This window comes from Chanos chanos, chromosome 3 (assembly GCF_902362185.1).
Source record: "Chanos chanos chromosome 3, fChaCha1.1, whole genome shotgun sequence".
Lineage (NCBI taxonomy): Eukaryota > Metazoa > Chordata > Actinopteri > Gonorynchiformes > Chanidae > Chanos > Chanos chanos.
In genome coordinates, this window is record NC_044497.1 from 51,241,410 (window position 1) to 51,310,426 (window position 69,017).

Consider the following 69,017-nt stretch of genomic DNA (forward strand, 5'->3'; position numbering starts at 1 on the left):
ATTTCAAATGACAACATAATACACTGAAATAGCATTTTAAAACATATCCTGCTTTTTTTAATTCTATCAGTAGGTTTTTGTGTAGCTGACTTACTGCCATTTTGAGGGTTCTAGTTCATTCTTTATTAATGAATACTCCAGAATATTTTATCGATACCAGTCCTTTAATGGGTTGAATATCGGCAAGCAGGGTCAATATCTTGAGTTATGAAACACATTCCTTATTAACTGTAGCTAATACACGGGCAAAAAATTAAGCGTGAATATTTCTTATGTTTACTCACCACAGAAGGCATACGATATGTAGACATTAAGCAAACAATAGAAAGCACAACGTGGAATGTTCCCGGCCTCACATCCCATCATTTTGTCATCAGCGTTTACCGTCATCCACAGAACTGACATCAATCATTCTGGGGTCGTGGAAAGAGTGTCTTCAGCAGTCTGAAATGACAGATTGCCTCTCTCGCTGATTGCAGCCACTACCATCGACAGCTGTATAAGAGCTTGATGTCTGATTCTCTCCTTATCCTTTGATAAGACATCTTGAAATAAAACAAGGTGTTCTTTCAATGCAGTTTGAATTCAGAAACCAAATCTGATACCCACTCTCTGTCATCTCTGATTGTTCAAAGCTCGTGTCGTGCAGAACCACTTATGAATGAAGATGGATGACGCTGTTGATACTCTAGACTCTGCCATCTCCTTTATGTAAGTGAAGGGTAAAACATAACAGAAAATAAGTGCAGTAAAATTGCTTTTTCTTTATGGTGCGACACATTAGACTCTTTGCAACGTTCACATAATTTAAGTATCGTCCTTGAGTTAACATGGCAACCAGAGAGAAGAGGTTATAGATGTTGCTAGGCAGGTTTGGGAGTTCATACCCTTTTCGGTGATGTTACTGGACACAGAGAGTATCCCAGTGTTGTGGGTAAGATTAGGAACCTCTTGGTGCTCATCTCGTCCACTGGAGGAATGATCACTGAGCACGTCACTCACGGACGGCAGTAAACGGTTATGACGGACACCAGGGGCGAGGAACAGACACTGGCTAAATCGATCCTCACTCATGTGAGAGCAGATGCGACTCTGCCTCCCAGATCCAGGCTTAGGGAACTAAACGAGGGCACGTTCTTGATCCAGCCCAACACAAACACATCTCACTCAATTTATCACCTAACCATAAACCGATCAAATCAAACTAATCAAGCCACCTGACCTGTTTGTGACTGGCCAAGAGACAGAGGAGACGTAGATTAGATGGCGAGAGTAAAACCAAGAGTATGTGAAATCCCTGAAATGCTGTGCCAAAACATTTAATATCTCAGAGAGAGAGAGGGAGAGAGAGAGAGAGAGAGAGAGAGAGAGAGAGAGAGAGAGAGAGTACGTTTTAAAAAGGGGGGTGGCCCTAACTTTTGCTGCCGACATAATATTCTTGATGGGAACATATTGTTCTCTCCTACTTATGACGAACGCACTTCTTGTAAGTTGCTGTAGATAAGTGTATCAGCTGAACATATCAACATCTTTTATGTTCTTCTGTTTGTTTTGTTTTGTTCCTCTCTTTCCTTTTCTCTCTCTCTCTCTCTCTCTCTCTCATGGGTATTGGTTGGGAGGGCATTTTGTAATAATATCTTATTGTTAGATTTTCTGTGTTATGAGAATACACCTTCCTATGCATATTTCACACCTTGCAATATTGTATGATACTTATCAGAACACCCACCCGCTCAAAAAAAAAGGTAAATGATGAGTTGTGTCCAGTCTAAGATGTCCTGTTTCCAAGTTTTAATTAAAATCTGTCATTAATGAGGTGGAATTCATTGTCATATTGGATTTGAGCTGTAACGTGCCCTTATTGAGATGCAGCTACAACTATCAATCCTCTGAAATCCATTTGGAAAGTTATAGCCGCTGCCATAAACTTTCCCTGGCAGTTTTTGGCAGGCCTTCAAACTAATAATAAGGCTCAGAGATGCCTCAGGACATTTCACTGCCCAAGGGAAAAGCTTCTATGAGTCGTCATGTTCTCCTTCCTTGTTCTCCACTCTAAAATGAAATTTCATTTGCCTAAGTAATTCATAGATTTACGCTGAATATGAACTATCTGGAATTTTGATATATTTCCTTTGAGGTGAGGTACAAATGACCATAAGAAATCAACTCCAAAACACCATTAGGAACTAACTGTAAAAGCATCTTTTCCTCAGCTGTTCAACTGTCCTATCGTGAAGTTATTCCTCCATCATCTTTTAAAAACCTTTTCACTATATCATTATGCAGATTATAATTTAGATATAACCTATCCATGTGTTTGATAAAGGGTATTAATTTGCATGTGACAGCATTGCAGGCATTTGTTGGACAGCACAGCATCAGTGATGACAGCTGAAAAAATCACCATATTCAAATGGTGATGGTCTGGTGTGGTCTGAAAGTCCAGTTTGGCCACATCTGGTTTGGATGCAAATGGAGATGTTTGAGTAAGTCACTGTTAGTCCAGAATAGGTCGAAGAGTTTCCAACACCCAGTGTTAGTGTCTGTGAAAGATCTGCATTTTGGGGAACAGTATCACCATTTTACAGGTGATAGGTCTTAAATATATCTGCTTCTTTCAATGCAGATTGACTTTACACAAGTACACAATGTGTCATCCCAATAGTGCATTCTTCCACTATGCCAGGGTCCCCTTGACGTGCGAGCATGAGAGCCACCATCTTGTTGAATATGTCTTGAGTTAATCACTCTTTCCCATTTACACACACACACACACACACACACACACACACACACACACACACACACAGAGAGAGAGAACAATCAGCAAGATAAAATTGCATGCAGCCAGGAGTTACCTTCCCCTTGCTTGTGTTCAGGATTTAAGGTAAGGTATTTTGCTTTGAGTATTTTGAGTACTTTGAGTATTCATTCAAGTGAATCCCAAAAAACCCCCCAAAAAACATGCGCAAACCATGTCTTTTACATTTTAAGATGTGCAACACATATTTTCGAGGTTTGGTTACCACTTTACATATGATTTTACACTCTCAAACCTGTAGTAAATTGATCCTTGAAAGCCCGTTGTATTTGAAAAAGCTTTCTGTCCATAGAATCCTTGCTGTAGGCCTATATGTCTTCTGTGTAGTGTTAAAAAGTGCAATATAAATTCCCATCTCAGTCAAAGCCTGCAATCATGCTTGGCTGAGCAGCATACCCTGTCTTCTTGAGTCTGCAACACTAAATCAATACGGAGAAAGACTGATTCCAGTCTGTCACCTCTGGACAGGAGGGAAAAGCAAGCTGCATCCAAAGAAACTTCCATTCTCAGAGCTCAAGGGACGTCCGCTGTTTGCACATTTGGATTAGGAACTCAATGATATTTGGCTCCTCTTAGTCCCACATGAAAAGGGATCCAGCCATTCAAACTCAGTTACGGAGCCCTGAACATTGTTAAGCTTGAAGGGACCGTAAGCTGTAATATCATTAAAAATGTTTGGCCTCATGAGAAAAAAGACCCATTTCATGGTTGGTGAGGACGGCTCTGTCTGTCGCAAGGACCATTTTCCAGTGTTCTCTAGAACCGGCAAAGTGAAATAACAAATTATTTGAAATTCCTAATGAATTTATGGAATTGGTTTTTTTGAGACATGCTATGTATTGTGAACCATCGCTGAAATTCCTTTAACTCAGTGCAAGCACTTGACTATTAATATTTTTTTCTGCTGACATGACCTTCAGTCGGGTTAAAGATATAAAACTGAATGCTCCACATGATATAAACTCAGGTTTTCTGTGTTTGACAGATCTGTTCGGCTGGACCACATTCTGATATGCTGGTCTCCTCTGAGCCTGTGTGGATACAGCTTGGCGCGAAGACTGCTACGTCACAGTTGTTTGGATCCTGTCAACTTAGCCTTATCACTGTGGAACTAAGAACAGGGTTTTATGGGAAACTACACAAGACTACAAACAAGGGATATTTCCCAAGAATGTGAATGTTTAATGTTTAATCTACTTTTGTGAATATTTGAGTCACCATCAAGCATTATTTTAACTGTGTTGGGCCTGGTCTTGTTTTTGAAAATCATAGTGTCCTTGGGTTAATACTTATAAAATCAATAAATTATCAAACAGGCTCATCTATCTGGGAAAACACAAAGTTCAACAAGGGCTGACCTCTAAGCTTAGGTGGGTTGGCTCTTCATCTGGACAAACTAATCTTTTTTTATTTCTCCATTCACTGTTTCTCAACCAGCGGTCGGTGTGGTGTTGTGGACAAATAGTGGCTTAGTCTGGCACGTATCTGAAACGCTCTCATTGCTCAATCAATGCCGCTAATTGCCGAGCCCTGGCCAAACACCTAGGATTGTTTGCTTGACATGTGATCTTCCATGTAAATTGTAGATTAAAGTCTGTTTAACCAGGTGAGGGGTCAGGCTTTTTATATCTGTAATAAATATCTGATTCTTTTGTGCCGGTGCATCAACTGACTCCCGACTTTCGTTGTCGTAAGAGGATGACGCTAGTGTAATTTTAGGTTTTGGATTTACATGCTTATATGACACCAGTTGAAGTTTTGTTCAACTCTGTTTAGACAGAAGATTACAGTGTCAGTTTAATCATTTTCTCCCTAACTATTGTGTTTCGTTTAATCATCATCAGTTACAAGCTGAACACCAAGCATCTGTTTATGTCTGTGAATGAGAACAATATGCATGATCTTAAATGCACTAAAAGTCTTTGTAAACCCAGTAAACACAGAGAAGGATGGCTGAAGATTACTCCCTGTAACAATACAGGTGTTATACCATCAGCATCTCCTCCTGCATGTTCCGTCTCTCAGTGCTCAGCTTCACAACTTTCTAATTACTAAATCATTAAGACAATCAGTCAGTCATTACGCTCACCTGTTTCTGGGTCGTCAGCTCATGACTTTTCTGTGCATAAATATTCCTGGTTGTGTCAGTGTCATTTGCAAAGTCTCTGTCATCTCTAAAGTTACTGAGCCTGTCTATGCTTATCGTGTCCAGTTATCTCTTTTGAATGATCTTTAGTTCAGTCCTGGTATATCCTGGCTCCCGCTGTTTGTGTTTCCTCTCTAGTGAAACGTGGAATCGTTTGTGTTCCCCCGACTCTTGCCTTTGCTCTTGATACTCCTGTATTCTGTGTACCGATGTCTGTCGCTGTTCTGGCCTGTTTTTGTAATTTAGTGACTTGTTTAAACCTGTTACTCTCTGCATGCATCTATTCTGCCCTTTATGAAAGTACACGTGACAAAGGATGTTTGGCCCTTCTTTTTTTTAAATGGAAAGAGAATGCGCTTCTATCATAAACAACGCTCTCTCAAATAAAAGAAATACTAAATTCAACTTTAAACTTTCCATGTGGAAACTCTCTGCAGGCTTGCCCATAAAGGTTTACCAGTGAGGGCCTATTTAAGAGCGTTGATTGACCCTACCTGTGCATCTCATCGCTGTTACACTACATAAAGATAACACGCGTGTGTGTGTGGTTTAGTATCATACATTCTCCTCAATTTGCATACTTCTGCAGAATGACATATTCCCTTCTCAAACAGTTCCTTATAGCTCTTAGACTGGAGTTGGCTCCTGTTACCAGAAGTTTCCCCCCTTTTTTTTCTGAGGCAAACAATGAACTCAAAGAATTGCAATGCAGATCCGAGGCAATTTTTTTTTTTCTTCTGTGTCTTGTTTCCTCTTTTACCACACATTCCCTATCCACATAAACATGACATTTGCACGGTATCAGATGTCTACTATGCAAATATAAATGTATACCAAATGAGTGCATATCAATGTAAACAAACAAATAAAAAAACTTTTATTGTCACACAGTGAATCTCACGCTGCAATAAGTCATTCACTGGAAAAATGGAAGCCGCCTCCCCTTTCTGGGGTGTTAAACAATATCAGCGACGCTGAAATTCCCTGTGTCTGTAAAAACACATCCCAACAGTTTAGAGGGCATAGAGGACAGTTGTAGAAGGACATCTCCAGAGGGGTTTCTCTGCTGACCTTGGGGCACGAGCTCTGAATATGGAAATCGGCTTCTTTTTAAAGAGCCAACGAAATGGCCCTGCTCACAGTATTCATTGCATATTAGGCATTTAATGTTTGACTAATGAGTGACTCTTATTAAATGTCTCAGCTTACCTCTGATGAGTGCTCCAGCACATAATGAATTTGATACGCCTGTCGTGAGCTCTGGCCTAAATTAGCTTTTGCCAGTAATATGGTAGCAGCTGTCGTTAGCGGTTATCATTGACAGTGTGTGTAAAGAGCTTCAGGTTATTTATTGAATGACTGCCATAAATGAGAATAGTGCACGTGTAGGTAGTTGACACAAGGTCCGGATAACACACATTATCTTTAGGTAAAAAAATAACAATATTAACCCAAGTGATATCTATTTAGTTGTTCGGAAGATATCAGAAACAAGTGACGCCTACCTACGCTGTAGAATGCAATTAGTAAGCGTAATTAGTGAGCACATTGTTGTTCATTAAATGGAAAATTGAACTTCTCTCTGATCTGGAATAACAAGAAAAACATGTTGAATGGTAGATGTGTTGAATTGTAGAATGTGTGTGGGCGTGGGTGGTATGTGCAGGGAGAGAGGTCATGGGTAATAGCTATATATGTCTCCACGTCTTTCATTATAACGTTGATTTAAATGTAGCTCAGATTTGTCTCACATTCTTGGTTGAGAAAAGAATTTAGATTAAACACACTACTGAAATGACATGTCTCTGAATACCATTATCCTCTTCTCTCTCTCTCTCTCTCTCTCTCTTTCTCTCTTTCACACACACACGTGCACACATGCGCACGCACACACACATGCACACACTCACACACGGATGATCAGAAAAGATGTAAACTTTGATTAAGGGGGGTTTGATAGGATCAGCTCAATAAACTAATGAAATATATGTTCGATGCCAAAGATCATATATCAGCAGAATTAGCCCATGCCCAGAAGTCATTTTTTAATGGTGCTGCATATAAAGTCTCTCGGGAAAGGCTCTCACATGATCAACAAGCATATTAAAGTGACAGAATTCTCTTAGTAATCATAAGATTTCCCGCTTTGCCAAATCGCAAACATACGCAGGCACACCACTTACTCAAAGACAACAACACATTCAGTGCACTTTTTGACTTACAAAGAGCATAACTATGGCGAGCACACCTTTTGTGGCTAATGACATAAATATTTATGAGCAACTGAGACTGAGGTGATTGAAATCTCTCTCTCTCTCTCTCTCTCTCTCTCTCTCTCTCTCTTTCTCTCTTTCTGTATGTGCGTGTGTTTTGTGTGTGCTTGGGCTTCATTAAACCCCTGGACAAATCACAGAGGTCAAGCGGCAAGATGTGTAGCCCACCGTGTGGGTTTCACTCAAGTGCTCATTACCAGTGTACCGGTGAAAAATGTAAAAAACATTCTTCACCTCAGTCCGTCTGGATGCGAAAGACAGTTGATTGCCAGCAAATAGCCCGTCTCAGATTACATGCTTCTCTGTTCCTCTTCACTATCAAGAGACTATTCACTCTCGTCTCTGCTTCTCCTCACACAAGCTCTGATCAGAGCTGATTACTGTACGTTGGCTACTGGGTCTAACGCAGGCAAATGTCATACACAAATGCAAGAGGCCACTCAAAACTGTTCAGTGATACTCAGCATCCTTAGCCTCTGGGAGTAGTCTTCCTACCTGTGTACCTTACCCCTCTTATTATTTTGTTTCCCAACTTTTGATTGTTATGTACTGCTGGGTTAGGAAGGGGAGGCAAGGAGTTAATGCCTTTCTGGTTCAGGTTTGTCTGCTTGTTTTGCAGTTGGATGGTTGATTGACAGAATCGTTAATCTAGAGGCTGACTGACCGCCTTCCTCTTGTTTGGTTGGGAGTGGGCAGTGTTTTTAGGGTGAATCCTCTCTCCATGCAGCAGGTGATGGCTGTGGAAGGATTTTTCCAGACAGCTCTGGCCCCAGGTCAGCCCTGTTCAGAGGTGATAGTCTGATAACCTTGTGCCATCTGATCGTTTGCGAAAAGACCATCTGACAGCTGATTCCTTAAGGATATCTGACAGATATCTGACATGTGTTGATTCAGAGCATTTGCTGAAAAAACCCCCCAAAAAAACACGCTGTACCGAATAGACCCACCAAGTCTCAAAGCTTTATGGCAAAGAATAAATTTGAAATGCATCGACAGACAGAGAGAGAGAGAGAGATTGTGAAAACACACAGGAATCACACAGGAATGTGTGAAGACACTAAGTTATCTCATTTACAGGGTATAAGAAATGATCTGTAGTGCCTCAATAACTTTTTTATAGTGTTTTTCAGTGTTGTAATGCGATAATATAGATAATGCTGTACACATAACATTTAGACTGAATGACTATTTTAAGCAATATCTGTGTGATACTGCAGTTATCTTCCTGCTGTGAAGTAGTTACTAGGAGCTTAGTTTAGCTCGCAGCATAGCCTAATGAGTTAGTCGCGTCGGGAAAAAAGTCTCTGCTGAGTGAATAAACATAAATTTAAATGAAAATGTCAATAACGTTGTTGGATTTGCCACACTCACCTGTTTCTCTCCTGGTGTTATTTAGAATATAGACAGTTCTATGAATCAGCAGGGTGCATCATATCTGCTTAGAGAGGAACTCGTTGAAATCACTCTAATCACTCATTCTAATTGATCCATGTGCTAATTAGCAGAACTTTTATGGCAGACGATAGGTTAATCAAATTTGTGAGGTAGTGTCATTCATGAAAAAATCAAGCACACGGTTATATTTCACTACTGGCATAGCCAAAAAATCGTAAAATACTTAAAGAAAAAAAAATCATCCACACCAATAATCAGTGAGTGCACTGCTTTCAGTATCACTCTGGAAAACACGCCCTCCCACCTACACACACACACACACACACACATATCAGTTTGTCCTATTTTCAGCTCACATAACACATAGCTTCAAAAGGAAACCTTGTGACTAGTGTTGAAAAGAAAGGTAGGTGGTAATTCTTGATCTGCTGCTTTCATGATTGGGAACAACCAGCTCAGAATTTTGATGAGTACATGGCCGAGCAATTTTACCTTTAAATACCACATCACACCTATTTCTACATTCTTTGTTATCTAACCCTCCCAAGGTCAACTGCAAATGTTAAGTAAAAACAAAAACAAACAAACAATAAAAGCAAAAAAAAACAAAAAACAAAAAAACAACTTCAAAGCTCTGTCATGTTGGTTCTTTTCTTGCTGTACCTTACAGAACACAGTGATTGTCATTCGTGGCTTGTCACAAATTGTTAACTGTAATTGATATTCTCTATTCACAGCGATGGAGGCTCACTCGTCCCATGAATGCTAAAAAGGCCACATTTTGAATTATCTTCCATAATCCTCGGTCTTCATTTGGGATATTTTAAATCCCAAGGAACAAAAAGGCTTGAGACACATCAGTTATCAGTCAGACAAAATGAAAAGAAGTAAAAAAAAAAAAAAAAAAAGAAATCACCCAAAAGAAATGTCTGTCTTTAATATCCTTGTGATGTCTTAAGGAGTTCATGATTACACTCAACTTCTTACCATTCAGCCTGATTGTCATATTAATGCTTGCTGCAGCCGTAGAGCAGCTGTGAACCCTCATGCACACACACATACATACACACACACACACACATGCATGCGCACACACACACACACACACACACACACACACACACACACACACACATACATACACACACACACACACATGCATGCGCACACACACACACATGCATGCGCACACACACACACACACACACATACACACACACACACACACATACATACACACACACACATACATACACACACACACACATACACACACACACACGCATGCACGCACACCCACACACACACATGCATATGTACACACACACACACACACACACACACACACAAACACATGTGAACATCTGTGGTGATGACAGGCCTCAGCTGGTGTGAAGGGGAGCTGAAGAGTATCTCTGTGGGGATCAGTTTGTGATGAGTGAGGTGATGACCATTAATCAGAGACTGGAAATCAGAAACGGCTCAAGCTCCAATCAGGCTTTTGACATTCACCACACTGCACTGCCACAAGTCCTGTCTGAGTAATTCTGAATGAGAAAGACTATGAATTTCAGTTATTCCACTATCATAAAACAGAGCAACAATAAGTCAAAATCTATTTACTGTCAGCCATCAATGCATAAAACTACATTTTCTCCTGTCGTACTCAGTAAATGGAATGAAAATGTCTATGAAAAAATTATGAAATCCAACTGTTGTGGCAGCACAAAGCACTGGATCAATGAACGCTAAAACCTTGTATTGAAAAAAGAAAACGAATTTATTAGATTACTTTGTGAACACAAAATAATCTTTTTTTTTACTAATCCATGCAAAGCCGTTTAGTGTCGGATGGTTCAGTGCTTATGTTCTTCAATTGCAGACAAGTACAAATGTGCCTTTAGCTAGGAAATGAAATACAGTTCATCAGCTGCAAACTTCAGTGGTTTGTCTGTTGTTTTACGCGCATCTATCAAGTTAGGTCCACAAAGACTCTTATTGTTGCGTCTTCGACTCAGCTCTGTGGCAGTCATCCACGGGTCCATGCTCGGGATAATGTTTGTGTGCACTTCAGGGTGTTCAGTCCATTGTGATTATGTATAAGGGAAAGTTGGCCACATTTAATCAATCTCTCAGTGTTTGTTGTCCTCAGGGGGGATACAGGTGGCTCTTGCCACAATGGAGTTATAGCCTGTGGCATTGGACAGCCTGTCCATCTCATACGCAGGGCTTTTGTTTCTCACTGCCTCAGTGTGTGATAAGCTACCAGCGCTAACACAAGCAGGACTTTCTGAAGCTGTCCGAAAAATTCTGAGGACCAAAACATGTGCATATCCCTTGGCGATTTAACATATACTCTCCCTTTGATACAAAAAACCAATTTTGTATGACCAACCAACAGAGCTATTAAAATGGTTTAAACAGGAATTTCAGAATTGCATTCCATTAGCAGCGCATAATCTTGAATAGATAATGTTATACCAAAATTTAGAAGTAACAAAACACTAAAAACTGCAGAGAAAAATTCCTATTCACTTCCTATTCTCTTGCACAACTGTCAAAGTATTTTTTTCTTTCAAAAAACATCACCCTAAGATATTGGTATTATTAATGTTGGCCAGTACTGGAAATCCATATCAGATGATGTTTCAAGTGATAGTATTGGTCAGACGTGTCTAAATTTGCATGCCTTTAATATGAAGCGTCATCATGCATATTTAGGTATGATGTGTTACAGTATTCAAGAAACACCTAAAATATTGATGCTCTCCTTTTAACCCTACACCTAAATGCTTTCAAATGCAATCACTGACCTACTCCTTTAAACAGGCTGTCCTGTCCTGTCAGTTACATTAGCATTTACTGTTGTATTTCATATCATAACCAGTAGGCAATTTGTAGGGGGGACCAGGGGGGATGCCATCCCCCTTGTTAGCAAAATGACCAAAATGCATCCCCCTTGTTCACCTGCCGTCCCCCTATTCACTCTATAGAGTAGTGTCAGTGGCCATTGGGTCATCTCCCCTGTTGGCCATTGGGCCATCCCCCCTTTTAAAAAATAACAAATCACCTATTGACCATAACCCTTTCCTTGATGGTACAATACAAATGTTTTCCTGGTCTCTCTGGGAACAAACTCAAGCTGGTCGATATAAGGAGTGGTAAGTTCCACAACCACAGATCAACATCCTTTTCCAGTTTCCTGTATCCATAGAGATGGCTGGATTGGCCAATCCTGAGTAAGAACTGTGAGAGGAAATGCCTGCTTCCTGCACTCTCCAAGAGTTTCCTCATGTCAGTGGACATTTTCCATGAGAGGGCTACAAAAACCTTGGACACTGAAAGATTGCTGCATAAAGTAAGTCTTTTCGTTATCTGTATAATCCTCTTTTTTCTTGAACTTTGAACCTTACTCATAATGAACGGATAGCGCTCTGGGATGTTTGCTCACACTAAATGTGATTACTTTTCATTCTTGTTTTTTCAATCCTATTTCATTTCCTATTTCATTCTACTTTCATTTCAGTTTGTGGCTGACCAGCCAAACAACAGCTATGGACCAGCATCTGTAAAAGCGTTGTTGAAGGATTTACTCCAAAAGATTTGGCAATTCATAATTCTACTGTGCAGTTGCTTCAAACAAGATTCATCGTAGCAGGTTTGTTGTCCTCACGCTTAAGGAACATCAGTGTGTTCTAATGCTACATTTTCATCGAGTTCAAAGCTTCAAGCTCCGAGTGCTGGTCTTTGTTTTGATTCTTAGAATCAAATAAATGTTCAGGCCTGCTAGATTGATCCATGATCTACAAGGAAAGATGTAGCTAAAAGTAATTAAAAAAAAAAACAGATGTTGAAAACATCCTCAGGAGTTTGGGACAGCTATGAAAAGTAAACTGGTCACTGAGACGACCATTCTGCAGATAACATCCCAGCCTGTAGAAAGGCATGGGAACTTAATGGACTCTGCTAGCCGTCAAACACAACAAGCTCCCCAGAGGAAGGGAGATCATCTCCCTTCTCCTCTTAATCCCACAACATCAAACTGCCAGAGTTCGGCTCAATCCCCCGCCTGCTGGAGCTTTGACACACATGTTGCAGTGCTGCTGGTGATCCTGTCTGGGCTTCTGATCTTGGCTCTGCTCTACAAGGTCCTCCTGCTTCGTCACAAACTCAGGATGGCTCAGGCTCGGAATGCTCTGGAATACTTCAGTTTCTGCCACACTGGACATTACAACCTGAAGGATCCCGGCCCACCCTCACAATCGTCTGCGGCCACTTCACTCGACACCGTGTCTCCGCCAGATCTTTCCGCGTCTTCAGTGACCTTAAAACTGCCTCCACCTGTTGTCCCATCTCCTCCAGCCATCTTACCACCGCTCCCTCCACCTCCTCCTCCTCCTCCTCCACCCCCAGCTCAGCCTGTTCCTCATCCTCTCATCTACACCACTCCACCTAGCCCCCATCCGTCTTGCGGAGCAGGGTCTGACGTGGAGGTGTACTCCCGCATCGGGTCTTTGCGGCTCTCAAGGCTTTCCAGTGTGAGTCAAACCCAAGTGATCCTGTTTGAACACTCTTCTCTGTAAGGGCTTTTTGGAAAGATGGCCTAGGATTCGGAGAAATTTCAAAACGTTTCTGGTGTGTTCACCACTTAGCATTATCTTCAAAGAACAATAGCTAAATTGCTGTGTCATGAATTAGATTACCTGATTGTGCATTTGCAATGTTTGAGCTGTGAGCATCTGTGATTTTTCATTAACGGGATGTGAAAAACATATAGGTTTGATGTATTGGGAGCCTTTTGAAAATAAGAAATTATTTGAGTTGTGCCTCAACAAAGCAAGAATTTTGCAAGTTTTACAGATGTTAGGAGCCTAGCCAGTTATTATCAGAGTTAACAATAGCTTTACTTATTGAAAGATTTAAGTATTATTCCATAGTACAAGTGTTCCTGAAAGTATTGCAGTGTTTGAAGGAGATGTCTATTCACAAATGAAATTTAATGGTGGCATATTTTAAAAAATGATTCTGTGATTTTTAGCAATGGTCTCAAATTAGGGTAACTGATCCTTAAGACACCATCATGCCTGATTTCATAACTGATTTACCGTTTCACGACTCTCTCAGTAGAAATATGAATCATTATATTTTTGAAATGGAATGAATAGAGTCACGCTTGTTTGGTAAGGAGCATATCTCATTCGTCTTCGTTATCAGCAGGTCTCACTCCATGTTTGTTTTCATGTTCAGTTATTCCTCCTTTTCCAAGATCGTGCCTGACTTCATCATTTCCGTTCAAGGGTGGTTCATCCTGTGGAGATTTTCCTTTGCATTGTTTCTCTCTGTTTTATTGGCTTACGGTTCTCACTTTCTTACTTTGTGTTTGCACTTTATTACTGCCATTTCATTCACAGAGACGCAATCATTTATAAAAAAATATATTCCAGCAAACATGGTTGTGTTTTCAAAATCTGTTTTGAATGTTAAAACATTTTCATTTTATGAAGAGTTTTCTTGATACTCTGTTTTCTGCACAATCAGTTATAATTTAACATTTGGACTACTGACATAAGCTAAAGGCTGCAGAGGGTTCAGCACCTTGTTATACATCAGGTGCAGTCACTGTAGAGTCATAGTCCACACAAGTCATGTGCATCCAGAATGACATAAAATGTGTGTTAGGGTGCTTGTGTGTGCATGTACTTGCGTGTATGCTTGTGTGTGAGTGTGTGTGTATGTGTGTGTGTGTGTGTGTGTGTGTGTGTGTACAGTGCACTCTGACAGTGCCAGTTATCACACTGTTAGATTAGTCCAATGAGAATATTATACATTAATCATATAATGTATAATATACATTAAATCATAAATTACTGATTGTAACTCTGACAGAGTTAATAATACCTGAGATGACGATGACCCTGGAATATAAATCTTTCCCAGTCTTTTACTGTCTGCACTCCAGAGACCATGAGGGTAAAACACAGAAATGGGTCACTGTTTTGCTCCTTGGAATAGATCTCTTTCACATGGTTGACATTTATTTATAATAGAAATGAGACATGTTCTGACATATCCAATAAAATTACATTAGCGAGATTCCCGTGGGTGGTCTCCTGACTGTAAAGTTAGACATATCTAGGTTGGCTTTTGGAAATAATGGTGGCATTGCCATCGGTGGCATAACCAACTTAATGTACAAAAAAAGTTACTATTCTGTATCTAAGACTTTGTACAAGAGTGCTTAAATTAATGTTTAGATAAATTATTGTTCATTAATTCTATCACCTGCGATGGACTGGCGACCTGTCCAGGGTGTTTTTCTGCCTTTCGCCCAGTACTGGGATAGGCAGCTGGAACCTCCCGCAACCCTAATTAAGAATAAGTGGCGCAGAAAATGGTTGAATGAAAAATTCCATTACATGGAGAATAGAGTGACTTAAAAAGATATCTGAAGAGAGAACAGAGATTTACTGATACATATCCCATCAGATAAGTCTAGACTTCTAAACTGTGATCAACCAACTTTCTCTCTGTCTCACTCCACTGGCATTGCTGTGTTTTTAAACAGTGTAAATTTTACTACTGTGGAGTATGTATATGTATATGTATATGTATATGTATATGTATATGACTGCTCGTGATCAGTCTTTGGGAGTGCATTTAAATTTTACAGGGTGATCTCTGCCTTTATAAGACCTTAACTTTTCCATATCTCTTTTGCTATTAAATGTTTTGAAGAAGTGTTTTCACATCTCACGTAGCTCATGTGAATGTTTTTGAATTTGCAACATTTCATAATGGACAAAAATACGTAAGGGAAAAGTATGTAAGAGAAAAATAGGTAAAATATATATGCTTTCTGAAAACCAGTGTTTATTTCATTAATTTATAACCAAGCTACATATTTACATATCACTGAAACCACAGGAAAACTCTGCACTGTCATAAGAAAGAGCCTGCACTGCTGTGTGTGAACACTGTTGTGGTTTATGAATAGGGTTTTTTGACCATTCTGCTGTATTTGCCAAGAACAGAGACTGTTTAATCTCCACCTCCAGCCCTGAGAGAGACTTTGACATCTTCTCTGCCATAATGACAGAACACATCACAGAGTAAGAGAAAACACAGAACTTTCTGTCCTCTTTTCTCAACGCTGGTGTGATGCCAGTAGCATACACAATAACCTGACATTTGTTTTTTCCAGACATGTAAACATTTACACTATTTAATGTTATGAGTAGATGAAGGCAATATAGCTACATTCATTAGCCCATGGGACCCATGGAACCCTGATTCCATGTGTACAGAGCTATATATCTGTAAAATTATATCAGGTTTATCGATTTTCTGACAAAGACCTCTCGTAGTAATTCTCCCAGCAAAGTCTGTCTGGAAAATCACAAAGCTTTAGATATTAATTGACTGCAACATTATATTAAGGCCTAAATCCTACAGGAAAAAAAAGCTCAGTGCTGAATTAATGAGTCCAGACAGGGTGATTAGAGTGGGCTGTCTCAAATCCCCATTCTCCTGTGTCTCCTTCCCCAGCTCAGACCCAGCTCAAGCCTGCACTAGAATCATTCACTTATATCTGCCTCCATTACAGCTGAAATTTCTAGACAAAGTGAGACGTGAACAACCCCTCAACACATATATAATATAATATAATATAATATAATATAATATAATATAATATAATATAATATAATATAATATAATATAATATAATATAATATAATACAATATGTGACAGAAAGCACTTTTTTTTAACTGAGGGAGCAAAAGATTTTGTCTTTTGGGGGTATAGTTAGTATGCGGATTAAGGTGACTAAGGGTGTTTGACATTTCTGTCCTTTGCTCTGTGGTGCAACATGACTGTTCTCCTCAGAACAATGGTTTGCATTGTCAGTTCATTGTGTTGATGAGAAAGTGTTTCTTTAACTGTAGCGCACTTTCTGAATTCACTGTTACAGACACTTAGAATTTGAATAGCTTGTTTTATTAGCTGTAAGTGCTAGCCAAACAACAGTTGTACATTTCATAACACCAGTCTTCTCTGCTGTATTTGATCTTTGGTGAGTAATTGCTGCTTGAAACTTGACAAAGAACGGGCACGGTAATTCAGTCTCATTCTGTCTACGTGTAATAGTCAATAACTCTTGGTTTTGGTAATGAAATTAAGGGGGATGAAGTGTATTCAGATCAAATGTAAATAGTAAAAATAGGTCAAAAACCACTACGCTTGAATCTACAACTGAATACATCCTCCAAAAGACGTCCAAGACTATAAATAGTTGCAGGATTTTACTGGTCTATAGATGTCCTTATTTTGTCTCCTTTCAATCACAACTTTTAACTTTTACAGTGCCGGTGAGGATATCTCCAGTCTCTTATCTCTCTCTGCAGGTCCCGATGGTAATCACAAGCTTTTCATCTGTGCCAGTTTTTGACAGCTTGTGTCAACACTGATGCAGGGGCTTTGAAAAGGGGGTGTTTCGATGACTGACTGTGAACGAGAGGATTGGAGACTGTTCCTCACTCTTTAGCCCTCCAGCGTAGCGTGCTCTCATCTGCTATCATGGGCACAGCCACCTGACAATCCTCCATAAGCCCTCTCCCTGAGTGGGCGAAAGAAAGTGGAGCAAACTGGGTAACAGGTTTGGGCAAAGCTTGGGTACATACTGCAGCAGAGATATTTTAGAACTTAGATGAGGAGGTTATGAGCCTATGTATTTGAGCTAGTACATAATACTTAGTGATACAACATGCGACAAATACCTCTTTTCATAGCTGCTGTATGTTGTAATATTAAATATTCTGGTTTCTTTCTTCTTCTTTTTTGATGTGTTCTTTTAGCATCGCAGTATAAGCCACAACATTTACATTAAAAAAAAGAGCCAAAAGCATGTTGTCATACTGTTTTCATAAAACATGTTGTCATTCATTCATATTTACACAGTTTTTGGCTTTGCACATTTGTGTACTGCCTAGACTCCTACCAGAAACAAACAAGGATATACTAATGAATGTGTAACTTTGTGAGTCACCTAAAACACACAGTTATACAGACTTGGAAAAGGACCCTGAATGTCTCACGTGAGGTGTAGGGTGATGTTATGCAAGAACTGAGAGTTCCTGGTATTATTTAGCTGGGAACAGAACCCAGACTATATAAGATTGTACTCTATTAAAAGTCTCTCTCTGGTTACATTACAGGTACATGTATTGCAAGTATTTTTGAATTACACGTAGCATTTTCTTTGGCAACTGTCAGCAAGTGTAATCTTTCAGATGAGGACTGATAGTCCTTGTTCTGTTTCTATTTTCAGCTCTGACATATGGAAAAACTCCATTAAAATAACTGGGGTATTTTTTTTGTTCTTCTGTACTACTGTGCACACAGAAATTGCAGTAATTTTACGTTTCCATGCGACTAAAAGGCAAATTTCACCTGAGTCACAGAGGGAGCGGTACATCTAGAGATATAAATCCAGTAAGAAATCTTTTCTTTTCAGACATTCTAAATCACTTCTATGTAATGTAAAAAAAAAAAAAGAAAAAACAGATCTTTCCATCATTGATTGAATGCTGGCTGCTCGGATGCCCATAGGGGAAAGTAAAGAATGAGATTTCCAATTAAAAGAGGGATTATGAATCAAATTTTTTGGGGGGAGCAAACTGCAGCAGTTTCTCTGGAGACCTAAGGAGCCAGTCCCGCCAAAAGGATAATGCAGGGTAAAAATAGCTGTGGACCCCAGGGCCTCCAAGTCTGACCAGCTGTGGATGGATGTGCACGAGGCCCCCTCTGTATTGTTGTGGGCCTTTGATCGGATAATTGCCCCTCAGACCTAGAAATTGCAACCTCAGAGTGTCGCTATGGAGACCAGCATCTCAGTCTCAGTTCTTCTGCATGGCTTTTAGTGGTTGTGTCTCAAATGGGTTGAGGTGATGATAGCTGCTAAAGCAACTTGAAAGCAACTGGTCACAACAACAGCAACAACAACAACGAAAGTCCTTTTTCGTAGGCACAGGGGATAGTCAGGCACTCTGTTTTAAGACCATACACCATCAAGACATTTTCACATGTTTTTTTGTTTTTTTTTGAGTTTAAGAGGATTCTTTTTTTTTAAGCTAAGCTCAGCGGAGAACGTGATGACAGGATAAGCTGAAAATCATGCTGTGGAGAATGTATCTATCCTCATCTTCATATGAATCTCCTAGAGTTCCTTAAAGAGTTTCTAAATGCTGTGGTGACACGCTCTAAAGGTGTCCCTTACAAGAAGCATCTCCAAAATTCTCTCTGGAAAAGTTGTGCCTTTTAGTTTGACAGTCAAAACTCGATTTATGAAAGAAATAGAAGTCGAGCTATCTGATTTCATTTCACTTAGACAAACAGACAAAAATGATATAACATCTCTTGTACGTTCTTGGCATGTAACCAGACAAATGTTTCTCTGTGTAAAGAAACAATTAAGAATTTCAACAAGTATTGTTCTCCATCTTGATAATATTTTTTTTTCTCTCTGCTTTGCCATATATGGGTCTTACCATACCAGACTGGAAGCTTATTCCGAGGGGAGAACTTTGAACCTTGAAGAACCTTCCAGACAGAAATATCAGATTTTTTTCATCAAGATTTTTTTGTTACAGCTTGAAAAACAGAATACAAAATGTTCAAAATAACCTTTGATAATATTTAATCATTAAATATTACTTGCATCCTGCTGCATAGAGATGAACATTGAAACAAAAGGGCAAGATACAGTACATTTTACACACAAGAGTTTCAGGTGATTGTTCTCCTAGAAGTCTCCGAAATAGAAATAATAAATAAAAATAAGTTTTAAAATCATTCAAAATGTTTCAAATTTGTTCTTGGAGCACATATTTTATGGCTAGATTAGAGCAAGGAAACTAATGGTGCTTCTATTTATAATGACCAAATTAAAATTTATTCTAATAGATGACACTTGGTCTTGTAGTAAAAGTAACTAACTAATTTTTATTTAATGTGCTGTTTTGAGCTTTCTTCTCTCTCTCTCTCTCACTCTCTCTCTCTCTTTCTCTCTCTCCCTCCCTCCCTCCCACTCCCATGTTTCTGTGATGTCTCTCTGTGTTTGGGCAGGTGGGTGTAAGATGTATGCATAATATATGTCTTTTTGTGTGCCTTTGTGGTCATTTTGTTTCAGAGTATATATAAATTAGTTTGCTTTTAACAAGACTCTGAGAATAACTGTAGAATAAAATAAAATGCCTCTGGGTTTAATTAACCTTTTTTATTATTAGGATTCATGTATTTTGTTTCACACAGCTATTTGGATAAAAATGGAAGCTGTACAGTCATTTTAATCAGGTTTAGTATTGATTTATGCCTTTGAATTTAAACTAAGAGAACCAGGGCACAGAGAGTTTTCAGAACTGAGTTGGTTTATTTACACCATGAACACATTCAGCTTTATGATGGGCATGATGGATAGTCTTTGCCTTTATGTTACCCTGCACCATGTATACATGACCGTGCACTCGGTAATAATAATAATAATAATAATAATAATAATAATAATAATAATAATAATAATGTTTGCCATATATCATGCATTTTTCCAACAAACCAACAAGAATATTTCACTGTGGACATGTTGAACAAGTCAACCATTAAGATCATGGTCAAAGTATTTGATACACAGAGAACAATCGGAATAAACTCCGGGTTCAGGTTTTGCAAAAATGACATTTAATTATTTTTTTGAATGCACTTTGAAAGTCTTTGTTGAAGTATGCGTATATGATGGGATTCAATAATGAATTCGAATACCCCAGCCAATTAATCACATCGTTCAGCCACACGGGCATTTCACAGGTTGGACAAAAGGGCATCACGAGCGCTTTGATAAAGAAAGGCAGCCAGCATAAGATAAAAGTGCCCATTATAATGCCAAGAGTTTTAACGGTTTTGCGTTCCCGTGCCAGTGCAAGTTTCCTCTTTGCTTCGGTGTTCTTTTCGTGTCTGTTTTCGAAGACGGGAACAGACTGTGGCGTGTTTGGTAGAGGAAGGTTGTTTCTGGAATTGCTGTGAACCTCAATGATCTCTAAAGATTCACCATCTTCTGTGTGCTTGATCGCGCCATTTATGCACGAAGTTGGTTTTGGTTCGACGCTGCTCTTCCAATTTTTACTCAGCTCCCCTTTTGTCTTCTTATTGAAGAGCACTGGTGACACTGTAAAACATTTCACGTTCTTTTTTTCTGTTTTTCGGACCGTTTTACGAATTCGAAACCTTGCCGCTTTGAATATGCGTCCATATAGCACCAGCATGAGAATAAGTGGTATATAAAAAGCGAAAAAAGTTGAGTAAATGGTATACCAGGGATCATGGCTTATCATACAAGCCTCAGGATTTGCCATGTCTTCTGCTTTACTCTTGGGTTGCGACTTCATGATCAGCATTGGTGGAATTGATATTGAAAAGCCCACCAGCCAAGTAACGCTGATCAATACAGCAGCGCGTTTGAGAGTCCTTTTTTTCATGTAGTCTATGGGATCAGTGATAGCCCAGTATCTATCCAAAGCTATTGCGCACAAGTGTAATATTGATGAGGTGCAACATAAAACATCTAAAGAGATAAAAATGTCACAAGTTACCTGTCCAAGTGTCCACTTGTCTAAAACTTGGTGAAGAGCCGCCATTGGCAACACAAGCACCGACACCATGAGATCCGTTATGGCCAGTGATCCGATAAGATAGTTCGCAACGTTCTGAAGTGATCTCTCCAAAGCAATCGCAGCCACTACGCACGCGTTTCCAAAGATGGCACATAGAATGAGCGTACCGAGAAGAAAAGATGTGAAAATTTGGTAACTTAGCGGCACTTTGACAAATGCTGTCACGTTATCATTTTGATTGTCTGTACCACCATTCTGAAATACAAATGATGTGTTATTTTTTTCTTCCATGTCTGTGAAACGCAGAGCTCATAAATCGCACAAACTTCTGTCACTGACAGTACCCCGTCCATAGGGCTCAATAAGAACACTAACTGACGTGATGCGACAGTGCAGGTTCATTTATATTACCGCGGTTAGTACGTCAGTTACTTACGTGGGTAACGTTTTTTTTTTCTTTATCCCTTGCGCCACTGAATGAGAATGAAATGGAGGAACTTTACATTATGTTAATCAAATTAACAGAACTTATTATTGTATGTTACTTTTAACGGTAGATTACTGTGCCACTTGTCTTCCACCTCATTATTTTAAACTGAATGAAAAGTGCAACTGCAGTGTATACATGCGTACTTAAACTAAACATCTCTTGAAACACAAGTACTGAATTTTTTCTAATATTGTGCAGTGAGATCAGAACTTAATTTGTAGATTTAAATAATGACATTATGAGCGACGATGTAGGCTATTGGCTTTTCCTACTGCCTCTCAGTACCGCGGTCAGCGGCGGGCATAGAGCAGAGTTTATTGCTACTGCCATCTGGCGTAGATTCCTAAATAGAACCCAAAAGTTCAAAATATCTGTGGATTTGCTTTAACTTCTGGAAACTATAGGACATGGGGAAGAATCTGTGCGCTATTATTTTTTAAGTTGTACGAAGTACTAAACGGTATGCAAGAGTGAGGGGACGACTGGTCTCTGTCGCAGAACATCCATCTTTGACTAAAAACTGTGAAGACTGTCCACGAAGCCCCGAACACGGTATTGCTTATTACACCACAGTATACATTCCGCAAAATATCAGCCGTGTTCATTACCCCATGAAGGTATAGAGATCCTATTTTTACCGACGTTGTTTCTCAGCTCATTGTGTGTGGTTCTGTGGCAGATCCTACAAGTCACGAGCGACACCCACAGAGGAGGCGTGGTGTGTTTACTTAGTTCGATATGAGCACAATGCGGCCGCCGTAGTGCAGTGAACAGCTACATGGTGTAGCAGTCGGCAGTGTATTTAGCTTAGCTGTCGTTACCAAAGACTTGTTGGCAGTGACGTTGTTTTTAGCTAGTTAGCTATCTAGCTACCAGACTTTCTATATCCAAAAAGGACATTGGCACCTATTATGGCATCCTTCAATGCAGTAGGTGTAGAGTAGTTACTTTCTGTTTGTTATTTTTCTCTCTCACAACATTAGCCTACTCGCTGTAATCAAATTTACTTTTTCATTTACTGACATTGAAAACTTCAACTAGCTGACTATCCGCTTAAATATCTCACCCTACTGTTCTGTGACATGTTTATCGTAACATTGTAATATGATATTGCTTCTCGAGATAAACGATTTAGAGTTACTTCTGTTTATTGTCTGTGGTTTAAATTTTCACGTATGGGCACAATGAAGAGACACCGCAAATTTATTTGTTTACTGTGCTGTTAACCCAGTCCACGGCTAGACTTGTAAGGTATTAACGGAGAGGGGTTCCCAGTTCGTGTTTTGCTTAAATAAAAATAAACGGGTCGCAGATACAAATGAATATATATCCACTTAGCCTCCACTTTTAAGTTTGTTTTTGTGTGTGTGTGTGGGAGGGGTGTATGTGTGTGTATGGGCATTTGAGAAGTAAGAGGAAGGTTATTAAGTTATAACACAAACACTTCCTCTAGGGGCGACAGTCCTACATAATGCAGTACGTCCTGTTAGTTGTAAACTGCATGTTACTCTTTCACTTCGACCTCACCTCAAATTTAATACACACAGCTTGGGATGTCGGGCCCCGTGGAGATTCGAGAAGAACCAACAACTCTGCGCTGCAGGAAATGCCGCAAATGCCTCATAGACTCAACCAGCCTTCTTTCGGTGGGTGACTAGTCTACAGATAAAAACAGCTCAACCCCATTGCTATGTTTTTCATCAAGAGCGTTGTCTTGTCATGAATTCCATCAGATTATGATGAGGGGAAAAAAAAAAGTTTTGTTTGCTGGTGGTCTTGCACCAGCAAGTTATGGAAGAAAATGCACATAGTGGTGCACCTCTGTTTTGGAGAAAGTAGTGGAATTGTGGTAAGGCAAGGTAACAAGACTAAAGATTCAGTATTATTTGATTTCAGATAATGAATTCAGGACAGGCTGCTGCCATGTGTAGTGTGTGGCATGTCAATGTGGATTCACTGCCTGACTGGATTCTAACAGCAGTAGATCAGGTAAGGGCATTTGTATCGCTAAAGGGTAAAATCTATGAAGAAAAATAACCAAATCACTTATAAACTTGTTGAAGGACTCAAGTGAAAAACGTGCTAAAAATGTGATTATGTAATATACAACTGGGACAGTAGGTGTTACTAATTGGTAAAAACTGGTCATTTTTCCTATAGGTCCACTGGACCGCTGGGAAACTAAATTGTCAGTATTGTGGAGCTCGCCTTGGGGGCTTCAATTTCCTTAACTGCTCAAAATGTCCGTGTGGACACGATACAGCTGTTCACCTGAGTAAAAGCCGTGTTGATGAGGACTTCAGAAACTCGGTCCACTTGGCTCAACCAGTTAGGCTGAGAGGACATCTGGACAGGTTAAAATCGTATGAGCTGGAGGATCAACAGAGGGAACCGATGGGAGCAGACATCAGTGAGGATTTCAGTGTTGACTCACCACTGGTCACCAGCTTACACCACACAGACGAAGATCTCGAAGTGGGATCCAGACAGTTGCCCCAAACAGAGGCGCTCATTCTGCCCGGACCTTCTCTCCTTACCAGTTTTTCCCAGGCCTGCCCCACTGAGGCAGAGGAAAGGTCGGGCGGACGGGCGTCACCTGTGAGGTATACTGACCCAGACTCTGGAGAGCAGAGAGGATCTGAGATGCCGGGGCCACCGGAGTCAGTGGGAGAAGAGGAGCGTTTGGAGCCGCCTGCTGGTGATCTGCAGAGAAGAGAAGATGAACCTGTAGATTTTCTGTCCCACGGGACGAGAGCCTCTGTGGAGAGCAGTGTGGAGCTGGAGGACAACGCTGTCAGAGCGGTGGAGGAGTCTACCTTCACCTCAGACCAAAGACCTCTTACGAAGAGGGAGAGAAACCGTCTGAAGAGCCAGCGTCGGAAACAGAGAAAAAGGGAACGGTGGATTCAAAGACAGCTGGAGGAGAGTGAAGAGGTGAGTTATCAAAGCAGTGATAATGGGTTCAGTTAACCGCATACCCCAGTGCAAACGGTCCTATGAGGTACAAAGGTACAAAAAGTCTTACGAGGTGTCTGAACTGTGTGTATAATGAAACGAAAAAAGAACACGTGCGTCCTTATATACACCACGAAAGGTAAAGGTAAACAGCCAACGGTCAGAGATCAAAGAATCCGTGTGATGTGAAGCAATTGTGACTTATTTTGATTGGCTGTCAAAGAGATTCAGTTTCAAATCATCATATTTATTCTGATCATCATAAACATTTATTTGTGTCCTCATCTAATAACCTGGTAAACGAGCTGTGCGTCAAAATGTATTCTTTTTCTAAACATTCGTGTCTCAGTTAATAAGTAGGGCACGCTGTTCCTCTGTGTCTGTTACTGGGACACAGATAGTTTAAGTACAGATATGCGTCTTGCTTGGCATATCAGACTGCTGAACAAACAACAGCTATTTCTATTGGTTGCCCTACTTGGACTTTGCCGTAGAGTTACTCTAGTGTTTTGAGATTGTTTTTAGTGTGAATTGCCAGAGTTAAGAAGCGGTTGAGTATGTCTGTGATGAGTTGGAGACAGTGGATGCTTTGACGAGACACTTCGAAGAGACATTTAGTCAGGCATTAAAAATCTCGGTGGAAGGCTGACATTATTCTGGAGAAGAAGGGTCACAAACCCTTATGTTGGGTTGCTGGAGGAGTCCTGATTGCATGAGTACAGATGTCTCAGAGGTTGGTAAAAAGGTTGTTTGTAAGTAGTTTATAAGGCTTTTCAGACTGGCATGTTAATTCTAACCCCCGACCCCCCTGCCAAAATAAACCAATGTTAGATGTTCTTAGTAGACCAGCTTTACTTCAATCTCCACTATTGCTTGCTTGAACACTGCTACAAGAAGGGAAAGTGAGAATGTTTATTTTGTTTTTAAAAAAAACCCTCAAATTCATTTTCTTTTTTTTTTCTTCTTTTTTTTTACATGTCTGGTGCAACTCATTTTGATATTACTATAGCGCTTTTCCTCATCACAGAGCGCAGAGGCATGTCAGTGGAATTATGGAATAAAGCAATTTGAAAAAAAATCCGTTAGTTCTAGTTGCAGGGGTGCAATAATGAATTTTGACTCAGGGTCATTTTCTGAATGGCCACTGACACACTTGAGGAAATCTGCCAGTTGTTCACCACAGCAGACATAGCATGAAAATCCTGAATTCCTAACTGTTTTTGTTTGTCTCTCCTCAGGGCGTGAAGTGGAGTATGACGTGCAGTGAGGATGAGGAGAAAGAAGGGTACACCTGCGCAGTGTGTCTGGATGTCTATTTCAGACCCTACATGTGTAACCCCTGTAGCCACGTGTTCTGTGAGCCCTGCCTGCGTACCCTGGCCAAGAACCGGCCCGGAAACACCCCCTGCCCCCTCTGCAGAACCATCATATCGCAAGTGCTCTTTCAGAATGGTCAGTTGCCCAGAAATAATTTTCTCTGTGTGAAATGACTTTCTTTTTTTTCTTTTTTTTCCACGAATGTTCACTGTGTCTCTGTCCGGTTTAGATACTGTCAATCTGGTTTATTATCATTTTAACAAACAATGCATTTGATATCAACGGTCAGTTTTTTTTTCCTTTTTAACAGTCATTGTATTAATACATTTAAAATATTTTAAGCCTCTTCATATCAACCCTTACTTTCCTTTGCAAAACTCTTTATTATTGTTTTTTGCCCTCAAATCCTTTTATTTACAACTTGTACTTTTGTTCCTTGTTTTAGAGCTTAACCAGGAAACTAGGACTTATTTTCCAAAGGAATATCTCTCCCGAAAGCAGAGCTACCAGAGTATAAACTATGCCAAATGGCCTCTACCCAGCTGTCCGAAGCGCTTCCGGATTTTTTGGGGTCGGTAACCGTCACCTAGTTCCATTATCAATTTAAATCTGTTTTTGCATGTAGTGATCTGTCTTTCACGTTATTGGTTTGTTGTCTTTCGCAGGCTACCAGCGACACGATATCCCCGCTAGACGATGGCACTTTGCTCACACGGCATTCGGGTTCGATAATCTAGATCTGTTGGATATGTGGGGCTGGCCTTTTGAAAGTAATCTGGTCATCATCTCCATTTATTCTGTGCATTGGCTCCTGGCTTCCTTTGTCTTCTGCTGCTTTTGCTATTTTTTCTTCTGCTGACGTGAAATCCTCGGGATTAAAATAAAGGGGGGGGGAAAGCATTTAAACGGACTGGGTGACACAGACGGGGACAGGGGTCTTGCCTTTGTGCCTTATCTAACTCAGTGAAACTGAAAGTTTGTTTGGTCTCGCAGGTTTTTAAGGAAACGGTGGCTATGTAGCATTAGAATACAAGGAACCAAATCCCAGACAGAATCAATTGTCATATGTTTTTACACTGTATGTTTTACCTGGATTGGTTGGTTGGCTTGTCATTGAATTAATCGAATCTTTCTGTGATGTTTTTGACCGGAAATGTTTTTGCTTTAGTCTTGTCTCTCACTGTGGCACTTTTGTTGAAATATTAAAATTTACAGACCTCCTCTAGAATAGGAGGCAACTCTTTTAGCTATATGGAAATCAGATATACAGTAGATATATATATATAAAAGAAGTCTGTACACCCTTATTAATCTTGGATTTTGTTAATTTAAAAACTGAAATGAAGACAAGTTATGCCAGACCCTTTTTTTTTTTACCTTTAATAAGATGCTGAAACAAATAATATTTGAGTGAAAAATTAAAGGATGACTTTTAGGAAAACTGATCAAACATAAAAAAAAAAAAAATATCAATGCCTTAGTTGCAAAAGTGTGCCACCCTTTAACCCTGTGGTTAGAGCTTTATCAATGTAGCAATTTTACCCCCGTTTTCGTTTATGGGTCGAGTTAGTTGTGCGTTTCGGATAACTGTCATATTGAAGGATTGAATTCTTCTTTAATCTCAGTTTTCCGGCAGAAGGCGGTAGGTTTTGGAGCTCGTAACATATTGCGAAGGGCCACTCACTGCCGTACATTTCTACGGCTACTTCAGATTAACCCTCTGTGCTTTGGTGTCTTCTTTTCGCCCTCTTGTAAGCTTTGGAGGGACGTCTTGATCTTTGCAAAATCCATGTGGTACCATGCTTCCTCCGCTCTCTCACTGATGATCCTCACGACATTACACGATATGCCGAATGCCTCTGGAAGATTTTGGTCTGTCTCCTCTGATCTGTACCTTTCAAGAATGAGATCTCAAAGGAGCTTTTGATTATGTCTTTATAGACCATGATTATTCCAGCACTACTCAACTAAGAAACATTCAGGGAAATCCTTTGGGAACAGCTGATTTTATTTAGGGCAAATCACAGTCTTTTTCAGTTCATGTCATGATGAGTTCAGATTACCTTTAAGTGATTAAAGGTAAGTGATTTGCAAAGTGTGAGTGCTTTGATAAGAAAACAGTTACAACACCCATTGCCAATGGTGTGCACACTGGTGTGCAACTACAGCGTACAGGATTTTTTATTTTTAGTTTATGTTATTTTGCTTAAATGTCATTTTTTTTGTTGTTTTTCACTGAAATATTGTTTGTTTCGGGATCTTATTAAAGGTGAAAAAGATCTGGTGTGATTTTACTTGTTTTTAGTCTTTACATCAATAAAATCTGAAATTTCAGTAAAGCTGCGTAGAATTTTGCTGTCGCCTGTACATACCACAATATTAGTATACCTCTTTTTGTAAAAATAAATCAATTTTTTAAAAAAAGGAAAAAAGGGGCTTTTTTTGGTCCTCAGCCGTGAGAGCCTGGGGCTACCACCTGGCAATAAAAGGCAGAATAGAACTGTTGTGAAAATATATGACTGGTTGGTTGCATTACTTTCCCCACCCAATCAGTGCGATTGTAGAAGCCACATCAGTCACGTAGCAACTGGGTATCCTTACCTTTCAAGGTTAGATGCCTTCGGAGGACTATGCATTAAATTGCTACAGTACTTTGTATACTGACTCGATGTGTGTTTATAATACAGTGATTTTGTTCGATTTTCTATTTTCTTGGGATATTACGAACGATGATATTATCGGGACGTGTGAATAAAGGGTATTGTTTCACATCCTGTGGCATAGTGTTGCATTGACGAATGGTTACATCTGACAAGTGATTGCGCTTCTCACGTGAAGGCACAGCGGCGGAGCTTTGAGCAGCACTTGGCCCTCTACAGGGGTGAAGGTGACTCGATTTGCCGTTCAGGAGATACAGAGAAAGAGACAAGAACGCTTCTCCAACTCCCTCTCACAGTGAACGTCGGCAGCAGCGGGAATTGAACAAAAAGGACAGTTGTTGGACGTTACAAAGAGTGGGCGAAAAGAATAGATTTTCCTTTTGTGAGGGTTTTAATCGTGGATGCGTATGCATGTGTTCTGCACCGAATGGGCGAAAGAACCGCCCCAGATCCGCAGGAAACATTTTTCAAATCGGTAAAGCTTCACAGAGGGACCCGGAACGCCGAGAAAGCACCGAGAGCACACGCAAGGCTCAGCGCGCGGTAGAAGACTGCAGAATGGTGGGTTTGGTGTAGTTCATTTCATTTACGCTGATAAGTGTTCTGTCACCGCAATAGTAAGGCTGTGCCTCTCAACGCACGCAGCTCTCCAGCAAGCGGTGGCAGGTGCGCTATTTTAGTAACAATAACAGAATCAGTGAGGCTCCCTTAAGACTGCCAAATACAGAGAGCTAGTACTGCAGATTTTTAGTGTATTGTTTATTTACTTTCTGGAAAAAAGAAAGAAATATAGAATGAAAAGATTATATAGACTGGTTTCTCGTGCTTACGATTTGACATGGTGTCTGGTCACTTTCACCTAGCAATTTTTCTGAGAATCCAGTATTGTGTTTGTGTACATGTAATAACCTATATAATAACAGCAACAACAACAACAGTAATAATAATAATAATAATAATAACAATAATAGGGTTACAAAATGAGTGCATTTGTTTAGTAACCATTTGTTTATTACGATTGCTCAAATCAAGCACCAAAGGCGTAATGTTTTCTTGTGGTTGTCCTACCATTGTCACATCTTTATGCTCAAGTAAGCATGGTCACTGAAAGACGGATATACTCTTCCCATATCATTCTATTTACATTCCTCTCACACACATAAACGACCGAAAGACTCAGGGAGGATTTGTCTTCCTCAGACTGTCCAGGAGTTCAATACTCTGGTGGCGCTGTATCGTGAGCAGGTCATCTCCATTGGGGAGATATCTGTGGACTGCCCGTCTTTAAGGGGTGCGATGCACAAGACTCGAGTCAGAGGATGCTCTGTGGCACAGGCTGCTTATCAGAGTCTCTCTGTTATTTCTGGGTAAGGCTACGCGTGACCGTGTGAGAAACTGTATGTGTGTGTTTTGTACGACTGCAATGCAGACTTCAGTCTTCTAAGTAACGTGCAACAGACTGTATGTTAAATCGCTGACGGTGTTAAGCTTTGTTTCTAACTCCTCTCGTTTAGTAGACCCCTGCTATCCCAGATAACTGGTGCAGATAACTGATAACTTGCGCTCTCTCTCTCTCTCTCTCTCTGTCTCTCTCTCTATACATGTTTGTGTCTATAGTCCAGAGGATGGAGAGATCCACCCTGAGATCTGCAGGCTTTTCATCCAGCTGCAGTGCTGTCTGGAGATGTACATCACCGAGATGCTCAAATCTATGTGTTTGCTAGGTGTGCTGCAGCTCCACAGGAAAGGTGCAGTACTATATGACACCAGCAGGGGGCAACAGAGTTTTGAAAAGTAACAGCTATATTTAGACCTCTGAGGAATTTTTGACCTCAATTTTAGAACGATAATCTCTCCTCCAGCCCCGAGGGTCGGTGTTGTACCCGTTTTAGAATGAGTTGAAAACATTATACATTCCTGCCGGAGCCGTCTTAATTCATTCTCCGCAGACTACAAATTAAGTGTTTTAGCGCACGACGTGCTTATAAACCTCTTATCAAATCCATCATCTTTAACAGGAAGGCTTTTAGCAGATTAGCTGTACCGTCTTCCACCTGTGTTTAAAAGGCCACTGAGATTAGTGTCTGATGTAGCAATTTGATCATAAGGACTTAACCCCAAATTAAAGATTTCATGGTGCAGGTGTTTTAAGAATCGTTCATGGCTTGAGCTTTACTGAACACATAATACATCAGTATGTTAAATAGTGTGGCTTCTGTGCTTCTGTGACTTCAGAGACAGTTTACATGATGCCATGTGTGTGTGTCTGTGTGTGTGTGAGTGGGAGCTGATGAAGAAAGAGTGGCTCAAACAGGTAAGGCTGAGGTGAAAAGTCAGGACTGTGTGAACGAAACACAAACGTATATCGAACACACTGGCTGTATGTTTGACAGCTGTCTGTAACTGTTGCAGGAACGGAACCTTGCCCTGAACCAAATGTGGACTGTCGGGTAGATGAAAGCTCAGATGTCCCTATTCTGGAGGACAGGTCATCTTCACCAGTGGATTTTCCACAGGATGCCTCGCTGGTGTGTACGGACATTGAGAATATAGAAAGGTATTATCAGTTTTAACGATAATTTGAACTCATCTTCAAATATTGTGTATTATTCGAAGCTAGCACTCTGCTGCTAGAATAAAGCACACTGTGTGTTTGATGTTGTGAAAATATGTACACATATGTCCACATCTCCAGTATCATAACTCAAGACATATGTTTGGTCATCCAGTTACTTAATGCATATGTTATGAAAGAGACATTATTTTCCTCAACCAATTATTTCTTTTTATTAGTGATATTCGAGAAATGAGGAATCTACTTAGCAAACTCAGGGACACTATGCCTTTACCGCTGAAGAACCAAGGTGTGTTTATTTGTTATATATTCTTTAAGATGTGGTGTGTGCGTGTGCGTGTGTGTGTGTGCATGTGTGTGTGTGCGTGCGTGCATGCCCGTATTTGTGTGCTCTTGTTTGGACCCACAGGCAGATTTTCATCTGATTTTTCCATTAAAAAAAAAAAAAACAGTTAAGCGGCCTCAAGTCTTGCGTCTGTGTGCATGTGTGTGTATGTATTTACAGATGATAGCAGTCTTCTTAATCTCACTCCTTACCCATTGGTGAGACAGAGGAAGAGGCGGTTCTCTGGACTTTGCTGCCTGGTTTCTGGATAATCCTCCTGCAACGTAAACATATCAGCTGTGTGTCTATGCGTCTCGCTGGCCTAACTCATCTCTAGTGTCTACCAGTAAAGATTGCACTCAGGTATCTGTGAGTGCACTATGTACACACTACGCAAAATTCTATATATGTAATTCTATGTAATCCCTTATTACACTACTGCCAAAAACAAAGAGGATCTTCGCTTTATTGACATTGTGGTCCATTCCTTATAATTTGTTGTGATCTTCATATAGTTCTGTAAAAAAAAAAAGAAAGAAAAACTTTAATGTTTATAACAATTAGAGAATTTCATCTGCTTTTGTTTTCTGCTCCATTGGCATCATTGAGCGGATATGTTCTCAATAAGAATGATCACACAGGGTCTGTATTGGTACATGTCATTTGTTTTTGTTTTTGTTTTTGTTTTTGTTTTTCCTGCAAATTTTGGTCACTGTGCAATGCTTCTTATTTAGTCTTCCATGAAATCGGTAAATGCTTTCAAATTCTATTTTCTTTTTTTGGGGGGCATCTTGATTGCTCTGTACAAAAGCCACTGCTCTGTCATTCTAAAGAGTATAACAGTTTTAAAAATAAAAAAAGTAATATGTATGAAAAGATATATGTAAATAATGACCACATCCAAAGCATCCATATCGTTGACTCATCTTTTTTTGTCTGGTCTAAAGTAATCGATTTATGATGTCTCTGTATAAAGCAAACAGCATGTGTATTGCATATAGAATGAAGTGTTTCAGTCTGCTTAGAGTGGTAAACCATTAACATAATGTATAGTTCATTTTGTAATGTTAATAAACTTTTGTAGAAAAAAAGGCTTGGCATTTGTGGAATGTGTCCTCAGGCAGAAAATTGCTTGAAGTAGATCGCTCCTGATTTACTCTAATCTTCAGATTATTCTGCAGCGTGTAAATGCAGTAATTCACCTTTAAACCATCGTATACTCTATGTTTACGGTTAGCATATACAGAACTAATCGTTTAACTGCTTGCGGGAATTTTATGATATGGTTCATCCACAAATATCTTCCATAAAGACTCGTGGGAAAAGAGAGGGATCAAGGATCAAAGTGTGTCTAGAGGGCGAGCACGGAGATGCTTTCCAGCTGCTTGGAGTTACTGGAAGAGGGCTGGAGGAGAGGTTGCGTAAGTGAAGTGAAATAACGACGGGGCAAACTCTGTAAAGGAGGGATGTTCAGATGATACAAAAGCTCAGTGCACAACCATTCTGCACTGACTCTCGTGTTGTGCAGTCTAAGACACAGGGAGTTCATTTTCTTCCATTAAGAAATGCTGGAGCATTCTTATCTTACCGTGTCAGTTCCAGGGATCTGAGGTCACTTCAAACATAACTACGCGAATAAAGGGTTTTTGTTTTTTAACCTCTGTATTCAGGAGCAGAAGTTCTTGATCTTCTGTTGCAAGTTAAGAGTATTGTTTGGTAAGTTACTTTTTATGATTTTAATGGCATTTGTCTTTCTGTCTGAAAACAAATTACATTTAATTAGCAGATCATTATTTGGTTGATTGTTGTGTCCCATTGCGGTCTTTTTTAGATGCATTAGCATATTTTACGCATTGAGAACATTGTGAGTTGCGTAGTATCTGAAAGGAATTGCCTGAATGTCAACACATTGCAGGTGTGGCTAATCGTCTAAAATCAAGTGGTTGGAATACCAACATATCATAACAGATTTATTTGTGCAAACATCACTGTACTAAATGTGATGTTTTTCCGTTGCAACAGCGTACTTTTGGTGATTTTGCATTCTTTGTTTGCATTCAAAACATTCCTCTGTTCTTCAGGGTCTCACCCTAAACGCTGGGCTCAACAGAGTTCACCTCTCACTATGGATCAGAACGCTGCTCTTCTCACTCTCTTCTCCATCATGGGCTCACTGACATCAACCATGGCCTGCTTCTGTGATCACTATCCATGGAGTCAGTGGTCTGTTTGCACCAAGACCTGTAACTACGGAACCCAAAGTCGCAGAAGGTCATCTTTATTTAACTGAATCAGTTTTATTTTGGTATTCCTACTAAAAGTGTTCCTCCAAATTAGACCGTAATTATGAATGGAGCACGCTCATTTTTGTTCTTAATGAAAGGCAACGTTGATCATTATTATTGACTGTTATTATGTATTTTGCAGGGCCATTCGCTATGATGAACATTATCATAAAAATAATTGTGCAATGCTGTGTAACACGTATGAAAGCAGGGCATGTAACGTTGAGGCATGCCCCATTCACTGCCTACTGTCTGACTATGGACCCTGGTCTGAGTGCTCCCCATGTGCCAAAAAACAGGTGTGTGGACTCATAAACACACACACACACACACACACACACACACACACACACACACACACAGAATAAGCTTTTGTTGTGTTAATTGCACTCTTTGTCTTTAGTTCAGGACTAGATCTGTCCTGAGGCCAGCTCAGTTTGGGGGGGAAGATTGTCCTCAAACTCTGATGGAGGACAGGCCTTGCCACCCTAAGAAGGAATGCAGGATTGAACCAGTCAACTGTGGGGACATGTTCACATGTGACAGTGGTACTACATCACCTCTTGTTATTACATTTTAACCCTCAGCTCATTACACACACACACACACACACACACACACAACATGCATATGCACACACGCACAAGCACAAGCACACACATATACACACACACACACGCACGCACACACACACGTATACTCACAGACATGTATACAAACAAGTTCGAGTTCAAGTTCCACACATGTTCACACAAGTACATGCACACATGCACACACACGTGCACACACAACATCTTAAAGGTCACGGTCAGAATAAAACATGCACACCTAAACGTTTGACACAGTTGTATATAGATCAGGTCATTCTACTGAAAGCTCTGCTTCTGTCCGTCTGTCTCTTTCAGGAAGATGCATCAAACGCAGCCTTGTGTGCAATGCACAGAACGACTGTGGGGACAACTCTGATGAACAGAACTGTGGGAAGCTCAGTAAAGCATGTCATACTGATAGGGTCTATGAGTTCCTCCCTGGAGCACAGCTGATGGGAAATGGGTGAGCATTGTCAACTGGATAAAGCTTAACCAAAAACCGGTATGAATTTTTACAAAACACACTGTGTGACGGCTTTTTATTATTTATGTGCACCTCAGCTCTAAACCGAAGGATATGTGTGTGCGTACGCATGTATAGCGGAGCTTCCTAAAGTTAAAGTTTCGAGGCTGTAATCAGTTGAAGTGTACCGTTTACTTCAGATTTGACGTATTGGCGGAAGCAATGAAGGGCACAGTTCTGGACAACTCCTTCATGGGTCAATACTGTAATTTGACCCGGGGCAAAGTGAACAGAAAGTTCTACAGACTCCCAGCCAACATCGAGAGCTATGATTTTAAAGTAAGCATCTTCAAACGCAGGTTAATAAATCAAGTCTGTTCCGCTTTTCTCTCTCATAATAGCAGCAGCAGCAGCAGCATAAAGACACTCACCAGAAATGCACTGGCTTGTATACAAAGCTTACGCAATGAGTTATGTATGAGATGAGTTTCCACAGGAAGTACAAAATTTGACGATGTGTTTCTGTGCTTTTCCTGATAGAGTTTCGTTCTTTCATAACAGGTGGAAAACCTTGAGGACTTCAAACAGGAAAGCATGCCAGTCAAAACTGACCCAATTGAACTGGCGTCTGAGGTATCATATACAGGATCAGGATCAATGTCAAGCGGACGGGACATCTTCATCCCTATATTCTTCTATCTTGGCCGAAGTCGATGGTCAACAAATTCAAATTCCTTCAAGAGCACAGCAAAGGCATCACAGCAAAAGGCAAAACACTCATCTGCTCATAAAACTCTCAGAGCGTGTTATCAGACCAAGCCTAAAGACATAAACTCATGCTTTGTTTACTGAAAGAATCGTTCTCTAAGAAAAACGAAAGACAGTCATTCGTGTTTTCATTCTGCTCTGGTTCAGATTTTTCATTGTATTTACTCTTATTCACTTTTTGCAGGACTCGAAATTTTTCAGGGTACATCAAGTTGTGGCAACATCCACCTTTAAGACAAAAGATTCTGACCTCTACTTGTCCGACACTTTTCTCAAATTCCTCAACAACTTACCTCTGGAGTACAACTATGCCCTCTACAGGCAGATTTTTCAAGAGTTTGGAACCCATTATTTTGCCTCTGGCACCTTGGGGGGTATTTATGACCTGATCTACCAGTTTGATAAAGAGGAGCTTAAAACCTCTGGTAAGAGAGAAAAGTTCAGTTTCTAAGGGAAAACAAGAAAACAGTTATTCTCACTGCTGTCCGTGGACTGCTCCTCAAAGAAACCATGTGGGATAATCAGGATAACTCTACCTCTTATTGTTTACTCTGAATTCTGCAGGTCTTACAAATGAGGAAGTCAAGAACTGCATCAATAAGGAATCCAGTATCTTTGCATTAGTGTACTGGTCAAGTTCAAAGGTCAACAGATGTGGCACTAACACGATGACTGAGAAGTATGAAGGTGATTTTTGTCTCTCAGCTTCAACCTGATTTTCAGTTATTGCTTTTCTTCATTCGTAAAAGGGAGACGTTTGGTCTCTGAATCCTTAAATCTTCTCCTTTTCCTCCCCAGGGTCCTTCCTAAAGTCATCTGAAAAGTCGATCTCTAAGGTGAGGGGTGGAAGGTCTCAATTTGCAGCCGCGCTGGCCTGGGAGAAGAAAGGCGCATCTCCAGACAGCACTGTATACAAAGACTGGGTCAAATCCACTCTAGACAACCCCACAGTTGTAGAATATGAGGTCAGAACGTTTTTTCCTCTCTTTTTTCTTTTTCTTTCTTTTTTTTTGCAGATATAATCTTAATTGTTTTGTGTAGATTGAAAGAGACTTGTTGTGACGTCGCGTCTTGTGTCGGTCAGCTTTTGCCCATAGTGAATCTGGTTCGAGGGTTCCCCTGTGCCGTGACCAAGAGGATGCACATGGAGAGGGCGTTCACAGAGTACCTAGGGGCCTTTGACCCCTGCAAGTGTGCGCCCTGTCCAAACAATGCCCGACCTGTGCTTTCAGGCACAGAGTGTATGTGTGTGTGCCAAACTGGGACATATGGATCCAACTGTGAGAAACGAGCCAAAGATTACACCTCAGGTACCAGTGTACCCAGTTTCAGAGTAATCTCTAACCAGACCTACATTAACATACACCTGATCTTGGGCAGGGGGGTGGGGGCAACGATACATGGGCGCACATGCATTTAAACTTCTAAGGCAATTATATGACTCCATATGCAAATGTAGTAACAAGGTTATAATGTCTATTATCCAGTTATTAAAGTTAAATATTGATGGAACAGCTAAATCTCTCCATTCATTGTGCCGTCATTCCTAAATTTAGCCTCCTACTTCTGGATCATTGTACCAATGCAGTCGTCGTGGTAATCTGCAGCGTCTTCACGTCTTTAATCTCTCTCTCTCTCTCTCTCTTTCTGTGCTGATATTCTCGTGTGTCTTCCTCCTTCAGAGGTGGTGGACGGGCGCTGGAGCTGCTGGACGGCATGGACTCCCTGTGATTCTTCGATGAAGACACATCGCACACGTGCCTGCAACAACCCAGAGCCCATAAACGGAGGGAAACCATGTCAGGGACCAGACAAACAAGAGAAGGAATGCTTCATCTCCATTTTCCAACAGTAAGTTTACAACAGGGTCTCTTGTGCGTTTTTCGAGGGCGCTTGTGGGTTTATCGAACCGCGTGTGTGCCAAAGCTTGATCTATTTTTTTTCTTTTTTCTCCACAGGCAGAACGTGTGTATCAACGATGACGATTTTGAGAAAGAGAAAGAACTGGTAACCTTACCACCTGGAACACCTGGTTGTGTGAGACCCAAACCTCCATCCAGCAGCCGCTTAAGGGTGAGAGTCCTTTGAGAAATGACGTTTCCGAACAGCTTAATCCTAACAGTTTTATTTGATACCTCGATCGCACAACCGGTTTTGCAGCAGCTGATCTGTCTTTACATCCGCTGTTGTAGATCAACAAATTTCAGTACGCAGTGGGCGAACACGACGAATTCCTGTGCTTCACTGGTTTTGAACTGGAAGGATATCAGCTGATACACTGTAAGGAAGACGGCACATGGGAAGAGCCCAAAGGGAAATGCATCAGTGAGTCATAGACCAGGTTACCAAGAAGAGTGAATAGGAGTAAAAATTTTTTTGGGGGGGAGGCGTAATAAATGAACAGTTTATTTCCTCCATATAGCTGTTTCATTGATTTGCCTCCATTTATTTAACGGAGACACTGTATTATGTTAAGTCGCATTATAATGCATGTATGTGTGTGTGTGTGTGTGCATGTTTATAGATGTGTTTGTGTGTGTGTGTGTGTGTGTTTCTCATGTGAAGAATAATATATTGGGTGTGTTATAACATGTTTGTTTTTTTTATTTTATTTTTTTTATAAAGAAAAGTCATGTTTTCTCTTCCCTACCCTCAGAGAGGGTCTGTTCAGGGCCAGCAATTCCTACAGGCCTGAGCATGTATCCTGTGAAGGATGAATACAGGATTGGAGACACCATAATGCTGAGCTGTGATGCTAAAGGCATGAGCCTGTCTGGACCACGGTACTACACGTGTAAAAAAAGCCTGAGCTGGGAGCCGCCGATCGCTGAAGACTTGCACTGCCAGCCTGGTACTGTCATCAGCAGAAAGTGTCACCATGTCAATGTGACCTTGTAAAATCACATCAGGGGATGACAGATTAAAATGTGCCAATTTAGATTTCGTTGTTGTACTTCCAGGTGGCACAAAGTGTGTTGTTTTTATTTTGCTTTATTTGTGTGTGTGTGTGTGTGTGTGTGTGTGTTTGTGCTCTGAATTGATGTCTTAAACCAGCGATTTGAATGCATCAGTTGTGGCTTTCTGAAATGTTTGTAGACGAACCCTTTGTGCCGGACAGCAGCTGTAAAAAAGGGGAGAGACGAGATGGATCCAAGTGCGTCTGTATACCACAAGAAGAGTGCAGGTGAGGACTCATCGTTTAAACGGTTCTCCACGTTGTTCACTATTTTACCGTCGCGCGATACCAGACATGTTACATCAAGGATCCTGGTACAATCTTCATTTTGCAGGTGTAATTATGTAACGATGAATTTTTCGAGGGTGAGATGTTTCGGTGGAGTTTGCCAAGCTACAGGCTCATGCTGAAAGATAACAAAATTCCGCAGCCTCTAAGTTTAGTTTCACCATTTCTTCTGGACATTACACACTGCCACACAAAAGTGACACTACAGCAATCGCTTGCCTCCCAAACTTGTAAAACGACACAACACACCGTACAGGATCCATGTCATTATATCTTTGCACTCAGTATTTTGAATCACTTGTGTGTGTGTGTGTCTTTTTTGTGTGTTCAATGCAGTTCATACGCAGAGGAGTTTTGCATTTTTGATGCTGAAAAAGGCACCTCAAAAATGATGTCCTACTGTGCCTTTCATGCTGGGCGTTGCCATGGTGATAAGCTCCACTTCATGAACGAAGGCCCTTGCACAGGTGATGAAGACGCTTTAGAATGGGCCAAGTTCAGAGCAAATTTAACGGACAGCAGTGCAGTCCAAGAACCCTGTGGTGAAGACACCTGTTACGAGTGGGAAAGTTGCTCAGGTATGTCTGCTACCCAACACATAGCCAAAGAAAAATGTCATATTCTTTTAAGAACATGATTAAACAAAAAAAAAAGAAAATGTATAACCTCACAGGTCTTTGCCTTATCCCCTCAGGTTCTAAGACATGTGAATGCAAATTTCCTCGAGACTGTGCCAAAGATGGAGAACACATGTACTGTCTGCATATGCTGAAAACCAAGAACAAACGGAGTATGAATTTGTGTTTCATGGCCACTATGAAGTGTAGAAAGATGGAGTTTGAACTTCTTCATGAGGGCCCATGTGAGAGTTCCTGATTGTGCATAATCTCAGTAACATGTAAAGCAGTGTCTTTAAACAAAAGTAATAACCATCACAACTATTCCATTCTGAAATATCTTAACCTTTCCAAATTTATTGGATTTGTGTGATTTGCAAATATGTTTTGTGGTTATATCAACTGTAAATTGTTTGTTTTGTATGAATAAAATATAGACCATCTTTATGTCTAAAAACTGAAGCACTGGTATTTCTTTCATTTCTAGTCACCATGTGATTAAATAAAAGCTTTATGAATCAATGTATCCCACATGAACTTCAGAAGAAAAAGAATAATAATAAGAAGATTGTGCTTCTGAACCTCCAGTTAAACTAGTGTTATTACAAATCAAATCTCACCTTGTCAAAATGCACAACGAGTAATACTTTTTATGGCAAAATGTTCTTCTTTAAAAAAACCCTTTTTATTATATATCATTTCGGACAAATCATGCACTATGTAAAAAATAATTAGGATAAAACATTATATCTCCTATAGACAGTCTACACCCAGCACACATTTTAAATGCTACAGCAATTAGCACCATAAAAATGACTTGTCTAATTCTATACATTCAGTTTCTGTACATTATTCTAATGGTCCCTCAATTCGAGTTTTTTTTTTTTTTTTATGACTGACAGCCTCCTATGTTGACCACTGTAATCTTCTCGCCGCTGCACCTCCAAGCCCCTGCCTCGCATTCCGTCATCGTCGTAGCGACACCATCCTCTCCCAGGGAGACACACAGGTGGCTGGAGTCATCAGGGCATTCCTCTGGCTCCTTACATTCACACTTCAGTCCTAGCAATGCAGAGAAGATGTAAGCAAAGGGAATGTAACCTCCATGACGGTTAAACGTATATTTAACCGTGAACGCATGAACCTCGCCGGGACAGCAAAGAACATTACCTTCGCATTTCTCCCACGACTGGCAGTCTTGACAGGAAGTCAGCTTTCGCTCTGGCCACTCGCATACACTGTCTTGGAGCAACTTGAACTTTTGGCCCAGGCACTGAAGGGCCCCCAGCTGGCAAACGCCCATTCTTCGTACCCTACCCGTATGGAGGGAGGCACACAGCTCCAGGGACGGTCTGGTAAAGCGAGAAAAGCAGCAAACGTAACGCAAACAATTATGACTCTGTGCTTTCTGAGTATATTAATATTTATATATTAATTCAAGTGGTCGACAGCTTACTTGCACTCGTATGGCACTTTACAGACACATCGACCCTTCCCGAGTTTTTCCCATGGTTTGCAGTCCAGCTGGGGTACTTGGGTGGATTGTACTTTGGCTGGTAAAACACAATGGCTTACAACTAAGTACATAACATATCCATATTTCAAATAAATGACTTTAGGCTGTACTTTCTCAACTGTGTGAGACGGGTGAAAACATATTTAGTCTGTTTCATATTTATAAAAAGAAAAAAAACCCTGAACACTAACTGCATCTGAGAAGTTTTTTTTTTTGTTTTTTTTTAACTGACAATTTACTTTTTATTTTCACCTGGAAGACTCCATTTAATCCAAATGCTTTGTATAGAAAAACATACAAAAGAGAGAGGACATTTACCCATGCACTTAACATTCTCTGGAGATGGAGACCAGTTCAGGGAAGAACTACACCTGACCTCCTCCGGCCCCTCTATCTGCATGTCATTAGGACAAGACAGGGCGAGTCCCTCTCCAATCTGATAAGACTGTTTCAAGGGCGTCCCTGCAACGTTACTCTGGAGGTGGGGCGCACTGCACATTGTTCCTGGAACAAACAATGAACACGTAAAGAAGAGACTTAAAACATACAGTTTAGCCAGAGTATCCCCTTAACCTGATTCCTAAATCGATGATTTCCCCAGCAAGGTCACCAGTATTAAATGAACATTAAAAGTGCACACAGGAGTCCACAAAGACTCATTTTTACACTCTGTGTTATTTAAACGTTAGTTAATTTGCTGTTTCAATATGTTTTTTTTTTGTATCTGGAGGGGTTTATAAGGGGGCGTATGTGGTGCTGTTTTTATTGAGCTTAACAGATGAAATCTTAGTTTAGTATCTCTTGCCTTAAGCCAAACTGTTGAAGGGGGCTGGGATGAGATATACATCTATAGGATGAACTGTGGTCCTGTTAGAACTTACTCCTGCATTCCTGCTGTCCTTTTCTCCAGCTCAGGTCCTCTGCACATTCAGCTATGGCATCACCAATGATGTGATATCCCTCCACACAGGAGTATTCAATCTTACTGCCCACTGGATAAAGGTCTCTAGGACTCTATACACAATAAAGATCATGAAGCAGATTTTTTTAACAGTTCAAACGGTTTCTTTCTGTTTTAAAGAAAATCTCTTTTTTCCCCACTTAAAATGAATGTCACTCATTCTTGGCACTTGCAAAAACACAACTCACCCGAACAAAAGCATTTCTCACGGGAGGTGGGGCCTGACATGATTTCGCAGGAGTCAATGAAGGATCAAAGCAGTGTGGCTCCATGAATCTATGACGTTATTTTAATTAGTGGATTTAATCTCATATTCCTTCAGCTATATATCTTTATCATAATCCTATCCTCAGAACGGTCAGCGCCTCACCGTAAATGCTCCAAGTCTGGATCCTCACAAGACTTTTGCTCTGTGGACAGCCCCACGCAATACTTTCCTCCGTTTCTCGGAGGGGGATTGGTGCACGTGCGAGTCCTTGACTTTCGACCTTGCAAACAGGCTCCCCAGCTTGACCAACAGGTCCAGCCCCCATGGGTTACACCTACGAGAGCACAAACCATGAAGAATTCATCTACATGCTATCTATAATATGGCTAGAACAACTGAGCAATAAATAGCTTGAAAAACAAAAGTCACTGGTCCATCATCTGCTGCAGTAGAGGCAGGAGAACAAGGGACGGAAAGCGGAACAACTTTTTCCTACAAATGTTAAGAATTTGCTGGACGTTTTTCAGCTGTCGTCTTTAAACAAATGACTAAGAGCTGCCCTGTGCAAATGACTATGTTAAGAGGCCAAGCGTTCTGGCTGTACCTGGCTGTCCTCCAATCACGTGGCCGTACTGGCACGCGTTGCCGCTCGTGTCCGGTTTGCACACGCAGGTGCAGGTGCCCTCCCTTAGTTCCGGCTCTCCGTTATTGTGGCATGGCCGACAGTGGCAGGGATCCTCCTCGTCCAGATAGTCCTCAATCGCCCTCTTCAGGTGGAGCTTCTTCAGTCCGGCACATGACACCTCCTTCACCAGCTCATACAAAGGCCTCAGCTAGAGAAATACCAGCATAAATGGACACCGCACTTGCATAAAACTGTAAACCAGCAACAGGGAGGGCTTCAAAAGCAACAGAACAAGAAAAACAAATTATTACGAAAGCGCACCTTCTGTTTGATTGGCTGAGGGAAGTCCTTCACAGACTCCGCCCATTTGGAATACATCTGGCCGTTACCTTCAGGGTTCTCCAGGTCCAGATAGCCCAGACCAACAAGAGTGGGTTGTCCACCAATAACTATGGTCTTCACTGGCATTTTCTGGTGACTGTATGCTGTCAACCAATGATGGTTTGAAAGCGGCATCACAATTACATTTTGAGAGAATATATAGTTTGGAATGCACTCTTCTTCTTTTTTTTCAAATATACATCTTTTTTCAAATATACATCTTTTGATTTAAACTGAGCTCTGGGAACTGAAAGCGATGTTATACTGGATTTAAAAAAAAACCAAACAAATCAACACGCTCACAATTGAAATCCTTCAGCGTCTTCAGAATTTTCTCACAAGTTGTTTTTCTCTTCTTATAGAACAGGCGTCTCTTCACACGCGTGACGCATTTGTGATAGTCGATATCAGTTTGGCCTACATTGGAAAGAAATGAAAAAGAAAGCAGCAATATGAAATCCGCAAGCAAGAGGTACATTTATAATACCTTAAACCAAACACGAGCAAAGAATCATACATGATGATGAATAACAACACATACTCATCTCTTTCATGGAGCTGGAGTCGAATTCCAGCAGGAGCTGGTACTGTCCTCCCAGGGAGCCCTCCGCCATGTAATGTGTGCCGTACCTCAGCAAGAGTGAGCGGTAAGCGGCAGCGTCGTAAGTGTTGGGAAGAGCAGACAGAGCCTTCCAGAACTCCTCAGTCAAACTGAGATACTCAGGAGCAGTGTTCTGGAACTGGGCCACCTCTACTTCGTTCTTAATGATCAACAGGTGATAGGCCTGAAAATCAATGAGCAAAATCTCAGGTCATCTGTCTGTCTGTTTCTTTTTTTTTTATTACAGAATTACACATATTCATTTAATTTCAGCATTATTCTGTATTGATAGTGTTCGGACCTTTGAGTTATAGTTGGATCTGGGGCTTATTCAGAACTTGAAGGCGCAAGGCATACGTCGGAAAGAAACCTGATCTAAGTTATACGCTCTGGAGTAGAATGCGTAGCTCACCTTGGTTTTGTCAAGCGTTTTGTGAAATGTACGGTGATTGTGGCCTCCTCTGATCTTCTGCCTGTGTTCCTCATGTTTCATATAGGACCATGAGCTGTTGTAGAACTCATCTGTGAAGTCACTCTCAACGCCAACCTGAACACAGTCCAAAGAGATGTTAGTGCATCTGAGAACACAGTCGAACAAAATACAGGATTTTGCTATCATGAAACCCCTGGCTTGACTTTGGGATTGCCAGTGTGGAGGCGTTACTCACCTGGAAGGTATATCTGAGGAGATTCTGAGGGAGTCTGTAGAAAGATCTGTGGTCTCCACTGAAGACATTCCTGCACTGGCCTCCAAAGCTGTATGTGTTTATAACACCAGCTCTAAGATCTCCCGTCAATATATCCACCCTGCAGGTCATCAGGTAAAATGTGTCAAAGTCCAGGCACAACATTTTTCACCAGGACAATATTATTTCAACTCAGGAAACATGAGATAGTAGTGTGAGAAATTTTTCTCATTTTAGTAGGAAATTTTCTAAAACCCAAATTAATACTTTATAGTGGCAACATACCTCTGTGGTATGTGTAGTATATGTTAGTATGGAGCGTGCCTTACCCTTTTCCCGTGAGGTCAGAGTTTGGTGGAGTCTTTTGTCTGTCACAGACGATGGCGCTGCTGGACTCGTCACAGCCGAATTCATCAGAGCCATCCTCACAATCCTGATCCCCGTTACACACCAGTGACTGACTGACACAATGACCTGAGACACACACACACACACACACACGCACGCACACACATATACACACACACAAAATCAGTGATTGTACATTAGCACAAACAATGATGTGGCATAGCAGAGCCAAGTGTACACCTGAAAGACATATACTGATCTGAAAACACTGGACTGTCTATGCTTGATATGCTTTACATTTGTCTCACTCTCATAATCCCAATACAGAGCAAGTACCTGAAGTACAGCGGAACCGATTTCCACAGCCTGATTCCAGGGGACACTTTTTCTTGGGAACACATGCTTGTCTTTCAACGGGTTGCCCAGTGCAGGGAATCCCACCAAACTGTGGGAAGGTTTGCGGTGAGCGCGCCCGGACCTAAGATGAAGCAATGTACAAACACCCGGTGTTTACGTGGATGAATAGCACTTTTCTCTTCAATGTCTAAACATTTAAAAAGAGAACTCAAAATCCGATACGATCTAGTTTATTTCCTTTTTTTCTTTCCAACCTGCGTCTTGGTGCAGCCGTCACAGTCAGACCAGGGTCCGAAGGGCCCCCATCTACAGTTCACTGGCTGTTCACAACTGTCAATAACAACAAAGACCAGTATTCCATAAACACATCAAGAGATACTGCCACAACAATGTTCTCAACATTACAAAAAATGCATTTCATATCAAATTCATATTACTAATGAGCAAGAGATAACAACCGCAACAACAGTTTAAACCAGTAAAGTCTACAATAAGGCGTAGATAGCCTATATATGTTTGCAATGCAGAGAAGATTATTCATGAGCGGCACAGCCATGGGTGCCTTGAATGGAGCCATTACAGGCCACTTACCGAACGTGTAACACAGCAGTGAACAGAACTAAAAGGCAGGAATCGGCTAATATTATGTGGACCTGAGGACAGAGCGCAACAATACACACACGCCGTCATTCTTTACAAACCTTTTCCACAAATAATGACAACACATTGCCATGACTACCAACGACCAATCACGTTTACATTCAGTACCTGTTTACGCTTACTACTACTTGCTTGTTGTGTTTAGTGATCGTTTATTGAATGTCAGTGATTTTTGAAATCATCATGAGCAATGGTGTGTCTGTTTTTTTTTTAAATATATATATATATATTTAGTACAAATACTCAGCCCAGTTAAATACAAAATGAGATGTGAAAAAGTTTTATAGTATATGACATAGGCTGTTATGGATATGTTTAAGGCAGAGCTATTCAGAGTTCATGTGAACTTACCTTCATGGTGTGTGCCAGACGGAGTCAGAGATTAGGACAAGACCCAGTTCATATAGCATGCAGAGTGGATTGTGCAAGGCAAGAATTCCCCCGACACTGGAAATTCCTCAGTGCAGAAACACTTTTTTTATTGCCTTCAGGCGAGCGGTGCTGCCCTGTTTTCTCGCAGAGCTGACTGTTTTTATGTGCGATTTCTTTGGCACAACTGCATTTTATTTATTTATTATCCAGTTTGCACTGTTCTCTCGAGACGAGACTTCCAGTAAAAGTAATACTCATATGTTCTGTTTGTCTCAAAAAAAAAAAAAATCGCCTGACTGGCAATAAAAGAAAGTCATTATGAAATAACGTTCTGATTTGAGAGCACATGAACACAGCTCACCCTGGATCAGTTGCAAAATGTTTGTTTTTGAGAGATTGCGAATGCACAATCCCTGAGTGAGTTTCCAAGGGTCACTTCCCCAGCACGTTTACCAAAAAGCAGTAAACACATTTACATATCTACGCACATAAGGACACCTAAGCAAGAGAGAATCTCAAATTTACTGTGAAATACATTGGCGGTATGGAGCTGTTGTGCTCCCATTGGTCAAGAAGGTGCGGTTTAGATCAATAACTATCTATAACTCTGACATGTACTTGGATATCATAGCTACTAGCCTGGATTCTTCTCCTCTGGAAGTGGAGTGGATATTCCATATTTGAAATTCGGATCTTATTTTGGATCTTCTGTATTTGAAACAGATGTGGTTAATGAACATCTCAGTCTCTAGATTTGAACCCCACTGAAAACCTGGTGTCTGAAATTAGAACGAGCAGTCCATGAGTACTTAATTAAATAAAACATAAATAAAGCATAAATAACACAAACATAGTGCATCAATTATTTTGACCCCCAGTTTTTCATTCTATGTCATTTATTTGTTTGTTTATTTGTGTCATTTTGTAGTTGTACATAACACAACACTCTCATTTTCTCATACCCACAGATTACTCCTCCTCGACAAAATAACAACACACGTTACATTTTGTCCACTGGCAAATTCAATTCCACAGTTGTTATCATTATAAAATATATCCAGTTTATTTATGAATTCGTTATTTAAAGTATTTTTTTTCATCATGAGGGAAGTGATGATAAGGGAAGTTTTGATATTTATTAATGCATATACTCTCAAAAGAATTGAAGTGTTTCAGCAGACAGCAAAATCTCACAGATATTTAAAATTTGGTAACGTCTAAAATTACACCAAATCTCTGCATGCGTTTCCAATGTTAAAGATGTCCTATGCTTTTGACCACTCAGTGGTCATGGGCTCCAATGCAAGAGGAAGTGGTGTGAAAACTGACCATGTGCTTCTAAACATTCCTCTGCTTAACACGTCATATTTGCTGCATTGGTTTTAAGTCCTCAGACACCTGCAGGCAACAGGAGAAGAGAAAAAAAAGTGGCTTTTCAATAGGAGCTGCCTGTTATTTCTCAAACTGACAGCTTTTCTTGGCACAAAGAAGCTACAGGTGTTGAAGAATGTCACCATGAGACCCACCAGGTCCCTTTTTTTCTTGACGCAAATAAACACAGCCTCTTGAAAAACCACGCAGAAATTCATTTAAACAGACCGTATCGTTTCAAATAACATATTTCCACTGAGCTCTATTCTTCTGATGACGAGGCACTGACAAAGCCATGTTTCCAAACGCGTCCGCAGAAGAAGTCGGGCCTAAGTTGTCATAGTTCCTGATGTCTTTGATAAGGCCTCTGAGTAATACATTACTCTAAAGTAAGATATTCAGTAGACCTGTCTGTGCTACTGTCTAGCCACTTGTCCTTTGTGATGCCCTTGTAAAACCAGAGACTTACCGCAAACTCAGTGCCCGTGCATGCTCTAATATCCTCTACACGCAGTCCCTCCCAGATCTCTATGAGTGTCAGCCCCTTCCTCTTGTCCACATCAAACACAGCCTTTAAGGAACAATGGAAGGAAATAAAACAGTTTTTTTTTTTTAAATTCGGAGCATCCAGTGGGAACGTGAGGTAAAGTGACAAATTTTACAGTGGATTTGCCAAACCTTCTCAGTGATAATACGATCCACACACTGTTTCCCCGTCAATGGCAGAGTGCACTTTTCTAAGATTTTGGGCTTCCCTCCCTATGGTTGCAGGAGAAGACCGTTACAGCTTTGCTATGAAATGTAATATCTCTTCTAACTTCATTAAGGGGGCAACAGCGCTTCTGAGGAGACGCGGTACCTTAGCAGAATGTTCCATGGTGACCACCACTTTGGTGTCGGCACTGGAGACAAGGTCCATAGCCCCTCCCATGCCCTTCACCATTTTACCCTAGAGAGATACAGTGTAGGGAATCTCTGAACATCAACCAAATACTACAACAACATCCAATAAGTCAAAGTACACAATGAACACTGAAAGAGAAGCAAACACATACTGGGATCATCCAGTTAGCCAGGTCTCCATACTTAGAAACCTGCATAGCACCCAACATGGTTAAGTCAATGTGACCTCTTGACAGCGAGAGAAAGAGAGAGAGAGAGAGAGAGAGAGAGAAAGTTCTGTGTCAGTTACCACGTCATGGCACACTGCATAGAAAAATAATTCCTGCTATTTATTCAGCCCCCCTATAAGGGATCAGTCTGCAGTCTCTCTTCTGTAATTTCACTGTACTGGAAAGAAAGGAAAGATGTGGCCAGACATGCTTTAGCGTACGGGCCGACACCAAGCTCACCCTCTGATCATAGCGAAAGACTCGTCACTGGAGAAGTACGCGGCCCCAGGCAGAACAGTGACCGTCTCTTTACCTGTTCACAAAGGAGAAGGTGAGATACTGATTCAAAGGACAGGAATGCAATAACACCATACAGGTTGTGCTTTGACATACTACGCTTCTGCATCCGTGACTTTTTTTTTTTTCTTGGTAAAAAGCAAGTGGTACATTTCAGATACAATAGATGTTTGTGAATAAACACTAACTTGTTGAGCTATGCACGTCTGTCTCCTGAATCACAGTTCAGGGCGGGGTCACACAATACCTGCATTGATAAGATCTGGATCCACTTCACTTTCTTTTGGATAAGGGCCCTAAGCATAACAAAAGACAAGAGCAAGCATAATGAGATGCAAAGTAGATCCAAGAGGATTCACATTCTAATCCTGAGAAACAGTGTGTGGAACTCACCAATCCCAAAATGCCATTCTCACTCTGTAAGTGGACTGTGATATGTGGGCTGATGTAATTACTGGCCAGCATTGGGATTCCAATTCCAAGATTTGCTTTGGAGCAGAGCGGTCAAGGGAGTATCACATAAAACACTAAACAAAATAGGATCAGTAAAAAAAAAAAAGGGGGCCCACCCACCATAACACTTTGTTTAACTTAAGAAATGTTAACAAATCACTGATCCAACATATTTTTTTTTCTGTCACGTGAACGTTGTGGGTTTTAACGGTTATCGGGGCCAGAGCGCTGAAGGATACCATACATCCCGTCAGCAAACTCCAGGGCCGCTCGCCGAATGATCCGCTCCCGGGTCACGTCAGGCCCCTTTGTGTTTTGGGGCTGTTCCATATGGTCAGTTCGCACAATCCTTTTCTGCCAAGACAAACAGAGCAGTCACTACAAAAACAAAATTGAGGAGGGGGGCTATGATACTGTTATGAAACTGAGTCAGAGGAACTGCACAAATAAAAAATACTACATTGAATTCTCATTTATTAGGCAATATTGATCTTTTTGTTGAGGTTATTTATAAGAGGAGGCTGTTAGTCTGATCATATACCTTTGGGAAGAGACCAGAGTTTGAACGAGTCCCACTGAGGAAGTTCTTACCTCTATCCTCTTCTCATAGCTGGCCCCTTTGACGATCCGGTCCACATAGATACTGGGAACGTGGATGTCCTCCGCAGCAAAACTACCAACATCCACAATCTCCTCAACCTGGACGTCACACAAGCATATCCATACACGTATGCGTATAATCACGGCGTCTCTCTCGTAAAGAAAACGCGATGAGAAAAAGTCTTTACCGACATCTGACAGCGGACCTTACTAACCTCCACGACTGTAATCTTCCCTGCTTTGCACATGGGCTGATTGAAGTTTCGTGTTGTTTTCCTGAATTTTAGAAAGTTGTTACAAAATAAAGAAAAACAGATGAAAAAGGTAAGTACGTTTTCAAACAAAATCCTCTGTGCACTATGATCTTATGTAACAGCATATTAATAAAAACTGTTTGAATTGCATTGAGGTTCGTACGCGAATCTGCTAGTGAGTACTGCCCTCTGGTGGACAAGTAAAGCATGCAAAAACTAGACTTGAGATAAAGATGAGAAATTAAGCTATGTGTTGTACCACCAAGGGAAAAGGACAAAATACTATACCATAAAAACACACATAAACATACAACCTAAGATCAAAGCGAACGAGACAAAAGTAAATATCTCACAGTGACTCCTGAATATCTGTCATTGTTTTGACTGTGGAATATATGAACCTGTTTTTAAGACTCACTGTCAGCAGTGTAGAGCTGTCTCTCACTCAAGTTTACAAAACACATTTTATATGCTTTCTTGAGAATCGACTGTATTACTTCTGTGTTTTCAGTCAGCAGACCTTGATTAAACTCGGATTTTGAAATTCTCAAAACACGGAGCAGTTCAGGGACACCGCACCTGAAAACAAGGTTTCCAGCCTTGTCACACTTCCAGGCCTTGACTAAAGCAAAGTCACCTGTGATGGCTTTTTCCATAACATAGTGCCTGCCATTGAACTCCCGAACCTGTTCAGTACGTAAGCAAACAAGGACAAAACACATTTTCCCCTCAGAATGTTCCAGAGATAAGGGGAGGAGGAATTTAAACAGTGCTCTCAGTATTAAAAACATTTGTACTTTGTAAGACCATGAATCTCAGCCGTAGGCTGTTTGATTAACGATGTGGATCGCACACCTCTTTCCTCTGACTGGCAATGGCTACGGTGCCATCTTTATTGTACTTAATGGGGGTCCCGCCGTCCTGGATGAGTGTGCCGTAGCCTGTGGCAGTAAAGAAAGCGGGGATTCCGGCGCCACCTGCTCGTATCCTCTCTGCCAAAGTACCCTGGGTAAAGAAGGCACAGTGACTCATCAGATTTTGCCTTTTGATTCCATTTCTGCTGTTAAGTGCCCAGAACTAACAGTGAGTCAGAGATCTGTCATTGATGGTACAGAGTACAGAAAAATGAGTGAGGATCCGGTAAGGCAGTGATTCTCAACTCCGGACCCTGGGGGGCCCAGCGCCCCGCACGTCTTTGTTTTAACTCCTCGTTATCACAGTTAATTGAGCTAATCAAGGGCTTGATGCTTAATTGATCAGTGGAATCAGATGTGTCAGTCCTGAGTTAACATAAAGACGTGCAGGACAGTGGGCCCCCAGGGCTGGAGTTGAGAATCGCTGCGGTAAGGGATGGTAAGGGTAGGGGATTGTGGGTGTGGCCAAGGTGTGGTTTAGGGTTTATGTCCCCACCTGAGGTGTTAGCTCCACCTCCAGCTCTCCTGACAAGTACTGCCTCTCAAACTCCACATTCTCTCCCACATAAGACGATATCATGCGTTTAATCTGCTTGGTTTTCAGGAGCAATCCCAGGCCAAAGTTATCCACTCTAATAACAAATGAATTTGTTGAGAGCTTTATTTCACTAGAAACAAAAACACAGGTCAAAGTAACTAAGCAAAACAGATGACTCCGCATGAGCAACTGGGAAATCTAGGACATGTTACGTTTTTTAAAGAAATTTTTAACTCTTGCGGGTCTTACAGAAAGGAAAAAAAAAAACACAAGTAAAATACCCAGCATTGTTGCTGACGGCTGTAATGTTTTTCACTCCTGTTTCCAACAGGCTGTGGATTAGATTTTCCGGGATCCCACACAAACCAAAACCTGAAATTTAAGAGTAAACAGAGGAGCAATCATAACCGAAAGCGCCAGCGACAGAGCAAGAAAGGGAAACGGAAAAGCAATTATGGAAGAGTGAGGAAAGAACGGAAAGGAAACTGACATCCTGATAAGAAAAAAAAAACAAAATATAGCATTTGGATTGCTGAATGAAATTACACTCCAATCTGTTTTTCACTGTTTTTATTCTCAGAGGAGATCAGAGGCCCTGAATTGTTTCTCTGTTTCTCCTCATAATAATTTTTTAATATATCGGGAGTGTTGAGAGTGCGTGTTTGTGTCTGCGCGCGTGTGTGTTTTCATATGGGAGTGTTTGTCTCTAAATTGTTTAGAAGATATACATTTGACGTAAGTAAACTTTGCAAGTGAAATGTAAACTCTATGTTAACTGTTTAAAATTCTTTCCATACCTCCTACTAACAATGTAGAGCCATCTTGGATGTCTCTAACTGCTTCTGTAGGGTCAGAGAGGAACTGAGCTCCTCTGGATTGGGAAGTGGAGAAGAAACAGCCTCTACATGTCTGAGAATAAAGATGACCATGTGTATTGCAGATTGCATCCATTCACACAAAACAAATGGACCAATGACAATAAAAAGAATTTGCAGAAATGCAGACCCAATTTCCACTTCTCCACTACTTGTTCATGATTGCTGCCCTATCATTAAATTAATCCTGAAAACTGATCAAATCCAAAGACCTGGATGCAAGGTACACTATTAAATACACCCTGTCATAATACTAAAAAAAAAACAACCATGTCTGGGGATTTTCTTTTCTCCACTTTAAAATCATATTATTTATCGGTATTCAATGACATAGTGTAATTCAGATTTGTTTTCAAGAAGAATGGTGAGATATTAGGTTTTTATGCTGGGTAAAAGTCTGAAAACATCACGTGTCAATGGTCAAAATGAGTCCTCTGGCAAACATTCTGTTTAAACAGAAGATCAATAGTGACAATGAGTTGAGTGACTTTGACCACTCTAGCTGCTCTTTGAAAAATAAAGTTATTCTTATATATAAATTCCTCAAATATATATCCCTAGAAGGTCACCCATATTTTTCTTTTGGGGATTTTAATAAAGCAGTATAGCCTAATGTAAATATTCATATGCTTTTGTTGATTTAACAAGCATCCACTGCAGATAACACTTGTGTTGACAGCCTTGCTTTGTACATTATTGCAGTTTGTATTTACATGATTTCTTCAGAAATCACTGAAATTATTACCAGTACATGGTTTCTTCAAAAGCGGATTGCCAAAAGAATTAGTATACAAGGTACTATTCTTCCATAAATAAAGTAAAGATTTGTTAGCCCCCTGTATCTTTACACACTTTGAAGCAACCCTGCTGATTTCATGTCAACTGAAGATTAAACCAGAAGGAAAATAAGTCTATAACAGAAGAAAATTCTATCAAAAATAATCATTTTCCCAATTTTTAATTTCTCCATAGCTACATGAGTTAAAGCTTAAAAAGCAACAATGCTATTAATCTCCTGTTAAGCTAAAGTACTAGCTCCCCTGTGATAATGTGGAAAACTTTCCTTACCTTGCCATATTCAGTACATGTATTCCCATTTGGTCTCAGTCGTAAGGATGTGCCTTTGAGAAGTGCGGCTGACCTAAATAACACTCTGTGGAATAACATTTCAAGAGAGAAAGTGACTTTAAAGGCAGAAATAACCTGTCAACTTTCTACTTAAACCTGTAAGCCTCACTCTCAGAGGGGACAGAGTGCAGAAGGCTAAAGTCCCAGATGATTGAGGGATAGATGGTTCAAATAAATTTCTTAAGTAAAAGCGACCCATGTAAATTCAGTTACAGAGGCAAGCTTGAGCACGAAGTGAAACAGGTGATCAGCTGATTGGTTTACAGTTTGATAATGCTTTTATTACTTATTCTTACATTTTACTCTGTGACAAGTAGTTATACAAACTACCTTACACAACAGGGTACAATATTTCAGTATTAGTCCTTTTTTTTCCCTCAAAAGAATGTCTCCTAAGAAAAGAATAAACTTTTCTTTTACATTTGCATATCAACAAGTGCATTTTATCTTGGGCTAAATTATTGAGGCAGACAAGTGTTTCAGAATGGTTTCTTGGTACCAGTGGTTGGTATTATTTTGTACATGTAGGCCTCATGCCTTCAGTATCAGGATAATTTACAGCCACCGTTACAGTGGTGTGAATTAGTCAGGCACGGATATGATTATGGATACTTGCTGGTTTTAGTAATGTGATGGGATCACGTCGATGGGCTGAGAAGAGGTAATTAAATCCATGTGTCTGCCTCAGCTACGCTTGACATACCTGCATAAATCAACAGTTAACCTAAGACGGCAGTTTCGCATGACATTTATGAAGTTGCAACAGTAAATTGTTTAACGGTCACAGTTTAACTTAAGTATCTGTGACATCGCAGGCAGAAATGGCCATTTGTTCATTTTAATCGACAGAGAGCGCGCAAGACTGTACAACGTTCTGAGTTAGCTGGCTAGCGCAGTACTGAACATAAGCGTTAACAGGTTAGCGATGGCAATGTGAGGAAAATTTTCAATACAAACCAATACAAAATAAAACGTTTAACCTCATACAAGTTACAAGAGATTACTCGAACACGTCAATGGGATCATCGAAAGCTTCGCTATTAACAGTAGATGATTGGGCGGTTATCTCATTGACTGCCTTATATAAGAATGCTAACGATAGCTGTCAACCTTAATTACGAAAACTACCCCGACCTCGTAAACTACCTAAGTTTCTTAGGTTACGTACTTAGCGTGAGCTAACCAGCAGAAGTAACCTAATTGCTCGTTATTTGTTTATCACCTCACAGATCAAAGTATAAATACATCTATGGCTTGCCAGTTTGACTTATTTCAATTAGAAAGATAAACTAAATAACAATTAGTATGAACAGGCATTTTCAATGTTTTAATGTTTTCGCATGCTAAATCTGTATTCTGTCGGTGTTGCGTATGTCATGACCGTCGATGGCATTGTGGAGGACGCTGAGTTATATATACTGTATATGTACTTGTTCAATACTGTGTCATTCATTGTGGAAACAGCTGATTGCTTCATAGTCTACGAGTCATGTTGTTGTGAAAATGCTTTCCTTGAAGCACACGACACCTACGGCTCACATGCTCCCACGCTGGTATGCCTGAATGATTCATAGAGGCCTGACAGACAGGACGGCTGTGTGAAAGAAAGGTTCAGATCTACTGTCTGAAAAAGAAAGGACATTTTTCTTGGAAAGTGATTTATCAGGCTACTGCCTTAAGCATTTTAAAGGTTTTAATATTATTCAAACACTACGAGTGGCTGTAAACTTGTATTTGCTTAATTAATGAACCTTTTGATTACTTTATTTATTGTGTTGCGACCACTGGAAACAACTTGACGGAGTATAATAACAGGTTATTAGAATAGTCAAGCTGCTGAATTTCAGTAATAAACCAGGACAACATGATTATACAACATGAGGATATTTGATGGATCTTTCTTGATAAATATACAAAATCGATGATAAAAGCTGTCTGAAAAGGATAGTTCATCTAATACAGTTCACTTAATTCAGGTTTACTTTAAATGTGAAAGGGATCAAACTTTAAGTTAATTCGGCTGTTTTCCTTTCTATTGTCTCTTTAGATGCACTCTTTGTGAATACAAAAGTGCAAATTTGACTGTTGCATCCTAGAGAGAGGGAGAGAGAGAGCGCAGCAGTTTTCGATTAATTTTACGGACAATGCTGCAGTCCAGTCCATGCACGTGCCTCTATCCAGTCACGTGTAACAATAATTAGTACTATTCATCATGTTGTGTGGACCACGGGCGCAAAGGATGGTCTGAGATTCGCAGTACGCGGAGTGTTGATTCAGAAATTTGACTGGCTGTAGAAGTAGCCTACTTTATTTTTTGATGAGGTGCGACAACTGCGTACAGCCTTTGCTTGAAGGCGGAGTCCCGTTAGACTTGCGGGAGTGGAAAAAATCCTCATTGTTCCTGTTGTCCCCGAGAGCATTACTTAAAACTGCAATCTACAATGCGTTAGATATGCCATACTGTGTGATACAGGTAGATGTTGACTGACGGTGGCGCAACCTTATAGTGTACATAATGGAGTGAAAATCTATCGAAGAATGAGCAGTGTCCCTCCCAACGCGCGCACAGAGAAAAAAATGGACCCAGTTAACCGTTTGCACAGGATGGATCAGGTGTAAGGTTAGTTGATCTGACATTCTTTGCTATCTTGCGATAAGATTCTTTCCAGTATTTCAACTTCTTTCTGTGATACCGTGATTGTGTCAATCAAATTGAAAGCCAACATTTAAACTTCTGTCGGGGGTGAGTGTTCTTAAATGTAACGATACTTTTGGAGACGTGTAGATTGTTACAAATATGATATCGAACGTGGAATAATCTTTATGGCTATTTTTGATCATTTGCTTTTGTTTATGGGGACGCGATTATAACACTGAGCATTGCTCGCATCCACAATTAACCAATACAAATAGGCTACTTTACATCGATATATTTGTCGTCGATACATTTGTTGCAACACGCTTAGAGCTTAATGGAAAGTACTGAACTATATTGATGGATGACATTCGTATTAAATCTATAAATGAGCCAAAAGATAACCAGTGGTGAATTTTTCTGGTGTTCGCTTTTGACAGAATGTGTCCCCTAAAGTGGTATCTTTCTGTGACTCGGTAAAAGAATCCATCTCTGGGTTTGTATATGAAGAGGGCCTTTTCAAAACTTTATCAGTGTTTCAAGTTCAAAGTGCGCTGCAATTTTAATGACTGTCTAATTACTGATATATTTTCTCACTGTTTTCCCCTCTCCAGTTTTATTGCCGTTGTCTTTAGAGATGCACAGTCACTGTCTCTCCAAGTTTATGACCCTTAGTTTGATTTTATTCTTCGGATCCAGTCGATAGCGAATTTTTGGAAATACCAACATCAAGTATCTCATTGCTATTAAAAGTGAAAAGTGCTGTCAAGTGGATCGTTAGGAGAGATACTGTGAAATGGTGCTCTTGATTATAGCCATCATTCGGTTTAAAGGGAGATTCAAAACAGTGACTCTAATATGAAACGTACGGTGGTTTACGAATGCACTATATGTTATATAAACGCGACTGCTTGGTTTTTAAAGTTAACGAAAATCAGAAGAGCTACAAAGATTTATTGCACTCAATCAAGGGAATGTGAATGCTGAAGGATGATTTTGGTACTTTCCTAATCAAGTCACAGTGGCACAATTTGCTAAAGAGGAGTGGTGGGTGCTGCCCTGTTTTAATCGTGCTGTTCTCTTTAAGCTTGCGTCAGTTCTAAGAAATATCTTAGTCTAAAAGACTATGAGTTTTTTTGTTTTTGTGAACACTGTTATGACTGATATCACACACGCCACCTTGCTCTGCACGGTCAGATACGAGAGGGTTACAATCAGTCTGCAGTCAGTGTGTGCACTGAATAACTGGAATCCTCAAAACAAATTTCTTAGAAGACCATTTCCATGAGAAGAAAACTGGAGCACAGCCAGCGTGCAGAGGGGACATATTTCACAACCTCTAGAGAGAGAGCCCAGAGTTATTTGGCTTAAAATGGATATCATGTTCTACACTGGACTGTTTACTATGATCAATTTTGTAACATGGCTAACATCAAAGCAACGAACTATTTAAATATGATTAGTGGGTGTGGTTCCTTGTTTGTTTGTTTTCTTCATACAAAACAAGAAATCACTTTTTCATGCTGTGTTTAGCTGAGCAGTACATCAGTAATCTCACATTGAAGATGAAAGCACTGTTGTTTAAATTTTAGCTGCTGTCATGACAATACTCAGAGATAGATTCAGAGAAAGTCATTAAAGATAATACTTAGTTTAAAACTAAGTATTAAAAGCAATAGAATTCGGGAAGCCATACTCAGTGCCCAGTCATATAGGCTACTCTGTTTACTCTCAGTTTTCCCGCAATGTTTTTCCTATGTGACACACACTTGATTTGTAATCAGTAACAGCTGTGTTTAATAGCTGTGGCATAATTAGCATAGCGGTTTTACAATTGGGAGCTTAACTGGGACGGAGTATAGTACATTCTCAGAAAATAAGTCTAAATCTAACAAAATGTCAAATGAAACATTATAAGGCCAAGTTATGTAATAAGTCCATAACTGTTAAGGTTGTTACTGACTAACGAGTCAATAGAGCTTTTTTTGAAGATCAACATATTAATCTTTTTTTTTTTTTAATATCACAATATTTCTCTCTACACAGGAGTCTCTTGAATTTTGAATGGTGGGTCTTAGAGTGGAATATCAGACAACGATGAACCAAGCCTTCTTCATCAGTCTCCTTTTCATCAGCACGGGGGCCTCCCACGGCTTGGCCTCTACAACGCAAGGTTGTATGTATAAAGCATATTAACTGTGTTCGCCCTCTCTCTCTCACTCTCTTTCTCTCTCTCTCTCTGCCCCCCCCCTCTCTCTCGCTCTACCTCTCTCTCCCAAAATTTTAGTTATTTCAGTTCTAAAGTTTAGAATTTAGTTTTAGTATGTTGCTCCTGATAGATAACTTGAATGATTCAGTTATTTATTCACACATAATTTATTTTACTGCTTTAATGGGGGCATTGGCAATGTAAATATTTTGAATGAATAAAGAAATGGTGTGATACTCTTTATTGTAGGTTAAGGTTTAATTCACAGTTTATTTACCAGGGAATTAGAAAGCACAATTGTTAAGGCATCTGTAGTTCCAGATTCAATCAAACTGGAGGAACAGAATATACCTAAGGTGCAATGTAGAGAAAAAAAAACAGGATGTTTTCAACTGGCCACATCCCAAAAATACCCCAGAGCCAAGCATTGTTTTCTGTGAGAAACTGTTCGAGAGGCCCCTCCCCCCATTCTAGAGACTCTCTGAATGGCAACTGTTTGTACACAGACTGGCACTCACACTCAGGGGCCGTTGTATGTGGCCTCTATCCTGGTGGTTCATGTTACTGAATGTTACATAACAAAATTAATGAAGTGTTTTGTTAAATCGTAGAGTGCACTCAACTCAATCTGTTTTACTTGTTTTGAATTTTAATGACGCCTTTTAGGATAGAATCATAAAACGTTCAACACTGTTGGAAAGAGAACCAGTCTTTGTGAGCAGACCAATTTTAGCACTGTGGTTACAAAAGCAATACCTCACATTTGTTGCCATGGGTTTGATTGGAAATAAGGATAGATGTTAAATGATTGGGGCTGTGATAATGACTGTCACAGCAAATTGATCTTACTGAGAAAACTGTGGACTATGCTCTGTTTGTTGGCTGTAAGTTCAGTGTTAAATAAGAAGAATGTCAGTTCTTGGCAAACTCAGCTACACAGGATATATAGTTCCCTTGGCTCTGTGCCCAAATTTGCCTTGTGTTATTTCCTAGGGGTCCTTCTCCAAAGTCTGTGGTTTTGTGTCGATCTGTGTGGTGGTCTGGTGGTTTCACACAATGAAAAACTGCATCACACTGAGAAACAACCACATAATCAGTTCTCCAGGGAACCAATCAGAATTCAGATATCACCCAAAAAGGATGAACATGAGGCGCGTGATACGTAGAGTTGGAACAGTTGTTGATCCATCCTTTACCAAGAAAATCCGTCCGGACGCAAGCTGTAAACATAACTCCGAGCTTGATAAATACTTGTTACCCGGAGTCGGGATACCCGTCATAGTCTTTGGTATAGCTCAGTGAACAGTTTCTATAGAGGGCTTTTGGCGGTAACCTTATTCTGACACACGAGTGGTTTCACATCTGAGAAATCCCAATAAGCACTTCCAGGGAAACGCAACCCTCCGTCAGCCCTCAAGGCTTAACAGTTTATTTGAAGAGCTGCTTATGAACCCCCTCCAAATGATTCATCAGTGATAAATATGTAACTAAAAATAGCCAATTGCTTGATTTGTCATCATTTTTACCCCCATTGCTAGGACTATGATGGAAATAAAAATTGTATGTCACCGTAGATCAGGTCTCAATAACTGTGTCAGTCTCAAGTTATTTGTCAGTATTCAAGTTATAAATAGTGAAAATGACTTGGAAGCAAATTTAAAATATGATTTCATCATGTTATTCTTCTGTCTGAGATAGATGAATTTTAAAAAAAACCTGTATTTTCAATGTGATGTAATTTATTTTAATTTAGCGGCCGCCTCAATATGTATTTGGTTTCTGTTTTGTTCCTCTCCTACAGTCCAGACTCATACTCTGCCACGTCTGACCGGGTGCTTCTCACGTGAGTTAATGACTTTCCGATGCCGCTGGGATGCTGGAACATTCCAAAATTACACAAGACCAGGGGAGCTACAGCTGTTCTACATGCTAACCAAGTAACCACAAACTGACTTTCACATTAAAAAAAAATGGGCATTTATTCTAACATGTAAATACTGAATATTTGGATATGTACAAACACTGATTAAACACTGCAAATATTACTCTTTCCTTCCACTTCCTTAGGGATTCCATATGGCATGAATGCCCAAGCTACAATGCTAATGGAGAAAACGAGTGCTATTTCGACCAAAGTCATACAATTATTTGGTATTCTTATGGCATCCAACTTCGCTCAAGATCCCACAACATAACTCATGACGAACTTTACTTTAATGTGGAAAACATTGGTAAGCTATACTCTAAAACACACACTTAGCACTACAGGTCTTCCTCTTCTTTCACACATTTTTCTTCTATTGGGCATTCATTGTATTTTGATGCCATTTCAGTGGGACTGTACAGCTATACTTACATTGTTTTCACTTTCCCCCATGGCTACTGAGAATAGCAAGTAATGATGAAAGCCCTCAGTGTTGTCAGTGTTAATTCACAGATTAATGTGTGATTCTGATTAATTCTCCAGTCTACCCAGACCCTCCTGTGGGGCTGAACTGGACTTTACTGACTGTTGGCCAGACTGGGTTGCTTTTTGATGTTATGGTGAGCTGGAATCCCCCAGTGTCTGCTGCAGACAATGTGAAGATGGGCTGGATGTCACTTGTATATGAGACTGAATACAGGGAGAAGAACGGAGTCAAATGGAACTCAGTGAGTCTCTGACATTTATACCAACAGTACCAGGCTGATTTCTTGAACTATGTATTTATTACACTTATGAAATATATAATTCGTGGAAATAATGATAAATGTTTACATATTAGAAGTCAGCAGCATTGCTCAATTAGTCAAACAAAAGGATGTTTCAGAAAGTGACATCGTCGGAGATTATTGTATTTTTTCTTTTTATTCATACTTTGCATGTTTTCTCCGAACCAAATGTTGAGTGTTATATACAAAAACTGCAAAAACATGTGATGAAATGCAGGGAAAAGTTGACCATTGATTTAAGAACTTTCTCTGTCAAACTTTGCCGTGAGCCTGTATGTTACGTCTCTAAAGAAGTGGAAAAATCAATTCTTGTACACACACTTACCTCACATTAAATCACACTAACATGGACTAGTGCAGCTGCTGAGCTCATAACTAACTATCATAACTAACTATCACAATTCTAATGATATAAAACAAAGTAGCCCTCTTTGAAACCCTGAGTATATTCAGATCTGTTCATTCTTATCTTGTTTCCCTGCTTTCAGATCGACAGCGGGAGAAGTACCAAGGCGTACATTTACGCCCTTCACTCAAACACGGAATATGAGATCAGAGTCAGATGTGGAATGGACGGCTTCAACTTCGGCAACTTCAGCGACTCCATCTTCATCAAGATCCCTTCCAAAGGTGTGATGTGCGTTTAATACTCTCTCAGTCTGAAATTGTTTGCTGATGCCGCTGCAACGTTGGCTAACCTCAAATTGCTCGTGTTGCTGTATTTTAAATGAGTTCAAGTTATCTTTTATGTAGCATGCTGGCAGATTATATATATATATTTATAAAAAGTTTAATGTAATTTCTGTTTATTTTGTTCTCAGAGTCCAGTATTCCTTTTGCTGCCGTGTTAAGCATTGCTGTGATTGGTATTGCACTCATCGTAATGCTGATCGTTGTTTCAAGGCAGCAGAAGTAAGAGGCCTTTTCAGTCTTGTCATATCCTTCAGAATGTTTCATTGGCATTGGCTTTTCGGTAATCTATAAATGTTGGTAAAAGGTTTATATTTCAATGAACATATAAATGAACAGAAGTTTTACATGATACGAAGGACCAGTATTTTATAATGTGTAATTAGTGTTCATTTGGTATTTTGACACATTCAGAACAGTAAAACAAAATAATGTTTAGAAAAATTTTGTTTTTAATAATGCGCCTCTTCAGTTTGTCCAGGAATACCCAAATCTATGGAACATCTCAGTTGCAGCTGTAGTTAAAAAATGTTATGAAGAGGATTCGTTTATCTGACCTTAAGGGCTCCACAGCGTGTATACTCACCCATCTGAATATCAGTTATAAAATTGAAAAAATGCAGATTAGAACATCAGTATCATCAGCCTCATCAAGTTAATAACATTGTGACCAAAGAAAATTTATAATATTCACATTCTGCATGTGCACAATCTGTGCTACTGCAGTGTCATCGTTTTTTTTTGTTTTTTTTTAAAATACAGTATTATTGCTTTTTTTTTACATAAACTTACTAATGTCTCAGATGTGTCAGCAGGAGAGCAAATGAATTATGCATACTCATGGTCAGTGTAGTCAAGAGGATACCCAGAAAGCTGGATAGAGTTTAATAACATTTTACTTGTTGACATATCCATGTTTGCTTCCATCGCTGTCGTGCCAGTTTCTCTGATAAAATGGCGCAACTTGTTGTCTCAAAGCTAATCTCTAATCCACTCTCTACGTCAGACTGTATGTGGTTTTCCTGCCTCCTGTTCCTGGCCCCAAAATCAAGGGAATTGACCCAGAGTGCCTACAGGTAAATCCCAGTTTAGCTCTACTCTGTTTCATCAATACATTTTCCATCAATACATTTCCTAAGTGATCTTTGTCTTTACCTGTAATCTTTGTCTTTACCTGTGTGCTATTCCTATTCAGTGCACTCTGACTGACTGATTTTTTTTTTTTTTTTTTTGAAACACAGAAGGGCAAGTTGACTGAACTGACTTCCATTCTGGCAACCCACCCCGACCTGCGTCCTGAGCTATACGGTAGCGATCCTTGGGTGGAATTTATCGAGGTGGATATCGAGGAGCCAAACGAGGGAATTGAGGACTTTCACGAACACCTCCTTGTGGCCGACTCCCCTACGTCCGGCACCTCTCACATCTCCAGCGGTTTCCGTGACGATGACTCCGGGAGAGCCAGCTGCTGTGATCCGGATCTTCACGACCCTTACCAGACAGACCTGCCTCACAGCACGGTCGCCGGCAGCAACTGTTTTGAGACTTCTGCTCCTGCTTCCTCAGAGACAACCATGCAGCCTGCAGTTCCCGCTGTTCAGGAAACTCCCTGGGCGAGCAGGGGTCTCTATTCCCAAGTAAACGATGTTACTATTTCGGGCGAGATTGTCCTGTCATCGGATGAGCAAAGCAAGGGTGACGAAGCCATCGGTAAAGATCAAGCCCTGAGGAATAAGGACAACATTAAAGCAAAAGCACAACAGCTGTCGGTAGTAACCGCCGACGGAGGAGACTACACCTCAGAGTTCGATATCAGTAAGATCAACACCCAGCATGCTTCAGAGTGTTCCAGTGAAGCTAATGTAAGGGAATGTGATCAGCCACATGAGGGGTACCACAACACTCTCTCGGAAACCAGTGTACTGCCTAGCCATTCAGGATTACAGTCACATGCGATGCCTCCCAGTCCTGAATATACTATGGTGGATGGAGTTGACTATCAAAACAGCCTACTTCTAAAACCAAATACTCCGGTGGCAACCCGTCCTAGCTCGGTCAAGACATTGCCCATTCCCCAGGGATACTTGACTCCTGATTTATTGGAGAGCGTTGCTCCCTAACTGCGTAACAGTGTTGAGGTCAGAGGTCTAGTAGTGTAGGAGGATATGGGGACAAGAATGTGTTTGCTCTCTGAGAAGACATTTGACACTGTTAGCCAACAGTGCAACAGGAGATGTGTGCCAGAAGCACAGGCCAAAGACATACAAACTAGGCCTTTTCAGTCCTTATGGGGTGTCCCTGATTACAGAGACCTGTCATTCAACTAATGTGCTAGTGTATGACTATTAAAAAAGGCATGAAAAAAGGCAAACCACAAAATACAACTTGTGCTTAATGTATATATTTCAAAGTATTTTTGAAGAATGCAATATGTCAATAAATAGTTATACACACTGTTAATAATTCATGTACCTTGTTCTCACACTTCAGATTAGGCAGCTGTCCCTGATTTGAACTAAATATCATATTGCTGTAGTGAACAACACTGTTTACAAAAGAAGATTGCTTTTGTCCTTACTATTTGTCTCTTAGTTTGTTTTTGTTTTTCACTCTATTGTATTACAGTGTAACATCTGTATTGGTCTAACATCTGACCTCATTATCAGTACATGAATCTTTACTGTGAATAACTCCATGTACATTTTTTCCTTCGATACTAAGCTGTTACCAAGATATTTTCTAGACAGTTGACAGTAAGGTAATTAACCTGCATTCTAAACAGTGTGTTTGAACGTGCTCCTGTTGTATTATGAATGGATATCAGCGGTAATAAAGTGTGAACAATGAATATTAACAACGCTGCATTTTCATTTTCATCAATTAATCAATATCGCGCGTAGGCCTGTTTGATGTGCTTGTGCAACCTCCATTCATTTAAAGACGACATATTCGCATATTAGTAGACACTGCTTCTAGAATTCTCCTCTCACGCGCTTGTAGTAAAGCTTCTATCTAATAAGAAACCTTGATGATTTTAGGCTGCCGAGCCACTTCGCCATTACAACCGAATAACTACTTAGTAGAACTGTGGTACAATTATATATTATTTTAGTTTATTTTTAACATTCCTTTTCTTTATGTCCTCGTTTGGCTGGCAGACATCTGTCTTTCTCTCTGAAATCTTCTAACGTGGTTTCAGCTGTCAAGCGAGGATGAAGCTGTCACCTGTCAATTTGGATAAGCTTATTAACGACTTCGGCAAAATAGAACAAGTAAGACCGTTCATGTAAATCAAATAAAGATATCGAACCTTTTAATTATCCAAGTATCACCATATCAGATATCGGCAACTTGGAATAAACTAATTCTCTCTAGTGAGCTAAACAAGATGCCAAGCAGGTACTATCCTACCATTCAAAGGCACTAAAAGTAACGCTAACTGTATTAACTGCATTTTGCATTTTACAGAAACTGACAGAACTTAAGGGCAAAAGCAACATCGTTGAAATTAAATTGGAAGAAACGAACAGGCTACTGAGGTTCAGTCAGAGCAAGGAAAAATGTTTAATTGAAGGTGAGGATTCCTGTCATTCCTTTAACATAAATTTAGCCATCTAACCGTTTCCACAGCCTACGGGTTCTCTCACTAGCCATTCTCAAGGCCTACCCGTTGTCAACGAGTCTCTGTCTCCACCTAGCGGTCGATGAAGCTTAAATCGTGAATGTGAGCGTGTGAATGTCTAATGGATGTGGGTGCACACAGTCCTGATTATTAGACAAGTGTCATTCTGCTTAGTCATATAGTACTCTTCAAAAACTATTGCAGTATAGTTGTAAATGTAATTTGCGACGGGCCAAACTGTTGTTAAGAGATTAACTGACTGACATTCATGGCTTCAGAGAGAGACAGACTATTAGATACTGTCAGCGGACTCCAGCAGACTTTACAACAGCAATGTGATCTCAGAGGTAGGTAGCACACCTCTCAGCATGGCAGTGTTTACACATGACTGTTAAGTTTGTTCTTCGTACACCCTTACTGTTTCCAACTGTGGTAATTCTCTTACCTGCTGTTGTTATAGCTGAAAATGATAAGCTGAAAATTGCACTTCTTGACATGAAGAAACAGACTGAAGGTCAAAGAGAGGTGAGAATGGTTATTCGTGTCCTCCATAACAGCCTCATAATAACTTTTGGGGGGGAGCAGCCAGTGTCCTACAGGTTAGAGAAGCAGGCTTGTGAACGAAGGGTCGCCTGTTCGATTCCCAGGACTGGCAGGAAACATCCATGGGTGAGGTGCCCTTGAGCAATGCACTTGACCCCCAACAGCAGTGCACTTAACCTCCAACTGCACCCGGGGCAATTGCCTGCCGCCTACTGCTCCTGCGCCTAGTGTGTGTGCGTGTTCACTACTGATGTGTAAGAATGGGTTAAATGCAGAGGTTAAGTTGTTCACAGTGTTTGTGTGTGATCAGTTCTATTCTATTCTATTCTCCCCTCTATTCTTCTATTCTACTCTGTTCTTATCGGTGCTGCACCCTTGTGGTTGCAGGAGAGCACTGCAGAGATGACGAGACTGAAGGAAGAGCTGAAGACTTTAAGAGAGCACCACAAGAGGGAGCTATACGACCGTGACGTGGAGACACAAAGGAAACGTGAGTGTAGGAGCAGAACAAGTAAACAGTGTAGCAACCACGCAGTTTTTTTGTTTGTTTGTTTGTTTTTTAATATGAGCAATTTTGTATTTTCATCCCTTTAATGGAATGGAATTCTGAATTTTAATTTTGTTTTCAATATTTTTTTTTTCTTTCTGGAAGTGGCAGCTAAAGATTTAGAACTAAAGAAGGCTCTTGACATGAAGGCGAGCGTTTTGGAGGAGATGAGAAAGAAAATTAGTGAAACGGAAAGAGAAAAACACAGCGAAATACTAAAACTTCAAATGGAGGTACACCAGAAGATGACCTGCAGTGACGACAGAAGAGTACACTTTGCCCATGCATAGGCCCTAGAGCCTATATTATTGGAGTTACATACGATAATATTTATTTTCTGTACGAATGAAAAATAAGCCAAATATTATTGCTGTTCAAGTCTCAGCACAGCTTTGTATGTCACTCATTTTCAGTTTGGTGCTAAACTAGCAAGAGCACAGAGCATGAAAGGACCAACCCAGCAGTCACAGGGTTCCTGCCCCCTTCCTCAAAACGTATTTAAAAGAGTGAGTAGCCGTTCAAAACATCACAGCTCAAGGTCTTTTCCAAACGATGTGGTGACTGGACATGTAGTCCTCAAACTGCCAGAACAATGTTTTTTTTAAACATGATCTCTTTGCCATTTAACAGTCACCTTATTAGTAACACTCCTTCACTCTGTCTCTCCCTCTCTCCCTTCTAATATTTCCTTATTCTTCTGCACCCTGCACCATGTCAGTAGATATTTGCTTTTCTGATGTTTGCATGTATTTTTGTCCTTAGAAGTTGCAGTTCATTCAGGAGGAGAAAAACAAAGAGATTGAGGCATTACGCCAAAGGGTGAAAGAGCTTGAGCAGCAGGCTCTTAATGGTCTCGCAAGCTCCCATTCGAAAAGGAGAAAGATTTAATTTGTACTGTTTCAGAGTGAATGTTTGTCTCTGTTTTGCATGTGCTTTTTATTTCCAACTTTGTATTGAAAATGTTTTTTTTTTTAAATGCCTTTTGAATGCATTTTCAAATGTCTTTGCTGCATTGTTTTCATTATTTAACCGCACGCTCTTATACATAGTAGGCAAATACTAGACCAGTCCTATTAAACATAAATAATAACTGTGCATCACTGATCTGGCTGAAATACTGATCTATGGTCTTACAGAATTCAGGCAAGTGAAGAACATGCAGGTGATCACAGAGACTAGAGATCACTTGCTGAATGTTCCCGCACGGGTTCACTGCACATGTAAACACAGCCAGTGCACCAGGGAAATCTTTTAATCTAATCGCCGCAGACGCCTTGTCACTCAGTGCCCCTTCCGTCTATGCTCACACGCACAAGCACAAGGGATCACACAGCACACCGAGTACATAGAAAACTCTGCCCCATTCAAAGAATGAGAGGTCTATGATTGACCTTCTATACAGTACGTCAGCAGGACTGAATATTCGCCAACACTGATTTCAACAATTAGAGCTCTTTAATCTTAAAGCTATTAACCTATTATCTGTGAATTTGTCTCAGAAAACACAATGAATATTGACATAAATACATGAGGTGAGTGTGATGGGTCTCAATGATTTGGGTCTAAGGATCTCGTGATTGGCACAGAATCCTGGGTAACACGCTAAATCGTTGTTATATCAAGAAGTACCTTGTGCCACAATGGTGGAACACCTGAATGTGAAAACATGGGAGTAAAGAGCACATGACTCATTCTGTGGACCTTTAAGATTAACGATAATCACTTTATCTGTCGTGCTCTCTGTGTGTCAAGGAGGGACTGCACTAATCCTTTTTAGATGCATCGCAATACTGTTACATAACATCTGAGCAATCACTGTGAACAACCGTGGATCAACCTTGACCTCAACACACTGCAGTCCCTGGAACCGTCCAAATATCACTAAAATCACACAGTTTGGCCTCAGTTTACCAGAAAACAACCAAGACAATGTATTTCAGAATGACGAAACTAGTCTATACTAGTAAATTACCCCATTTCCCCCCTCTTTACATGCCACTTGGCTCTCAATTTAGAGCTTGAGTGGGATTAAGATAGCTCTAAATAAACCTCAGAGATTAAGAAACTTGACACCACCTTAATCCCTGTTTCCCTGTGACAGAGCAAATGTCTCAGAAAGGCAGCAGAATCTCCTCAGGTGTGTGACAAACCTTGCCATTCAAAGCAAGATAACGGGAGAGGCAGCAACGTGAAATCTTGATTCTCTCACGCAGTTGCT

General features: G+C 40.4%; 8 protein-coding genes across 10 annotated transcripts; 5 read left to right on the top strand and 3 right to left on the bottom strand.

Moving 5' to 3' along the window:
* Window positions 1-20,344: 20,344 nt before the first annotated feature.
* htr1ab (5-hydroxytryptamine (serotonin) receptor 1A b) lies at window positions 20,345-21,586 on the bottom strand. Its single transcript, XM_030768028.1, has one exon. It carries the CDS (start codon window positions 21,584-21,586, stop codon window positions 20,345-20,347), a length of 1,242 nt encoding a protein of 413 aa, XP_030623888.1.
* Window positions 21,587-22,582: 996 nt separating this feature from the next.
* rnf180b (ring finger protein 180b) lies at window positions 22,583-26,916 on the top strand. Its single transcript, XM_030768029.1, has 7 exons — window positions 22,583-22,714; window positions 23,333-23,431; window positions 23,682-23,774; window positions 23,946-24,719; window positions 25,979-26,192; window positions 26,503-26,628; window positions 26,723-26,916. The coding sequence occupies exons 1-7, from the start codon at window positions 22,697-22,699 to the stop codon at window positions 26,914-26,916; spliced, it is 1,518 nt and encodes a 505-aa protein (XP_030623889.1). The 5' UTR covers window positions 22,583-22,696.
* Window positions 26,917-29,128: 2,212 nt separating this feature from the next.
* Window positions 29,129-31,889, top strand: rgs7bpb (regulator of G protein signaling 7 binding protein b). The gene is made up of 6 exons (XM_030769142.1): window positions 29,129-29,278; window positions 29,918-30,084; window positions 30,335-30,465; window positions 31,130-31,274; window positions 31,511-31,581; window positions 31,798-31,889. The coding sequence occupies exons 1-6, from the start codon at window positions 29,129-29,131 to the stop codon at window positions 31,887-31,889; spliced, it is 756 nt and encodes a 251-aa protein (XP_030625002.1).
* A 1,796-nt stretch (window positions 31,890-33,685) lies between these two features.
* c6.2 (complement component 6, duplicate 2) lies at window positions 33,686-40,046 on the top strand. Its single transcript, XM_030769139.1, has 17 exons — window positions 33,686-33,888; window positions 34,045-34,201; window positions 34,306-34,450; window positions 34,808-34,955; window positions 35,156-35,294; window positions 35,517-35,723; window positions 35,908-36,148; window positions 36,288-36,410; window positions 36,522-36,688; window positions 36,808-37,033; window positions 37,406-37,574; window positions 37,682-37,796; window positions 37,916-38,048; window positions 38,380-38,574; window positions 38,820-38,907; window positions 39,304-39,545; window positions 39,662-40,046. Exons 1-17 carry the CDS (start codon window positions 33,743-33,745, stop codon window positions 39,841-39,843), a joined length of 2,823 nt encoding a protein of 940 aa, XP_030624999.1. The 5' UTR covers window positions 33,686-33,742; the 3' UTR covers window positions 39,844-40,046.
* c7b (complement component 7b) lies at window positions 39,919-46,592 on the bottom strand. Its single transcript, XM_030769141.1, has 18 exons — window positions 46,279-46,592; window positions 45,859-45,920; window positions 45,522-45,597; window positions 45,247-45,388; window positions 44,892-45,036; window positions 44,545-44,683; window positions 44,289-44,423; window positions 43,817-44,060; window positions 43,579-43,692; window positions 43,216-43,379; window positions 42,874-43,102; window positions 42,432-42,603; window positions 42,250-42,337; window positions 41,982-42,114; window positions 41,419-41,604; window positions 41,041-41,137; window positions 40,755-40,936; window positions 39,919-40,646 (listed from the first exon to the last, which is right to left on the bottom strand). Exons 1-18 carry the CDS (start codon window positions 46,282-46,284, stop codon window positions 40,474-40,476), a joined length of 2,487 nt encoding a protein of 828 aa, XP_030625001.1. The 5' UTR covers window positions 46,285-46,592; the 3' UTR covers window positions 39,919-40,473.
* A 592-nt stretch (window positions 46,593-47,184) lies between these two features.
* Window positions 47,185-54,007, bottom strand: LOC115806502 (succinyl-CoA:3-ketoacid coenzyme A transferase 1, mitochondrial). Of its 2 annotated transcripts, XM_030767239.1 has the most exons (17): window positions 53,782-54,007; window positions 52,636-52,747; window positions 52,120-52,210; window positions 51,797-51,932; window positions 51,242-51,391; window positions 50,966-51,072; window positions 50,348-50,408; window positions 50,124-50,231; window positions 49,772-49,886; window positions 49,473-49,567; window positions 49,327-49,375; window positions 49,023-49,095; window positions 48,726-48,801; window positions 48,530-48,619; window positions 48,349-48,429; window positions 48,140-48,241; window positions 47,185-47,697 (listed from the first exon to the last, which is right to left on the bottom strand). In XM_030767239.1, the coding sequence occupies exons 1-17, from the start codon at window positions 53,878-53,880 to the stop codon at window positions 47,662-47,664; spliced, it is 1,581 nt and encodes a 526-aa protein (XP_030623099.1). In that variant the 5' UTR covers window positions 53,881-54,007; the 3' UTR covers window positions 47,185-47,661. The 2 variants fall into 2 exon arrangements, with proteins under 2 accessions (XP_030623099.1, XP_030623100.1); XM_030767240.1 differs by lacking the exon at window positions 52,636-52,747 and having other exon boundaries at window positions 53,782-53,856.
* A 2,241-nt stretch (window positions 54,008-56,248) lies between these two features.
* On the top strand, window positions 56,249-64,941 carry ghrb (growth hormone receptor b). Of its 2 annotated transcripts, none has more exons than XM_030769229.1 (9): window positions 56,249-56,461; window positions 58,523-58,652; window positions 60,487-60,622; window positions 60,753-60,916; window positions 61,153-61,337; window positions 61,886-62,027; window positions 62,219-62,309; window positions 63,094-63,163; window positions 63,329-64,941. In XM_030769229.1, the coding sequence occupies exons 2-9, from the start codon at window positions 58,541-58,543 to the stop codon at window positions 64,205-64,207; spliced, it is 1,779 nt and encodes a 592-aa protein (XP_030625089.1). In that variant the 5' UTR covers window positions 56,249-56,461; window positions 58,523-58,540; the 3' UTR covers window positions 64,208-64,941. The 2 variants fall into 2 exon arrangements, with proteins under 2 accessions (XP_030625089.1, XP_030625090.1); XM_030769230.1 differs by having other exon boundaries at window positions 56,250-56,461; window positions 58,523-58,649.
* Window positions 64,942-65,299: 358 nt separating this feature from the next.
* ccdc152 (coiled-coil domain containing 152) lies at window positions 65,300-67,687 on the top strand. The gene is made up of 8 exons (XM_030768030.1): window positions 65,300-65,359; window positions 65,556-65,661; window positions 65,988-66,056; window positions 66,170-66,234; window positions 66,640-66,742; window positions 66,905-67,032; window positions 67,213-67,305; window positions 67,562-67,687. The coding sequence occupies exons 1-8, from the start codon at window positions 65,300-65,302 to the stop codon at window positions 67,685-67,687; spliced, it is 750 nt and encodes a 249-aa protein (XP_030623890.1).
* Window positions 67,688-69,017: the final 1,330 nt, after the last annotated feature.

Coding starts and splice junctions, on each gene's coding strand:
- rnf180b (XM_030768029.1), top strand. Junction 23,775..23,945: donor TTCTAACAGCAGTAGATCAG/GTAAGGGCATTT, acceptor TTTTTCCTATAG/GTCCACTGGACCGCTGGGAA. Junction 26,629..26,722: donor GCGCTTCCGGATTTTTTGGG/GTCGGTAACCGT, acceptor TGTCTTTCGCAG/GCTACCAGCGACACGATATC.
- htr1ab (XM_030768028.1), bottom strand. CDS start 21,586: ATGGAAGAAAAAAATAACACATCATTTGTATTTCAGAATGGTGGTACA.
- ghrb (XM_030769229.1), top strand. CDS start 58,541: ATGGTGGGTCTTAGAGTGGAATATCAGACAACGATGAACCAAGCCTTC. Junction 60,623..60,752: donor CTGTTCTACATGCTAACCAA/GTAACCACAAAC, acceptor CCACTTCCTTAG/GGATTCCATATGGCATGAAT. Junction 63,164..63,328: donor TTGACCCAGAGTGCCTACAG/GTAAATCCCAGT, acceptor TTTGAAACACAG/AAGGGCAAGTTGACTGAACT.
- LOC115806502 (XM_030767239.1), bottom strand. CDS start 53,880: ATGTTATTCCACAGAGTGTTATTTAGGTCAGCCGCACTTCTCAAAGGC. Junction 50,409..50,965: donor GCTGGAAACCTTGTTTTCAG/GTGCGGTGTCCC, acceptor TCTAAAATTCAG/GAAAACAACACGAAACTTCA. Junction 50,232..50,347: donor GGAAGATTACAGTCGTGGAG/GTTAGTAAGGTC, acceptor TGTGACGTCCAG/GTTGAGGAGATTGTGGATGT.
- c7b (XM_030769141.1), bottom strand. Junction 45,037..45,246: donor TCGGTTCCGCTGTACTTCAG/GTACTTGCTCTG, acceptor TGTGTGTCTCAG/GTCATTGTGTCAGTCAGTCA. Junction 41,605..41,981: donor AGGACAGCAGGAATGCAGGA/GTAAGTTCTAAC, acceptor TGTTTGTTCCAG/GAACAATGTGCAGTGCGCCC.
- c6.2 (XM_030769139.1), top strand. CDS start 33,743: ATGGATCAGAACGCTGCTCTTCTCACTCTCTTCTCCATCATGGGCTCA. Junction 33,889..34,044: donor GGAACCCAAAGTCGCAGAAG/GTCATCTTTATT, acceptor TGTATTTTGCAG/GGCCATTCGCTATGATGAAC. Junction 34,956..35,155: donor GCACAGCTGATGGGAAATGG/GTGAGCATTGTC, acceptor CGTTTACTTCAG/ATTTGACGTATTGGCGGAAG.
- ccdc152 (XM_030768030.1), top strand. CDS start 65,300: ATGAAGCTGTCACCTGTCAATTTGGATAAGCTTATTAACGACTTCGGC. Junction 65,662..65,987: donor GGAAAAATGTTTAATTGAAG/GTGAGGATTCCT, acceptor TCATGGCTTCAG/AGAGAGACAGACTATTAGAT. Junction 66,057..66,169: donor ACAGCAATGTGATCTCAGAG/GTAGGTAGCACA, acceptor CTGTTGTTATAG/CTGAAAATGATAAGCTGAAA.
- rgs7bpb (XM_030769142.1), top strand. CDS start 29,129: ATGTGTTCTGCACCGAATGGGCGAAAGAACCGCCCCAGATCCGCAGGA. Junction 29,279..29,917: donor CGGTAGAAGACTGCAGAATG/GTGGGTTTGGTG, acceptor TGTCTTCCTCAG/ACTGTCCAGGAGTTCAATAC. Junction 31,582..31,797: donor TTTACCGCTGAAGAACCAAG/GTGTGTTTATTT, acceptor ATGTATTTACAG/ATGATAGCAGTCTTCTTAAT.